The following is a 72,089-nucleotide window of genomic DNA, read 5'->3' on the forward strand; positions in this document are numbered from 1 at the left end:
CTCAAAACTAACCCAATTTTTTGTTAAACCATATGTTGTATTGTCATGTTGTGTCAGCTTTTCTGTCAGCTAGCCTCAATAAATAATAATTTTAGTATTGAATATAATTTTTGAAATAAATTAGATAGAGGGTTGAACTCTTTTAGGAAATAAAGAAAGCCTAATTTAAAGAAAAGGTTAATTTAGGGTAGAGTTGTTAAAACACGACACGAACCAGATACGAAGAAAATAAGTTAATATCAAACTTTTTGATACGTTTACATATACGGGTTAACACATGTTTTACCATTTAATAAATATATAGGTTGGGTTAGTTTTGAGGATTTTAACCCGAAACTTACACGACTTTACATGTTTAATTTCAACATATAGAAAAATTCTACTTTTTAGCACTTTTTATGGTATGATAAGTGGCAAAACATTAATGAATTCTATAATTCTTTCTATAATGTTAGCAAGTTATTAACTAAATAAACAAGGATATGTAAATATTGGACATAAAATTAATTTATTTTTTTTTGAAAGTAACATTAATTCATTGATTCAAAGTCATACGACATCTAAAATAAAAGTCAAAACTAAAGAAATACATATCAAATGAAATAAATACAATTCTAATATGATAAAACCACGATCGTTGAGTAGATCTAACACTTCTGAAAACCCTTGTCTTTCACATCGCTGTCTGATGCAGCCTTCTGCAAGGGGGTCTATCGATCTTTTGTGGTTTTGAAGTAGAACCGGATTCAATTCAAGTGATTGTAAACGAAGTCTTGACATCTGTTGCAACTCCGCACAAATTTCGATCAACAAATCAACATCTTGAAATACACAAAAACCCAAAAACAAAGTCTCTAAACTCTCACATGGAGAGAGATCAAACCCAATATATGGGTAGACATAACCCAATATATGGGTAGCAAAACTCTCCATTAGAGAGAGACTAACATTTATTGGAAACATGAACATAAAAAAACTAGTAATAAAGAGAAAGAGGCTTACCACCGCCCAAAAGGGTGGTGGTAGCCCCTAGGTTGAAAACTAGGGTTTTGTGGGAGAGGAGAGAAGAGAGAAAAAGGAGGAGAGAGGAGGCGGCTTTTAACTTTTTTACATATAATGGACATAAAATTAATTAATTGTTAAAATTTGTAAGGATTAGGAATAAATAGGTTAAATGGATTTGCACGGGTAATCGCTTAATTAAAAGAGTCAGGTTGCTGTCAAGGGGTTTCTATATGATTAGTTAAACAAGTTGGGTTTATCTCGAGGCTTTTTGCCACCATTAGTGAATTACATGAACACAAAATAGACATGACACAACCTATTTGACAACTCTAACTAAGAGTAATTTAACGCAAAAAAAAAAAAAAAATTCAAAGCGAATTATCTTAATTAGTGTTGCAGCAGTAGTGTTAGTCTGTTAGATATTAAATAAGCTGGTGATGCGGTGGTGGTGCATCTTTAGCATCTATCCTTGAAATTCCGATGCAAGAGAAATCGCTAAGTTGAAGGTAAAGAGATGGATAGAATGCGGTGGAGCAGGTGGCTTGTAGCATTTTTGTTCATAAAACAAGATGTGGCGCAACTATACGTTTGTCAAGGATTTTGGATGGAAAATCTATATAAAGAAGTTGATGAAATCAAGGGCATTTATGGTGAACCCGCTTCCTCTTTGGAGTATTTTGGAATTCTATGGATACCTAAATTTTTAAAGTTCAAGATAGTAACTACTTCTATGTGCATCTCATTGAGCAGCATGTGATAGTTTCGTAGTGTTGGCATTATTACCTCTGATTTTAGAGGTATTAAAATCGAGTCTCACTCCTTGCAAGAGAGATCCATATATGCTTCTCTTTATTTGTAAAGGACTTCAACTTACCTTATTAAAAAAATAGAAAATCTCTTGTATTACTCTTATACAATACCTTTGGTGTAACGAGCACCATCTACTCCCCCTCTCTCCAATAAAACGACAACAACAAATTGCAAGTTTTGTGTAATCAAAACATTTTCTAGCAATCAATCTCTTGATCAATATCAAGAGTGACTAATTCCACTTAGCTTGCTGCAAATTCACTCGTTGGAATTTCTCTCTCAACACTCTACATCGACAATACAACTCCTCTGCAAGCACGACACAAACTCGGGATTTCAGATTGATTGCTGCCATTTTTAGGCTGTAACTTCTGGTGCGTTTGCCGGGATTTTATGACACATTGCTAATTAATAAGTTATGGTGTAACATGTTACATCCAAGACACATTGTTATAAAGATATACATGTGCCTCTAATTGAATCCTGGTAGCTAACCTAATGTGCGTTAGCATTTTCGTTCATTATGTAACAAATTTTTTTTACATTTTTAATTTAATGTAATTAGCAATACTAGATATATGACTAACAGGAATAGTAATATTGAGTTTTAAATATCAAAGTAATTAATAACTATTTTACTATATCTATTGTTATTCGTTAATTTTGTTTCGATTTTGTGTTTAAGATGTTTCCTCCACTTGGTTATATATCTACTATATGTTTTTTTTGACATCGCGAAAATTTGCATTAATTAAAAATGAATTACACCTAATGCTATCAGAATTAAATATTAAACAAAAACAATTAACGAACACTAAGATGAGCTTCACATGCTTTTACATGCATATTCTACGAATAAAAACCAACTTGTTGTTGTTCCAGTCCAAATAAACCTTATCTTGGGCGATTTTTGGTGGGTTGGGCCATATGTCTTCTAGAAAAATGATCTGATATAATGAGAGGGAATTTGTTGAGATGTTAAACCCAAACGATTTTCAGAGATAGATTGCCTCATTTCATCTTGTAGAACCCTATGTTCACAAGATGATAAATCCCAAGGTCCTTGAGCATACACTTCTTTTCGGGATTCTAATGATTGAACTAATAAAGAAGTCACGTCCTTTTATGACTTCTGACCCTGCTCCGAGGGTGTCAAGAGTTTAGCCTCGCAAGGTTGAAACTCACAATATGTGGAGCTCGAGGTTAAAACTTGCCCCATATCAAATTGTAGAGCCTCATACGAGATGCATTTTTGAAGTGTGACGACTCCAAAAGTCATCACATTAACTTGGGGTGAATTATGTTGATTTAATTCACCCAACATTCGGATCGAGGACCAGGACACTTCACTGGTAACCAAACTAAAACCTTGAAACAAGAAAACTAACACTGCGGTCGTCGAACCCTTTAGGGTTTCTGTTTTTGCGTTACGTTTTCTTTCTCTTGGGTTTTTGTTTCTCAAATATTTGATGCTATGTTATATATCTACTTTCTACATTCTATACTCATCCTCTATTCATTGAATGTGTGGTTGGGTTTTCTCAGTCATTTTTTTTTTGTAAATCGGGGAGTTTCATTAGATAAAGGTCAAGCTACAGCAGAAACCCAATATTGGCTGATTAGAATTGTTCACATAAATTTGTCTAGCTACTAGTTAGCATACTAAGCTTATCCAATTTAAGAAATTTCTTCGAATTCTCAAAATCAGTTGATGAAATTTTGTAGGGATGTACTAAAATCGAAAATTTAGTATCTAGTAAAAGATAATTGTCTAACCTTGGTGTATGATGGGTATAACCCAAGTGTGCTAACAAACACATAGGCATGTCCGCAAACACAATATTAAGACGCTATCATGAGACCATCATAACAACTTTCTTGAGATCAATTCACTAAAGAAGTCCGACAACATTGTTGACGACCACCTAATAAGACAAAACAGAGGAATCTTGCCTTATGTCAGGCATATCACAACCATACACATGTATGAGGATTACGTACACATCCTTTCAAAGGAATATTACTTTTATAAATAACCATTTGGTAAAATTCTGCCGACAATTCTAAACACTATTTTCTTTTCTCTCTCTAAATCCTTCATGGACACAATACTGACTTGAGCGTCGGATGAGGTTTCCTCGCATCCCCCGGGAGTAGTTTACTGTTCTTTCTTTGCAGTTATTCACTAACGGATGCCCATCTAATCCTTGACGGACTTATTGAAGGCCGTCAACTGTTTCGCAACCAGAACACTTGGCCTTTGCTATTATGGGGTCCAGAGCCCTTTTGGGCCCACAAATGGTGATTATAACGATAATCATCCAATATTTTTCACTCCAAATACTATAAGATATTACGGCTCCGTTTGGTAGGGCGTAAAACGTTTTCCCGGAAAACTGTTTTCCTCTATTTTGAGTTTTACATTGTTTGGTTGGCAAAAGAGTGTAAAACCATTTTCCCTTGGGGGTAAAATTACTCTCCCAAGGATGGAAAACCATTTTCCTTTCAAAATGAAGGGAAAACTATTTTCCTTCTTTCTCTTGTACACTCCTCTCACTACCTCCTTACTTTCCCTTTCATTTTCCTTTCATTTCATCATTTTTTACATCGAACCAAACAACGGAAAACTAAATTTGGAATTGTGTTTTCCATTGTAAATTGTTTTCCATGAAAATCATTTTACACTGAAAATATTTTACGCCCTACCAAACGGAGCCTACATCCAAGATGGAACATTATCTTACAACGTTGATTTTAAGCTGTCTTCTCCAACTGTTTCTTCGACTCCTCACACACATCTGACACCCTGTAACAGAAATCTGTCCGTAGACCGTACTATAAGAATGAGAAACCCATTAAATAAAGCAAACAAAGTCTTACGGAATCGCGTAATCACAATTCACAAGGAGAGATTCTCGTAGTCCAAAATTTTATACTCCTATATATATTAATCATAGCAGTATAAAATGATATTTCGTCGTTGACCCAATCAATATGACATATGTAATCAGTTGCATTAATAGAAAAAAGTTTAAGCAATAATTTAATTAAAGTGACCTTAACACCAGACATGTTTTGTTGGCCTGATAAGTGGTATCTTAAAGCATCCAAGGGTCATGGAAATTCATACCGTTTTGCCTAATGAGAGTAGAAAGAATATACTCCTTTCGTTCCAAAATATAGTTCCCATTTCCATTATGGGTGTCCCAAAATATAGTTTTCATTTTCATATTTATTTCCATGTTTTTTCGTAATTTGTTTAGAAAAACCGTGTTCCATCATTTATTTGTTTCTTGAACTTTGTTTTTTCCTTTGTTTATTCAACCAAAATGTTACAATTAATGCTCTTTCACCGATTATTCTCCACTCTTTCTCCTAAAATCATCTTTTCCCATACAACATTTATTTAAATAAATAAAAAATCTTTACTATCCCTCTTATATTCTATTTGCATAAATTATCGTGAAAAAAGGGAAATGAGAACTATATTTTGGGACGGAGGGAGTACTTCTTTTTACTTGCGACATTTACAAGGGAAATAATTAATTACTTGTAACACTTTTTGCTTTTGCTTTTCCTTTTTCTTTATCTCTCTCCAATCACATGGATCCCTCTCTTTTCTTTCTCTCTACCTCTCTCCTACCCAAATTTTGCATTGGAGTTGATGAAAAGAAAAGTGTTGCAAGTAAAAAAAAAAAAGAAGGAAGTACGATGAAGCCAGAGGTCAGAAAAAAGATCCAAAAAGAAAAATTAGTATCCAAATTACAAACCTGGAAGCATTATATGCAATATTTTCACAGTTAATAACTTAATATAGTATATTGTTTTAATGTATGGTCTTTAGTTTGATGTATTCTAATTTGTACATACTTCCAATTATTTGTGCTTTCAAGAATAGTTTATAATCTAATTAGCGAACAACTTATTCTGATTCATGATCCTTCTTCATGTATAAATTTTAAAATGAGTCCAACATATCCATTCTTTCATCGCAATAATTCATGTATAAAAATTAAGAATTCTCTTGAAATTGCAGTAATTTTACCATTAAAACTTTAAAGCCGTTGTTCAACCCCTCTTTCAAGTTTCAGTCATAATCAGCATTTTAAAACATAGTTGACCCTCTGATATTAATATATTGGAGGTACGTCATACGTGGAACTTGCTAGGCTACTTGTACAACTTACAAGCGAAAGGAGCTTATCCATCGCAAGTCAAATGAGGAAATGAAAAATATATGTATATACTTCTAGAATAAAGTTCATATGATGACACTTTTGTATGAGATTTTGGACCAAATTTTGAATAAAGTTTATATGTACTCCTTAATTAAAACATAAACCAATTAATATATTTTTTCTTTACTTGCATCATTTGTGTTTGTACAAGGATTAAGGAGAGGAGAGACATAGAGATAATCTATGTTTAAGTGAGAAAAATAAATAATATATTGCCAAAATTAAAAACGATGCAAGTAATAATTGCCAAAAGTGCAAAACAATACAAGTAAAAAAAAAACAGAGAAAGTATATATTATTCTTATGTTTTCATATAAGAAATGTTCTCATATGAGCTTTTGTGAAAATTAACTTGGAGACCTGAAGCCAAATGAAAGAGGATGAATGCTTTTTTTATATATCTTTCATTCAACCAATCCACCACGTCAAACCTCCACACCTTCCCACAAATTTAAGGGCGTCGCCTTTTGAATCACCAAGCAAAGACACTCAACCACAAGATCCAAGAGAATAGAGGAAAGCGGGATAGAAAAACTCTAATGTTATATTTCCTTTGTTCAGTTTTAAATCGAAACGTTTGTTTTTTCACGTAACCCAACGCATTTTTTTTAATCATTAATATCTTTAGTTGTACACACGTGAAAAATATAAAAAAGTTATAATTTAATAGTATGTATGAGACGAATCTAACAAGATCTCGCTTGATTATGTTTTTCTTTAAATAATGGCGATAAATTGGAGTCAAATTGATCAATGAATTGAATAGTGTCATTTCCCCTAATGTTTCATTTAAAATAGAACAGAGCAAGTATTGGATTTCTCGTCATATCCGTTAAAAAAAATATATAATTTAGACTAATCTATACAAATATATCAAACCACTAATCTAGTACAACTTCAATGCTTAGTATTTCAAAGTAAAACATAAAAAGTCTTATACTTATATCTAATCACAAAGACATAGATCAAACTTTTTAATTTCTAAACTACTTTTATTAAGTAATAAATTCTCATACCCTAATTCCATTAAATTGTTATTCTTATTCCCAATTCCATAGAATATTTTTAAACACTTATCGTGCCTTAATAACGTCCGATTTCATATTTCGCAGTAGATAAAATATTACGAAAAGCTAATAAAATCAATTGATAATTATAAGCGGCATCGTCCAATCAAAAAATACTAATTAGTTAACAAAAGCTGGATCTAACCCTTGAATTTGCATGACTTCACTGGAAAAGGAAAACACATTGTTCTAGGGGCAACCTTTCTGAACTCATGCAAGTCATGTTATATGTGAGTTGTTCATTCAGACTTTGTTAGAGTCCTTTTTTATAAACCAACGGGCATTTGTGTAGTACTAAAATAGAAACGAGTAATTTGATGGTAGTGTTAAGAATCAAATCACCGACTATATTATTCAAAATTTTGGATATTTGAAACACTACATATTCAAACTTATCTGAATCTAATTCACATCAGATTTTAATTGATTTGATTTTCCGGCTATTCGAATTTTCAAATTGGATGAGAATGGATCGAATCAAATATTGGAGTTGGACATCCCTAATCAATAGGAGAAATATACTAAAATACTAAGTCAAATACAGAGCATAAAAACTTAAAAAAAGAGAAATACTATATTCATAAGAGCACCTCCAATGGCAATAAAAACCCTCCCCATATGGACTCTCTCTCCTCAAATGGGGCTCCACATGAGTGGGGTTGGTTCCCCATTTTTTCTCTCTCCTCACCTTATTTGTCCACCTCATTTTCCACTACCTCCCCATTTTACCTTACTCAAATTTGAAACACATACCTCCACCCATCTACCTCCCCATTTATCTTATCTCTCTTATTTCCTATACTCCACCACCTTTTCTCTCTCCTACTTTCCCATACCCCACCAATATTTTATCTATTTATTATATACCCCACCACCTTTTCTTCATTTGGGCACCTCCCCTAAAACTTGAGCATCCTCATTAAATGGGGAACCAACCCCACTCATGTGGAGCCCCATTTGAGGAGAGAGAGTCCATATGGGGAGGGTTTTTATTGCCATTGGAGGTGCTCTTAGGGGAGGTGCCCAAATGAAGAAAAGGTGGTGGGGTATATAATAAATAGATAAAATATTGGTGGAGTATGGGAAAGTAGGAGAGAGAAAAGGTGGTGGGGTATAGGAAATAAGAGAGAGAAGATAAATGGGGAGGTAGATGAGTGGAGGTATGTGTTTCAAATTTGAGTAAGGTAAAATGGGGAGGTAGTGGAAAATGAGGTGGACAAATAAGGTGAGGAGAGAGAAAAAATGGGGTGCCCCATGAATGGAGGTGCTCGTTTGGTTCACTATTTTTAGGGTCCAAGAAACGGAATCAATTACCGATACCCTTTTTTCATGTTTGGTTCAACCCCTTACCAATCCATTACCATTACTTGGTGGTAATGGACTCGCCCAATTTGTTACCTCCCCTCCCCTCCCCTCAAGTACCAAAATCCATTAGTTGATGGTAAGAGTAATCATTCCATTTCCATTCCATGGCTTGAACTAAACGCCCAACAAAATGTAATCATTTTTATTACCATTTCCCTTCTTTATTTATTTCCGTTCCCTTTCCATTCCATATCTTGAACCAAACGACCCCTAAGGAGTAGTACCATTTAGTACAAAATGACTCGGGTTTGGAAACTCGAAAATGTAGGAAAATGGTCAGGAATTCGGAACATACTGGTTAAAAGCAGAAGTTATTGTGCTTCATAGATGCTTGAAAAGGCATAAGACAATCATTAGTATTTAGCTATGCAACAACCAACACAATTACAAATTACAATAAACTTAACAGGCAACATTGCAACAATGACTAACAAAGTCAAACTGCAAGTATTTAAAAGTTACATAAAAGTGAAGCTCCCCATCTCCATGATAAAATAACCAGATGAACTAACAAGCTTTCCCAATCAAACCAGCTCAGCTTACATAGTCAATGACATACACATACTTGTAACACAACTTAAAATTAATAATTGAAAAGAAACTAGGCATATATTCTTACAAAATCTTGGCTTCAAAAAACATAATATAGGAGTAATGCAAACAGCATACACGATTCACCAAGTCGCAGACTTATATAGTCAAAGAGACACGGTAAGAAATGCAACTTACCTGTGACCTTTCCAATCCTTGAAGAAGTTTTAGTATTCATTACAAACTTCATAGGATTTGCCACTATATAAACATAGCCAGGAGAACCATTTTCCATAACTTCACTCACCTACTCATCTTACATTGTAACATTACGACAGAATATCAGTAACAATTAAGATAATTGATTACCCACAAAACTAGATAGAGTCGAGTCATGGAATCAACAATTGGAGAGTTTGAAGCAAAAAAGTTTGCTCTTCCAGTTGATTCAGAGAATAAGTCCACAGTTTTCCCACTCTTTTCAGTGGCAAATCCTCATATGCGAGCATTTCACCTATGTTGGATGCAATTTTTCGCCTGCTTTTTGTCCACTTTTGCTGCTCCACCCCTCCTTCCTATCATTCGTGATAACCTTAATCTGACTGCAAATGACATTGGTAATTCCGGAATCGGATCCGTGTCAGGGGCAATCTTTGCCCGTGTTGCCATGGGGGCTGCTTGTGACTTAGTTGGTCCTCGACTAGCTTCTGCAACCCTCGCACTCCTCACTGCACCTGCAGTTTACCTGTCTGCTGTGGCAGACTCAGCCACGGGTTACTTTCTAATGCGGTTTTTCACAGGCTTTGCTTTGGCCACGTTCGTCTCTACTCAATACTGGATGAGCTCCATGTTTTCTCCAAGAGTTGTGGGTCAAGCCAACGGCCAAGCAGCTGGGTGGGGAAACCTAGGAGGTGGCGTAGCGCAGCTTGTCATGCCCCTCGTGTACAGTGTTATCCTTAAGACAGGGTCCACACCGTTTGCAGCTTGGAGGATTTCGTTTTTCATTCCTGCATTATTCCAAATGTCCTCGGCATTTGCAGTCATGATATTCGGGCAAGACCTGCCTGACGGAAATTTTCATCAGCTGCAGAAGTCTGGTGATATGCACAAGGACATTGCCTCCAAGGTTTTATATCATGGAGTCACCAATTATAGGAGCTGGATCACTGCTCTTGGCTACGGATTCTGTTTTGGAGTTGAGCTGGCAGTAAACAATATCGTTGCCTACTACTTCTATGACCGCTTTAATCTCAACATCTATATTTCAGGGATGATTGCAGCTAGCTTTGGGATGGTCAATATTTTCTCCAGGCCTATAGGCGGGGGGCTGTCAGATTTTATGGCTAAAAAGTTTGGGATGAGAGGAAGACTGTGGAGCTGGTGGATCGTGCAGGCCCTAAGTGGTGTACTCTGCATTGGTCTGGGACGTAGCAGCACTTTGAGCGCTTCAATTGTAGTTATGATCATCTTCTCTTTGTTCGTGCAAGCAGCTGAAGGACTCACTTTCGGGGTTGTTCCTTTTGTCTCCAGAAGGTAATACTTTTGACACAAATCTCAGGCGTAAGTAGTACAGTTGTCTTTTTTTACTATGATGTTTTCAAATATCTGATGTATATATTTGATCATTCTTTCCAGGTCTTTGGGAGTGGTTTCCGGTATGACTGGAGCTGGTGGAAATGTGGGTGCAGTCATAACTCAAGTAATTTTCTTTAGAGGATCTCAATTTACAACAGAAAAAGGAATAGAGTACATGGGTTACATGATCATAGCATGTAGTCTTGGCATAGCTTCCATATACTTCCCACAATGGGGAGGTATGTTTTGGGGTCCTAAAAAACATGTTACAGAAGAAGACTACTACTTGAGGGAATGGGATGCCAAGGAGCAAGAGCTTGGACTCCATCGCGTAAGCATGAGATTTGCTGAAGGTAGTAGAAATGAGAGGAGTAGCAAAGGAAAATCAGCACCAGAAGAAGAGATGACAGAGACTCGCGTTTAAACGCCACTCTTTTGTCTTCTAATTTATCGTCTTCTACTCTTTATACACAGCTTCTGGTTTACAACTTTACTGTCTTCATGCACTATTTTTGGGGCAAACTATAGAATTGCCAATAGTGGGAGAAAACATTTCGCACAGTATCTTCCCCCTAACGCGAGTTTTCCTTCTTTCCTACAGGCTTTTCGTAACTATCATGTACTTTAATAAGCTGTTAAGATACAAGTGACAGGAAATAATAAACCATCTTTTGAATCCTTCTTTTATTGTCATTAGTTCAAAGTAGAGCTAATCATGCAATCACCCATGAACAACAAAATGTATTAGGCTGGTCTAGGCCTGGCCAGACTTTGGGCCAGTAAGCTAAAGCCCAAATATGCCTTGAATCTGGCTTAGGCCAGGTCCAAGTGTCCAACATGATCAACTTTGTTTTAAGAGGAACTTTAGATACAGAATTAGACTTGTAAAGACACAAAAGTTCCAAATAAATAATTGGACTTTTACTTCCTCATTTTTCTATTGTATTATGTGAGTTTTAACTCCATCAATCTTGACCATAAATATCCTTCTTTAACTATTAGCGTAAATTATAACAATTGATATTTTGACAATATATGTCTAGATGAGCCCAACCTTTTAACTACAATTTATTTCTATATGTTAGTCAAAAAGTTCTAGTCAAACTATTTTACAAATAGTATAAAAGTCAAATTAATGAGAAAGAAATAAAAAATATAGTAAATTTACCTCTAAAAAATGGGAGTTGGACGAGGAACTTATAAGCTAGAATGAAATCTCTTAAGAGGCTAACCAGCTATGTAAGCTACACTGTTTTCCTTGTTGTCCTCAACTACTAGCTAGGAAAATTATGAATTCCACAAAAAAATCCTCTGTCTCTAAATAATTGTTAATAATTATTATTTTTATATAAGTAGAATTAAAAAATTTAAAAAATCATAAAGAAAAGGAAAAGCTCTTACCAACTAAGCAACTTTTATGCAATAAAAAAGAAATTCTTTTATAGATGTGCACGTCCCCTGATAGACAACACCCCAAACAAGTATATCATGCATTTGGTGAATACACCTAAAGGATTGTATTTATACTACTAATAGATGTGCTCATAGAGTGATGGAAAATTTCTAAAAAGAATGAGGAGAAATATCCTTGGTGTACCATCAAAACCAAACTCATTTGTCAAATATGAAGCCTTTATACAAACTACATATTTTTGCCTAGAATAGCTCATTCTAGGGATCCTAGAAATTATGAAATGTAGAGAAAGATTAAGGTAGAGACTCTAATTCCTTATGAGCCTAGCTAGGTAACAATTTATACTACTCACTCATCCCTAACCAAAATTACAATTTCATGGCTGAGTCATCGTTTTGTAGCAACCACAAAAAGTCTAAATAGATTTGAGAAAGAATCATCCAATATATAGCTGCCTTGTATTGTTGTAATAATAGTATATACCAAATAAGAATCTTCATACCACCCAAAAGGTAACCATGTGTTTTCAGTAATGAAAAAGGGCAGACGTCGCATTCTTGGTGTATTTCTTAAGAAATGGTAGAGTTGACAATGCAGTACTTGTTGCTATTAACATACTAAACAACAATAACAAAACAAGCTATCACAATCCAAAGATATTGATAATCAGCAATCAGAATAGTTGGATTCATAGAATATTCTTAGATATATTAAGTCAAGCTTCCATGTTTAATTCTCCAATCTCCAGCTTTCAGTCACCATCGGCACTTCATTTGACATTATATTAAAAAAAACTAACCTTATCAATCAACGCAACTCGGTCATCCCAAAAAAATAAAAGTTTACAACTTACTTGCGGGATACTAAGCCTATTATACTGTGACTCGGCGAAATTGGAATATTCATTGAGCTTCCTGTTAACAAAGAGCCATGCATATAGCAAACACAATACGCCAAGTCGCATAACCTTAAATCAACTTGTCTTAGAATAATATTCTGCATATCTTTCTAACTAGGAATCCACATATGATACATAAACTTAGATTCTGAATATTCATTGAATTTGAGCTACCTGTTAAGCAACAGGCCAACAGAATTACAGCACACTAGAGAAATAGCCTGCCAAGTCATAGACTGAGAACATCCAATCAGAAAAAAGTAAGAGTGCATAGTAGTACTGACCTCTTCAATGTAATGTGAATCCTGACTATAAAAGCATGATTGGGTGAACCCTTTTGTTTGCAACTTAAATCAAATATCTTTCACAGATATTCACCACAAAAGAGAAGCAAAAATAAGAGTGATGGCATCCACGAATGGAGTAAATGAGTTTGAAACAAGAAAGTTTGCTCTTCCAGTGGATGCAGAGCACAAGGCCACAGTGTTTTCAGTGTTTTCTGTGAAAAAGCCTCATATGCGAGCCTTTCATTTATGCTGGATACAATTCTTTTCCTGTTTTCTGTCCACTTTTGCCGCCCCACCTCTTCTGCCTATCATCCGTGATAACCTTAACCTCACACAAATCGACATTGGTAATGCAGGAGTCGGATCAGTTTCAGGGGCCATCTTTGCTCGTGTTGTCATGGGTACCGCCTGTGACTTAGTTGGTCCACGACTCGCATCTGCAACCCTCACCCTACTCACTGCACCAGCAGTTTACTTATCTGCTGTAGCAACCACAGCACCACATTTTTTTGTTATGCGGTTTTTCACTGGTTTTGCTTTAGCCACTTTTGTCTCAACCCAGTACTGGATGAGCTCCATGTTCTCTCCAGCAGTAGTTGGCTTAGCCAATGGGCAATCAGCTGGGTGGGGAAACCTCGGGGGAGGCGTAGCCCAGCTCGTCATGCCCCTAGTCTATAATGCTATCCGTAAATCGGGTTCAACCAACTTCTCAGCCTGGAGAATTGCCTTCTTCATCCCTGGTCTATTCCAGATGTTTTCAGCATTTGCAGTTATGCTTTTTGGCCAAGATTTGCCAGATGGTAACTTTCACCAGCTGCAGAAGTCCGGTGAAATGCACAAAGATAACGCGTCCAAGGTTTTATATCATGGAGTTACCAATTATAGGAGCTGGATAACTGCTCTAGGCTACGGATTCTGTTTCGGGGTTGAGCTAGCTGTGAATAATATCGTTGCTTACTACTTCTATGACCGATTTAATCTAAACCTCAACCTTGCAGGAATTGTTGGTGCCACTTTTGGGCTGGTGAATATTTTCTCCAGGCCTATAGGTGGAGGGTTGTCAGATTTCATGGCGAAGAAGTATGGAATGAGGGGAAGATTGTGGGGTTGGTGGATTGTCCAAACACTAAGTGGTGTAATGTGCATCGCTATGGGTCTGCTTGATACTTTAAGCGCAACTATTGCAGTGATGATTATCTTTTCTATCTTTGTTCAAGCAGCCGAAGGACTTACATTCGGGGTTGTTCCCTTTGTCTCCAGAAGGTAATACCTTTAACATCTTTCTTAACTTACAATTCATGCAGTTGATTCAACAAAATTAGCCAAACGAATATACTTTTACTTAAGGTTATATAGTAGTAAAGAGTATGTATATAAGAATGCAAGGCTAAATGTTTTTTAACTCCACTCAGTTCAATCAGGAATATATATTCCCTTGAATAAGATAAAAAACAGTAGTTTATTCGTAAAATTTTCTTCGAAACATGTAAAATGGGCCGGGTTTTGTTGAAAAGGCTTCTTATCAGGCTCATCACTTACATGAAAACCAGCTTTATGTAACCTATTCATTGTTACTCTCGCTCTGCAGATCGATGGGCGTAGTTTCTGGCATGACTGGTGCTGGAGGAAATGTGGGTGCAGTCATAACTCAAGTGATTTTCTTCAGAGGATCTCAATTCACAACTGAAAGGGGAATAACATACATGGGTGTTATGATTATAGGATGCACCCTTGGCATAACTAGCATATACTTCCCACAATGGGGAGGTATGTTTTCCGGTCCTAAAGCAAATGTTACAGAAGAAGACTACTACCTACGGGAATGGGACTCTAAGGAGCAGGAGCTAGGCCTTCATAAGATGAGCATGAAATTTGCAGAAGGCAGTAGGAATGAACGAAGCACAAAAGCAAAGTCTGATCCAGAAGAAGACAGCAAAACAGATGATGTTTAGATGCTTCGAAATTTGTCATATGTAGTCGTAAATCTACCTTTAATGTATTTTTCCGTCCCCTTGTTTTCTGTTTTGTAATGCATACTTAATTCACTTGTCCAAAATGTTTATGTGAAGGAAAAAAGTTCATACATTTGTTTTAGTTTGAACTCACATGTCTGATTTCTGAATTGCAATGGAATCGGGATTTATATATCATCATATATAGACTATGGGTGTGATGCTGAATTATGCACATGTTAGGCATTATAGAAGGAAAGAGTCAAACATGAGCACACGAACACAAGCAAGGTGTTCAATTTTAAAGCCTTCTATTCATTGAGACATTGTTTGGACACCAATATAGAAGTAGGATGGAAAGGAAGAAGAGGGACATAGGAGGAAGGGGAGGGAAAGAAAAGGAGGAGAAGATGGAGCTCTATTTTTTTTTTTCCGTGTCTTCCCTCTCCTACCAACCCTTTAACCCTTGTCCTCTAGCAACCAAGTGAATGACTTACGCCAACAAGGTACAAGGAGGGTCGCTAGTTTGACGCATTCGGAAAATATGGAGAATAACAAGCGCTAATCTCGATCAAGAACAAACAGATTTACAAGCGATAAATCTGTAAAAACTCCGGAATCCACAAGAAAAGAGTAGGAACTCTGTGATAATATTATTAAAAGTCAAAAACCGCCTCCAAACAATGACCTAATAATGTTTAAATACTTAACACAAAACCCTAATACGGAATTAAGGAAATAATAAAATCCGGAAATAATTAAAATGCTGATTTCGGGCCTTAAACGAACTCGGATGGCTTAAAAAGCCTATATGTCACGGCATAGCGGTGAGTTTGACTCGTTGGCCCGTTCTGCTTCCGAATAGGTATCACAATAAGCAATCGGACTCCGTCGGCCCGATTAGTAGAAATCATTTTAGGCTCTTTTGTCGAACTTCATTATCGAACTTATCCGCTAACCTTCCTACGTCATAGTTTCTCTCTAAATCCCTCAAATTTGAAAACTACCTTGCAAATAAATAAAAAAACATAGGAAATATTTGTTTAGTCTCTCACCCCAATGAGTGCTAATTATAAATTAATAATTAAATGAAAAGTTTGAACAACAATAGAGGGCAGGGAGTAGTGAAAGGGGTAAGTCACCACGGCGAATGAGGTTGCAAGTTTGATCCCTGTCAAATTGGTCAAGCAATGAAGAGGCTGAAATAAGCTTGGGTTTAGGGTCCTCTACTAGTTCTAATTCTAATGAGATGGAATACAATTGTCGTCTGAGTTCGACAATTTTTTTTACTCATTTACTTAACAACTATAGCCATTTGCTAACATAATTCACGCTAATTTTCACTCATGAAAATTTGTAAATCTCAAACTTTGAAAACTTTGGCATCATATTGTTTGTAATCTCAAACATTCTCTTTCTTTTTTTAGATGTTTCTACAATAATTGCAATATTATAACACTCTTCTTTTAGGATGAGTTTTTTTTATATAGATTTATGTGGGGCATTTTTTACTCTTCTTCTTCCCTTAGTTCGTATGTAAAGTTCATATATTATAAGTATTAAGAAATGAATGTAGCACACTATTAATAAATGCAACACACCATGAAATACTTGTACAAAGCTATAAACCAATGTTTTCAGCGAAAAATATGACCAAGCCTAATGGAGTCCAAAAACGGTCAAAATTGAAGGCTTTAAATGACACATTTGGACTTGCTCAGGGTCCATTCACCAAACTCTGTGGGATACCTCGTGGGGGAGATGAGATGGTATATTAAGAACTCCCACGGCTCAAAATGGACATATGAACGATTTTTACGACCATTTTGATGACATTTCTTGGAAGTACCAGAAATCATAAATGGGTTGTTTGCTGGCATTATGGGGAAATGCAAAGGGTGCGAAGCAACCTTGATACGTATTAAGTCCTGCTTGACATCCGATGAAGGTTTTCGCGAAAAATATGACCGGGCCTGAAGGAGCCCGAAAATGGCCGAAATTGAAGGCTATAAGTCACACTTTTGGACATCCCGGGGACTGTGCACAAAAGGTTGTATGATTCCATATAGGGACATGAGAGGGTATATTAAGGACTCACACGTCTTTGAACGGGCATAAGAACATATTTTTCGACTACTACGGGGACTTTCCGTGCCTGTACCGGAAAATCATCAATGGGTCGTTTGGTGGTATTCTAGAGCAATGAAGAGCGTGAAAAGCGTACATTATAATCGTGCCAGACCTCCTAGGAATGTTTTCAACGAAAAATATGACAGGCCCCAGAAGAGTCCCAAAACTACCGAAAATTGAAGGCTATAAGTCGCGCTTTTGGACCTCCCGGACGCGTGTACATAAGGACGTAGGATTCCATGTGGGGATATGACAGTGTATAATAAGGACTCCCACGACTTTTAATGGACATAAGAGCAAATTTTTTGACTATTTTGTGGACATTCTGTGGTTGCACCGGACAATCATAAATGGGTCGTTTTGAGGCATTCTAGAGCAATAAAAAGCGTGCAAAGCATCTAAGGTACGTTATAAGTCGTGTCGGACCTCCGAGGAAGGTTTTCAGCGAATTATATGACATGCCCCAAAAGAGCCCAGAAATTGAAGGCTATAAGTCATGCTTTAAGACATCCCCGGGGACCGTGCACTAAACGCCATGGGATGCCACTTGAACGGGCATAATAACTACTTTTTCGGCCATTTCAGAGCCATTACGTGGCTACACGGGAAAATCATAAATGGGTCGTTTGATGGCATTATGGGAAAACGCAGAGGGTGCGAAGCAACCGAGATACTTTATAAGTCGTGTATGACATCCTATGAAGGTTTTTGGCGAAAAATATAACCAAGTCTGAAGGAGCCTAGAAACGACAAAAATTGAAGGCTATAAGTCACGCTTTTAGACTGCCCTAGGGTTGTGAACTGAAGGCCGAGGGATCCCACATGAGGAAATAGGAGTGTATATTAAGGACTCACGCAACTTTGAACGGGCACATCAATGGATTTTATGACCATAACGAGGCCATTACGTGGTTGCACCGAAAAATCATTATTGGGTCGTTTGCTGGCATTCTGGGGTAATATAGAGGGTGCGAAGCACCCAATATACATTATAAGTCATGCCTGATTATTCTTGGAAGGTTTTCGTCAATTAATATGATAGGGTCCAGGTGAGCCCAAAAATGACCAGAAATTGAAGGCTATAAGTCACGCTTTTGGACATCCCCGAGGCTCGTGCATTGAAGGCCGTGGGATTTCACATGGGGACATGGGTATATTAAGGACTTTGAAGGCTTTGAACTGACATAAGAACTGCTTTTTCGACCATTTCGAAGCCATTATGTGGTTGTACCTGAAAATCATTAATGGGTCTTTTGGTGGTACTATTGGGAAATGCATAGGGTGTGAAGCATACGGGATATGTTATATGTCGTGTCTGACATCCCATGAATTTTTTCAGCTAAAAATATGACTGGGCCTCAAAGAGCCCAAAACAGTCGAAATTGAAAGCTATAACCTACGCTTTTGGACCTTCCCAAGTTCAATGTACAGAAAGCCATGCTATGCCTCGTGAGGACATGGGAGGTTACATTATGGACTCAGAAGGCTTTGAACAGGGGTAAGAACAGGTTTTTCGACCATTTCGGGTCCATTCCATGATTGCACCGGAAAATCATAAATGGGTCGTTTAGTGGCATTCTAGAGCAATGTCAAGAGTGAAAAGCACTCAGGCTACGTTATAAGTTTTAGCGGACCTCTTAGGAAGGTTTTCAGCGAAAAATATCACCGCTCTTAGAGGAGCCTAAAAACGGTCGAAATTGAAGGCTAAATCACACTTTGGGACATCTTCGAGGCCTGTCACCGAAGGCCATGGGATGCCTCGTGGGGACATGGGAGGGTATGTTAAGGACTCCCACGGCTTTGAACGGCATAAGAGTGACTTTTACGACCATTTTGAGGTCATTCCGTGGCTGCACCGTTAAATCATTAATGGGTCGTTTGGTGGCATTCTAGGGCAATACAGAGGGTGCGAAGAACCCAAGGTAAACTATAAGTGGTGCTTGACATCCTAGAAAGGTTTCTCGGCAAATAATATGATATGGCCAGAGAAACCCAATAACGACCGAAATTTAAGGCTTTAAGTCACTCTTTTGGACGTCTTGAGGTCCCATGCACCGAAGGCCATGGGATGCCTTGTGGGGATATGGCAGGGTATATTAAGTATTCCCATGACTTTCAACGGCATAGGAACAACTTTTACGACCATTTTGAGGCCATTTCGTGGTTGCGCCGAACAATCATTAATGGGTCATTTGGTGGCATTCTAGGGAAATACAAAGGGTGCGAAGCACCTGGGATACGTTATAAGTCATGCCTCACATCCTATTAAAGTTTTCGGCAAAAAATATGACCAGACCTAAAAACGACCGAAATTAAAAGCTATAAGTCATGCTTTTGGACATTCTGAGGGTCCATATATCGAAGGTCGTGGGATGCCTCGTGAGGACATGGAAGGGTATGTTATGGACTTACAAAGCTTTGAATGGGCATAAGAACTGATTTTTCGACCATTTTGGGGCCACTCTACGGCTGCACCGGAAATTCATAAATGGGTCGTTTGGTGACATTCTAGAGCAATGCAGAGGGCCGGGTGCAAAGCACCCAGGCTATGATATAAGTTTTTCCGAACCTGTTAGGAAGATTTTCAGCGAAAAGTATGATCGCGCGTAGAGCAACCGAATAACGTCGAAATTGAAGGAACGATTTGTACGACCATTATGAGGCCATTCCGTGGCTGCATCGAAAAATCAATAATGGGTCGTTTGGTGGCATTCTAGGGAAATACAGAGGGTGTGAAGAACCCGGGGTACGTTATAAGTCGTGCCTGACATCCTCGAGAGGTTTTCGACAAATAATATGATAGGTCCCAGAGGTGCTCAATAACGACCTAATTTAAGGCTTTAAGTCACGCTTTTGGACGTCTCTAGGGAACGTGGACCGAAGGCAATGAGATGTGTCATGGGCATATATGAGGGTATATTAAGGATTCCCACGGCTTTGAACGGCATAAGAAAGACTTTTCTGACCATTTTGAGGCCATTTCCTGGCTGCGTCGGAAAATCTTTGATGGGTCGTTTGGTGGCATTCTATGAAGGTTTTCGATCAAAATATGATTGGGCCTGAAAGGGCCGAAAAAGGGTCGAAATTGAAAGATATAACTCACGCTTTTGGATGATTCGAGAGTCCGTGCACCGAAGGTCGTGGGATGCATCATGGGGACATGGGAGGGTATATTAAGGACTCCCACGACTTTGAATGGGCATAACAACTGCTTTTAATTTACGGCCATTGCGGGGCCATTTTATCGCTGCACCGAAGAATCATAAATGGGTCGTTTGGTGGCATTCTAGGGCAATGCAGATGGTGGAAAGCACCTTGGGTATGTTATAAGTCTTTCCTGACATCCTAGGAAGGTTTTCAATGAAAAATATGACCTGGCGCAAAGAAGCACAAGAACGGCCGAAATTGAAGGCTGTAAGTCATGCTTTTGGATGTCCCCAGGGTCCGTGCATCAAAGACCGTAGGATGTCTCGTGGGGACATCAAAGGGTATATTAAGGTCTCCCAAGGCTTTTGACGAGCCTAAGAACGACTTTTACAACAATTACGGGGGCATTTTGTGGGTGTGTAGAATAATCATAAATGGGTCGTTTGGTTGCATTCTAGGGCAATGAATATGGTAGATAATTTGCGTCGCACAAGGCTTGAACCCCGGAGCGTGAAAGCACACGGGGCACGTTATAATTCGTTCTTGATATCCTAGGAATGTTTTCCACGAATAATATGACGGAGCCCATAAATGACTGAAATTGAAGGCTACAAGTCACGCTTTTGGACATCCCCGGGCCCCATGCACTGAAAGTTGTGGGATGCCACGTGGGGACATGGGAGGGTATATTAAGGACTTCCATGAATTTTAACGGGCACATCAATGACTTTTACGACCATTATGGGGGAATTCTATGGTTGTACCGAAAAATCATAAATGGACCGTTTGGTTGCATTCTAGAGCAATGCAGATGGTGCGAAGCTCTCGGGGTACATTATAAGTTGTGCTTGACTATCAAAGTTCATTTTATTGCTAAGAATGCTATTCAAGCTCCTCCAGTTCAACTTTGCTAGTAACTCTTACTTGGTATCAAAGTTCATTTTATTGTTAAGAATGCTATTCAAGGCGAGCTTTTAGCTTCTTTTTTTTTTTTTTTTTTTTTTTTTTGGTGAAAAGTGGTACTTCAATAAAACTTAAGAGCCAGTTACATAAGGTTCAGTTTGATACGCCACCTCGGGGCCCTTAATACAATCCGCAAGATGATACTCTAAACAATAACTAGGGGGGTTGGGGAAAATCCTAGCTACGATATTACAAATTTTTAGGTTCTCATGTCTAATACAATACTTAGCCATTGAATCTGCAACGCTGTTGAGGCTTCGGTTGCAATGCATGATCTTGATCTCCTCAAAGCTCTTGACTAATTCCCTGCATTCGTTCAACATGTTAGCATAAACATTGGTTTGGGTAGTCCTTTGGTCAATGAGTTGTATAGCCATTCTACAATCTGAGAAAAGAACCACTTTTCGAAAGCCTTTGACATGAGCAATGGAGAGCCCTTCCCGGATACCCTGTAATTCCGCAGAGAGGGAATCGCGAGCAAAGGTAGACTTAGTAAACCCAAGAAGCCATCCCCCCTCGCAATCTCGTAGGACTCCCCCAACCCCCGCTATATGTTTACTATTTTTTAAAGCCGCATCCACATTTATCATGGTCCAGGAGGGGGGAATATGGTCCGTCAATCTAGATACATTCTTAGGCGTAGGGCCTGGGACAAGGAAGGAGTGAGCTTGAGTGTATTGCTCCGCATTTTTCCATGCGCAAGCAATCACATCCTCAGGTTTGGGACTCGGTTTGGAAGGGCTGAATATGACCTGGTTCCTGCCCTTCCAAATCTCGAAACACAAGAAAGGAAACATAATAGACCAATTTACATTTTTGAAGTTATGAACTTTTTTCAAATTTTGTTAGATCCAACACACATTTGGATCGTTAAAGTTATCGAGGTAAGAAGGGGTCAGGGCCCAAATTGCTTGGGAGTGATGGCATGACCGAAGGATATGGTGAGAGTCTTCCCCTCCCTGGTGGCATCTAGGGCAGTCACTATGATAAGAAATTTTTCGCTCCTTTAGGAGCTTCCCGTGGGGCAAACGATCGAGACACACAAGCCATAAGAAAAACTGAATTTTTGGACTAGTCTTTACGAGCCATACCCATCCTAAGTCCAACGCATTCCCATTGGACAACTGATTCTTATATGCTAAGGAAAGGGAGAAGCCTTGGGGAGTTAAATACATAGGGGCAAGGATGTCTTCATGGCCCTCATCTAAAGGAGGTGTTAAATTTTTGATCCGGCTTACTACTTCCGCGGGGAGGTACAAAGATAAACCCTCCAAATGCCACTCTCCTTCTATCACTACGTCCTTAACCTTAAAATCACTCTCTTGTGAATTTAAAGGTCCCTCGACCAAGTTACGAATGGGTCCAGTCCCTAGCCAGTCATCGTGCCAAAAATATATTTTATCTCCCCGCCCAAGAATCCAACTACTATTCTCCGCAAGGAGATGCCATCCTCTTCCTACATTCTGCCATATTAGTGAGCCTTTTGAAAAGGAGGTGACATAGTTTTTGTGCACATATTTGGATCTTATGCATTTTTGTGCTAGTGTATCAGGACCTTGGGACAATTTCCACTCTAACTTCGCCATATAAGCTTTGTTCATACACATTTGATTCCGAATGCCTAGGCCCCCATCCTCTTTCGGGGTGAAGGTTCTCTCCTTCCCAACTAGATGAATTCTCCTTTTATCCTCCTCATCCCCCCACAAAAAGTTGTTACACACTCGATCTAAATCCTTGAGGGTCGACACTGGGAGAAAAGAAGCTTGCATATAGTATGCAGGAATAGTAGAAAGGGTAGACGCAATCAGACACACTCTCCCAGCTCTAGATAGATACTTAGTCTTCCAATTTGCAAGCTTGCGCTTGACCTTATCAACCACGAATTGCACTTGTCCCCTAGGGGGTCGTTTATGTGAAAGAGGTAGTCCCAAATAAGTTCCTAGATTCTCATTCTCCTCGATGTTCAAAGTTTGCTGAAAATAGGTTCTATGTTCAGCCAATGTGTTAGGGGAGAAGATGAGACGACTTTTGCTTTCATTGATTTTTTGACCTGAGAGACAAAACTCCTTGAGGATTTGGTGAACTGCTAAGGTTGTAGATTTATTGACCCTTCCAAAGATCAAGAGGTCATCGGCGAACATTAGGTGGGAAATGGGAACCTTATCTCTTCCTACCCAGAAGGGGGTCCACGCTTTACTAGTGGTTGCTTGGTTGATCATGTGTGAAAGAGACTCAAGACAAATGTTGAACAAATAGGGTGACATTGGGTCTCCCTGTCTAAGCCCCCGAGTGTGATTAAAAGGTGTGGACTTCCTACCATTTATTAGGATGGATGATGAAGATTGGGAGATACAACTCATGATGAACTCAACCGATTCATTACTAAGTTCCAGGTTTTGGAGACACTTCCTAGCGAAACTCCACTCAATTCGATCATAGGCCTTTTCTAGGTCAATTTTCAGCGCAAACCACCCCGTTTTTCCTTTCTTCTTATTCATTGAATGCAGTATCTCAGTAGCCACTACAATATTAACATCGGGCCCCCTACCCTTAATGAAGCTATTTTGGTGCGGGGATATCCAATAGGGTATCAAAGGTTTTAGTCTGTTAACAATCACTTTGGTGGCCAATTTATAGAGTGCATTGCATAGGCTAATGGGACGGAGGTGTTTAACAGTTTCGGGCGGATGCTGTTTTGGGATTAAACAAATAATGGCCTGACACATCTCCTCGGGAATTTTCCTTTGGTTAAACCAAGCTCTAATGTTTTGACACATCAATCCCCACAATGTCCCACATTTTCTGGAAGAAAATCGGATGGAAACCATCAGGTCCAGGGGTCTTATTAGGCTTCATTTGATGAAGCGCTCCCTTTATCTCAGCATCGGATGGGGGGTAAGCAATGTCGAGAAGCTGGTGGCTTTGGTGATCATGCCAAGTACAACCAACTTGCTCAGTGGTGTAAAGTTGCTGAAAAAATTCCGTTATGTGGTTTCTAATTTGGTCCGGCTCCTGAATTTCCATACCCACCTCATTCCTAATGGACATAATCCTACTCGCATTACGCTTGATCATGACACTCTTGTGAAAATAACTAGTATTTCTCTCCCCCTCCCTTAATCTATCCATCCAACTTTTCGTAACCCAGAGAGTTTCTTCTTGCATAAGAATTTGAATCAATTCTTTACGAAGTTCTTCCTCGAGTTCTTGGTGAAATAAAGAAAGCGGATTAATTTGGAGCATTTTTTGGGTCCCTTCTAACCTAGCTAAGGTTCGTCTCTTCCGTCGATATACATTACCAAAAGTGTTTGTATTCCAATCCATCAACGTGTATTGTAAACTTTTAAGCATTGCCTCAATTGGCCCCGTTTCCCTACCCACGAGTGATAAACATTATCCTTGAAGGTCTGATCTAGGATCCACATAGGCTCAAAGCGAAAATGGTTTCTCCCTATTTTCCCCGGAGGGTTGTCAGGCGGACTAGGATTGGACAATGGTCAGAAGTCACTCTAGGAAGGTTCCTAAGGTTAGAGTTCGGAAATTTAAGTATCCATTCCGGGTTCACCCAACCCCTATCGAGCCTTTCAAAAATTGGATTCTTTTTTCTCATGTTAGACCACGTAAACTTTTGACCATGAAAACCCAAATCCAATAAATTACACATATTCATAGTTGAAGCGTATAAATGAGCACGATCTTGTTTATCGGTTGACCATCCAACTTCTCCCCCTGATTAATAACTTCGTTAAAGTCACCTACACTATCCAGGGCAATCGATATCCACAGCCATGTCAACATTTCTTTCCACAACAATTTCCTAGTAGCAAATTTAGGAGATGCATATACAGCAGAAATTACATAAGTTAGTTTCGAATTACGTACCTCGACCACACCGTGTATCCCTTGAGCCCTTCCTCCTACAACTTGAAAATTCAGATTATTTGAATTCCACAGAAGGATGATGCCCCGGCGAAGCCTCTTCGGTTCCACTAGATGCCAGGAATCAAACCCCACATTTTGGAGGATAGAAGTGTAGTTTGGCGGCAAACTCGCGTTTCCACGAGCAAACAATATCTGGGTTGTGTTGGTTTACAAGGAGACAGAAGGTTTAGGCTTAAAGGAGGGCTTCCAATCCCTCTCACATTCCAAAATAGGATCGTCATATTACTTGGTAGAAATGGTTTGTTGAGAAACTTTTCCAGTAGGTCCTCGTTTTCGGGTTCCCATGGTTGAGTTTCCTCTTTAGATTCCAAGTCTATGATCCTCTTCATGTGTGGCTGGAGATACACCTCGGCTTCTCGAGGGTATTTTAACCCTCTTGCCTCTTCCCAGCTCACTGTCAACCCCACTTGGCGTAGGGGTTTTCGGACTCGGGCTAACAACAGAGCATTGGTATTGCTCATGGCTTGCATTCGCACCGGCATTGTCATCATAATGAACATCGACCGTACCGGAGGAAGGAGAGGTGCAGGGTCGAGCCATTGACCCATGTTTTAAAATAGGTCTCTCTCTTCTTTCTCTACTCCTCCCTCTTTCTCCAACAACCAGCGAAGGAAAATCAATAGAGTCTTGGGCAGGTGACTTGCATCTTGAAACTGAGGGACATGAACGTGAGCTATGTCCGAATTCACGTACAATATCATGTTTTTGAATATTTCTCGTTCGGGGTAGGGGTTGAGGACTAGTGCTTTTACTTCCTTCCACGTGAGATCCGTGTAACACCCCTCTTCTCCCTCTGGAATTAAGTAATCCGCATATCCGAGGTTGAACTCCGACATCAAAGGCCTCACCGGCCGGTTGAAGTGCACTGGGTGTTCGTAACGGATTGCCAATATTCTTGGCGGGGATGGTGGGGATGACGGTGGGGATGGAGTGGACAAGGGTGGTGGTGAAGTTGGGTAAAACTCGACTGGGAATTCCATGGTTTGGGGTAGAGTTTTTTTCAGGTGATGTTACGGTTATGGGTTGTGAAAGAGGTTTGGGTTAATAGATTTTTTTACTGGCGTGGGAGGATGTGATGTGTTGAGTATAGTAGGTTTTTTAGGGGTGCCACCTTTCGCCACATGAGAGGTTTTAGAACCTGCACCAACCGAAGAGGAAGGAAGTCCTTCGACGTCTCCAATCATCTGCAAGGATGTGAAAGAATTTGCCAGCTTATAACCACTTTCCCCTAAAACTCTGGAACTAGAAACTGTTCCCCTGTTGCCTAAATGACTAACAGCCGCCCTTTCAGTGGGCCCCTCTACCTTTTTTACGTCATTTGTTTTTTTGGGGTCCAACGAGTTCCCTTCTGATTTCCCCCAATACTCTTTTGGTTTCTCTCTCTTCGTTTGACATCCTCCCATTGGGGGTCAGGACCATCCTTCTCCTCTCCAATATTTTTACCTTCCCTCCTTTGTTCTGGATTGTGCCTATGATTAACTGATTGACCACAATTTCTATAATGGTGCCCAAATTTCTTGCATGACTCACAAAACCACGGCCCCTCACAAGCTATAAATTCTTGGAATGTTTTACCAATCCAAGCTCCTTTTGGCAATTTTGTATCTTTTTCCATGAGCACACAGATGGCTGCGTACCGTTTTCTCTCTCTTGTCAATGAGTGGGCGTCAATTTTCAGAATTTTGCCCAGACTGTTCCCAATTCTCTCCAGCATGAATTTATTGAAAAACTCAATAGGTAGTTCCGGAAGAGCCACCCAACGCGGAATTTCCTTAACTTGTGCCGTAGATGGTTTGAAGCCAGCTTCCCAGCACTGGACCCATATGTGGCTCCCAAACACCGACCACGGCCCACCCGTGAGAATAGCCGATCGAATGGTTTGGTTGGGACATTGGATGCTATAGAAACCTCTGCCCAAAGTGATCATCTCTAAGCTTCCTTTCCAGTTCCATAATTTTTCTAGTTCCTTCTTTAAGAAATCTTTAGAAAAAGACCTACCCATGACTTTACAGATCACTGCAGCTTCCCATGGTTGAGAAATGATCTTATATTCCTCCTCAGATATGGGTATAAAAATTTCTGCCTCCTCATTTAAATTTTCGCAGGAGGTGGCAAAGGGAAGATCCACAGGTGGCAGCCCAACTAATTCCAACATAGAAATCTCTCTCACGTCAGTGCTTCGAAACTCCATAACCTCTTTAAAGGTTTTGGGGTTACTTGAAAAGGAAGGCTGGGAATATGGAGGGTTAGGGGGGTTTGGGGAAATAAGAATTGGAGGGGGTGAGGGTGTGGCTGGGGGCGGGACAGGTGGTGGTGGGGGAGGGGGATTCCTGGCATCTGTTGAGGAGACGAGGGACTCCTCGGATGGGGTGGGGGGTGGGTTCTCACTTTGTGCCTTGAGGGCTTTGGGATTTAGAGAGAGAAGGTCTGACCTCTCTCTAGACATTTTTATATACATATATATTATAGGGTCTTTCCGCTTTTAGCTTCTATTAATTGCCTTCAATGGGTTATTAACCAAGGTTTTCTATCAGTTCAGCTTTTCACTGGCTCTACTGCTATCATACACCTCCTCCAGTTCAAAGGGCTTACCAATATTTCCCTTCGATGGATTTCTCAACACCTCCTTAATAACTTAGCTTCTACGTTATCTTCTTGTCTTATATGCAAGGTTCCTCTCCATCAAATTCACAAAGCTCACGAGTTAGCTAGCTTTTTTCGTTCTTATCGTTAATTATTTTTAGTTTTTTAGATGTAGCTTTTGTTAAAAAAAAAATAAAAATAAAGGGACATTAGGCGAAAAAGTTGATAAAAAACGGACATTGTAATAAATATTTAAAGCAAAGAGTGGAGAATCATGATTTGTCTCCTATCTTTATTTAGATTGCTAGAGAGTAAATCATCACAAATTGTTGCTACTTTGCAAGTGCATGATTACAACAACAACAACATATTTTACCCGTACAAACTCTGCCATCTGGGCCGTGGTCGCAAAAGGCCTCGCATTTATCCAACACGTGATCTCTTACACCATAATATGCTCACAAATTAGATGGTTGACACTAGTCTACCATTTATATGGTGGGCACCATTCAATAAAATGAACAAAACAACATCCTCAATGAACAAACTAAGCCTAGCCTGGGCGGTGGAAAATGGGAAGTGCATTAATCTATGGAAAGATAACTGGCTCCAAGGTAATAATCTAAGATCGTTAATTCATGGGCCCCTTAATAAAAATGAGAATGATTTATGCTTAAGCATCCTTAAAGATCGCGATATCACCTCGATATGCTCCATTCATCTTCCCCGTGATCTAATTGATAGAATTAGAGCCATTGAATTCTCAAATAAGGACGATCACACGTACTCTCTATGGTCTGACATGGGAAAATTTAACTCCAAAAAAGCTACTAATTTTCTTTGTAACTCCACTGATAACGAAATGTGGGATTGGATCTGGAAATACCCAGGCCTTCCCAAGCACCAGTTCTTCTTGTGGCAAACCTGGTGGAATAGGATGCCTACTAATGACAATATTAACTTTCGGGTAAACTCATACCCCAAACATTGCCCGTTCTGCCCCAACGAAGTGGAAAATATGAACCATATTTTAAGAAATTGCCCAAGGGTCATGGAGGTGTGGAAGGAAAAAAAGATTCCTATTAACAATGGAATCATCTTTAATGAGTGGCTTAAAGAAAATATTGTTAAAGATCATAATAACTCTTCTTCTTTAATTCCATCAAATGTTGACTTCATATTCCTAATATGGGGTCTTTGGTTAAGGCGGAATGCCTGGGTTTTTTCCAAGAAGAATATTTCTTCTTCCCTCTCTATTAGAAAGTCTCATTGGGCCGCCACCGAATGGTTCTACTCTAGGAACCAACCTAAGGTGGGTAAAGCTCCCAATTTAAACTCCCCGACCCTACCTCTTAACCCCAATACCTATGACCTGAACCCCTCTTCTAGATGGTCCCCTCCCCCGACATCGGTTCTAAAAATCAATGTGGATAACTCCTTCATTTTGTTTTCTAAGAAATCTGGCTTTGCTGCAATGTGTCGAGATTCATTAGGTAGATGGCTAGGAGGGATTTGGATGAACACCTACTGCTCTAATGCTTTGGAGGCAGAAACTAGGGGCATATTGATGGCAGTTAAGTCGGCGATAAATCAGGACTGGCGACATTGCATAATTGCATCTGATTGAAAAAATGCGGTGGAGGAAGTTTATAATAACAGTGGAGCTAAAAGTGTTTTGTATGATGATATCTATGATGGCAGGGTGTTGCTCCAAAAAAATGCCGGAATAGAACTGAAACATGAAGGAAGGAGTGCTAACAAGGCTGCGGATGCACTAGCAAAATATGCGCAAGGGAGGTTCGCAGGCCACAATGTTTTGCAAGATCTAAGTACCCCTCCCCCGGATTGTATTAAATTTTTAGAAGCAGACATACGTAACTGTAATATGGAAGTCAGTGATGATGATCATGGCTAAACTATGTACCTGACGTTTTATCTTATTATATAATGTTCTATTTTCACCAAAAAAAAAAAATTGAACAAACTAAGCAAAAGAACAACACACGAGACTCAATAAACATCTAAATCAGCAATGAACAACAAGAAAATAAGATGAACATAAGAAGAAATGATGAATAATCACTCACCCTAATGAACAGGCAAAGAAAACACAATGAACAAAGAAATATCTGCAATAAACAAACTAAGAAACATAAAGATAAAGGTTAACAAATTAAAGGAGAATCGTCGAAATCGATGTTCATTGGAGAACATTTCGATGTTACAATTAAATAATGATTTGCGTTTGTGATAAAATATCAATCCTAAATTAGATGGGGCATCGCCCAATCTCAACCATTAGTATTAGTTTATCAGATCCGCAGTTATGAATTTTGCTAAAGGATCTTTGATTTGATGAACATTGAATTTACTTTTAGAGGGTGTTTGGTATGGAAAATTTTAATGTAGGAAACCGATTCAAATAAGCGTTTCCATTTCTAATTGTTTGGTACGAGTGTTAAGTAACAAATACCATTTCCAGAGGGAAACATAATAACCCCATTTGTTACCCTTATCAAACTAGTGGAAACAAATCACGTTTCCTTCCTCAATCATAAACCTCTCAATTGTTTCTATTCCACTAAAATACCAAACAATTATTAAAGGTAACGATTATTATTTTCATTTCCCCTCCTTATCCAAATCCTTTTCATTCTGTTTACGTTGATTATACCAAACGTCCTCTTCGTGTCTCCGACGTCTTCCCCTCTTGTTTTTTTTTCTGAAAGAAATCATGTGGGCTGGAGTTATCTTAGGCATTAATTTAGATATGAGATTTAACATAATCTACCAAGTGGAGTTCATTTAGAACTCCGTGAAATCCACACCAGTATTAAACTATAGAAATTTGCCTCGAATATGTCTTTTTCTACCCTGCTCCCTTGATTTAATCATCACCGATTGTTATTTTTAGGCAAAACTTTAAAAAACTATGTTTTATAACTAACATTTTTCAAAACATCTTTTGAAAATTTTCTTTCAAAAAACTACCTTTAGATAACAATTTTCTTTCAATATACTATCATTTTACGCTTATATTTAATAAATCATAATGACAATTGCATTAGGTGTTATTGTCAGTAGGGTAGCGAGAAAATAGTAAAGAAACGAGACGGGAAGAAAGAAAAGTAATTTATTGTGACTTAATTATTAGTGATTAAACCACATAAACGATTAAATGGTAGTATATTGAAAAATATTTGTTACGTGAGGTAGTTTTTTGAAAGAATATTTGTAAAAGGTAGTTTTTTTAAAAAAATTAACTATAAAAGTTAGTTTTATGAAAATTTCCCTACTTTCTAAATGTAAGAAACAAAAAACATTTCTCATCGTGAAGATCATTTCAAGAAAGAAGTATTTTAGATACCTGAAATGATAAATTGATATAATGCTTTAGGTGCTAAAATATTATTTGAGAATCACCTTAAACAAAATCTTAGATGGTTTTCTTTTTGCTAAGATATACTAAGAACCAATCAATTACAACCTAGCTAGTAGCTAGCTATCCAAAAGAAAGACAAACTAATTAGGTTGGACCCCCTAAACCAAAGGAAAGCAACAAAGCTCTATACAAGCTCAAAAACAACCACTAGTTCAAACTAGGGATGGGCAAGGGTAGGGTCTGGGTCGGGTCCAGCTGGACCCTAGACCCGGACCCTAATTTTTTTTGCAGACCCAGACCCGGACCCGGACCCTAAGGGTCTGAAAAAATTGGACCCTGACCCGGACCCTTAGGGTCTGGAGGGTCTAGAGGGTCTGGAGGGTCCAGGCCTAAATTTTTTATTTTGCTAAATTTTCAGCTTTATTAATATCAATAATCATCTGAAATTCGCATGAAACAAACACAAAAAATCGCATGAAACAAACACAAACATATAAATTGAAAAAAACGAAACAAACACAAACACAAACTTATAAACTGAAAAAAAAAAACGAAACAAACACAATTCACAAACATATAAACTAAAAAAAACGAAACAAAAACACAAACTTACACTGAAAAAAAACGAAATAAACACAACTTACATATAGAGGTGTCAAAAACTGGGCCGACCCACGGGTGAACCCGCATGCGACCCAGAGCCAACCTGTTCCGAGCCGAGAGTGGTCGGTTGGAAAGCCGACCCATTCCGACCCAGTGTTCACCCGTGCCCAGTTTAACCCGTGGAATTAGTAACCCAACCTGAGTTGGGCCGACCCAGTTGTACCCGTACCCAGTTGCACCCGTGAATAACGACCCAGACCCAACCTGTTTCCGACCCAAAATGACCCGCACCCAACTTCACCCGCCAATGACCCAGTTAAACCCACCCAGTTATCACCCAACACAGTTATCACCCAACCCAGTTACCACCCAACCCAGTTGTGACCCAACCCAGCTATCACCGACCCAGTTGTGACCCAACCCAGCTATCACCGACCCAGTTGTGACCCAACCCAGCTATCACCGACCCAATTGTGACCCAACCCAGCTATCACCGACCCAGTTGTGACCCAACCCAACTATCACCGACCCAGTTATGACCCAAACAACAATTAGACAAATCAAACAACAATTATAGTAGAATATCCATCAAATACATAGGATTTGAACTTTTTTTTTGAGGGGCATAGGATTTGAACTTAAACACACCACAACCTACGTAGGATTTGAACCTACAACCTTTGTGCAAATGCACAATGCTCTACCAATTGAGCTAGTAGGTTATACAGGAGCAAAATTTGTCTAAACAATCGAAGCTAGTAGTTTATACAGGAGCAAAAATTTTCTAATGGAGCTACAAAATATACAACACAAGTAGCAAAGAGCATTGTCTGAATAAACACATTAAGATTTAGAGCAGCTTATTTTAGAACTAGGGACATGCGAACGTCAAAAAACTACCAGAACAATAACCATGAAACTATCAATCATATCATTTTAATATAAAAATCTGGTCCTCTAGCAAACTGCAGCTGCTGCGTGCATCATCATCAAAAGACAGCAGGTTCAGCACTGTAATTAGTAAAATGGATAATAATGCATTATGGAAATTCAAGCATTGATAAACAACCAATCTCTAATTAACTTACGAATATTTTTTTCTGATTTGAGAAAATAACCTGAAATCTCTTATAATTAAGCTAATCCATCACTTTTTAATTCACTCCTGAAACAGATCCAACCAAAATAGCTTGAAACAAAATTAAAATATGAAGTCAGAGTCAAATTCACATATATAAAAGAACGAAATTAAAGAACAATGGAGTATAATTGCAATTTCATAGAAAACACAGAGGATTTACGATGGAATAAAACATAAATAATTAAATTATTATAATCTTAGAGAATAATTTCAGAGAACAGAAAAAAAATATGCATATAGATCGTACACTGGCTTTGGATTCATCTTTGCGTATAAACAGTTCTCTGGATTCATCTATCGTAATGGGGAAAAAAATTAACACCTTTTGAGAGATTTCTTTCTGGGAAGAACGATAAAGAGAAAAGTTTAAGCAAAACGAAATGGAAACTCGCCAAAAGTAGGAAAATGATGAAAACAATAGGGCAACTGAAGTAGGGAATTCATGAAGGAGAAGCATTTGCTGTAAGATCTAAGAGGAGGGTGGAGAGGGGAGACGAAGATGGAAAAAGGAAGATGGAGGTGGCGATGGGCGAAAGAGGTGGTGAAGAGGCGTGACAGAAGTGAAAAAATAATAGGGTTTGAGGGGGGGGGGCTAAAAAACGGGGGGTTTTATATCAAATAGAACTTTAGGTTTTTTATCTTAATTCATCCGTTGGATTGAATATTTAAGGACTGAGATTAGCTCTCATTCTAATTATGAATTTCTTTTTTATTTTTCAGAAGAGAGTAAGAGAGTAGAGAATGAAGGGCTTAGCTTTGTTTTTCTCTAATCAATGGTCTCAATTCATGATCCATCACATTCTTCTTTGACCAATGAGCATTGAGAGTAACCAAGCACATGGATTGCTAAGTTAATATCCATCAATGGTTCAATTTTGATCTTTCTTAAATCAATGGCATTAAATATTCTAAATTTGTGATTATAGTATTGATTTGTTTAGTAATTTAGTTAACTTCTTAAACTAGTATTATTGTTATAAATTAATAGAAATTTCAAAATTTTATTAGTATTATTAATTTTAAATAAATTATTATTAAAGACTTCAAAAATTATAAATATGCGAAGTTTCGAACATGTTACAAGTTACTAATTAGTGCTTATAAGTTACAACTTACAGGTGGTGATTAGCGCTTACAAGTTTCGACCTATGTGTGGTTTGATTATTAATGTATCAATCATTAATCAATATTCACTAATCATTATCAATGTACAATTTTATAAGTTTAAACAAACTTCATCCTTTTAATGCTTTCCTATATATAATTTCATAAGTTCTACTTTATCACTTCATGTCTCCATCTTCGTACGATCTAATACAAAATACAAAATATCTTAAACGGACCATGTAAACCATATACACCAATTAGCTTATCGACTTCTATAAATAAATTGATCTAATCCAATATCAGCATATATATACATTAGCCTTATGCAATAACAAATTGTTTCAAATTTTTTATGTGTTTAGATGTATTCACATATATAACATCTAATAGAATAAGTTAATAACAACTCAACTAATCAACTTGTTTTGCTCTAGTAATATGTTTTGTATTTGCAATAGATAAAGCTTAATCAAGGTTCACTTGGATAGATCACTGTTATTTTCAATTACTTTGTCCACTTACATTGATATATTATATAATCTAGTATCAACTTATTTCAGTTATATTAGATATTTGCTCTAGTAATATATTTTAACTGCTATGGATTCAACCGTTGGTTGGTTTAACTGTTTGGATAAAATTTGTTTAAACTGCAACTGATCATTGTTACTTGTTGAGTTGTTCCATGACGGTGAAAAGTCGAACAATTTTATAATTACAAATTAATTGAGATGCTTTCATTAATGTTTTAATGTCAACCTAATTCTTTAATTCTAACTCTTTTTGTTGGTATATAGTAACTGATTCAGATTTCAGACAAAAGAGTGAGTAAGTCACTAACTAACAAAATGTTTAAGTTTAATAGTTTATTAACCCTAACACTATACGTCTATAATCAATAATCCTTATGGTTGTTTGTTGTTAGTTGTTAGTTGTTAGTTGTTACTTGTTACTTGTTATATGTTAGTTGTTACTTGTTACTTGAATACATATGCAATACAATCATGAATAAGAATAACTAAATAACTGAATAACTAATGAGCGATACTTACTAGTTACTACTTAGTAACTTAGTCAATAGGCCAATTGCCAATAGCCAATAATGGTGAATGACCCAATAATATAAGTCTTATTGTAGTAACATTTCAAATTAATAATAATAATATAAGTATCAAACTATTAATGATTCAATGTATTATTAAAAAATTAACAATTACCCAATCACAATTCACAATATCAGTATAATTACAGATTACTATAATATACCACTATAAGTATAAAGTATAATGACTATAATCTATACCACAATATCATAATACGCCACGGAGCCGCCGGTTCGATATTTAGTCGTTCCAAGAACCAAGTCGGCAAGTCCCACCGAGATCCGATTTTTGTCGACCCAAGTCGAAATCCGATTTATTCTGACCCAAGTAACCCGAAAGCCGATTTCTTCCGACCCAAGTCATTCCGAAACCCGATTTCTTCCGACCCAAGTTATTTCGAAACCCGATTTCTTCCGGCCCAAGTAACCCGAAAGCCGTTTTCTTCCGACCCAAGTCATTCCGAAACCCGATTTCTTCCGACCCAAGTTATTCCGATATCGATTTCTTCCGACCCAAGTAACCCGAAAGCCGATTTCTTCCGACCCAATTTCTTCCGACCCAAGTCATTCCGAAAGCCGATTTCTTCCGACCCAAGTTATTCCGAAAGCCGATTTCTTCCGACCCAAGTTATTCCGAAAGCCGATTTCTTCCGACCCAAGTCATTCTGAAAGCCGATTTCGACCGACTTCACCTTATTCCATTCCGACCCAAATTCACCCAACCCAGATACCGGCCGACCCAGTTTCACCCGACCCATTTCCGACCCAGTTCCGAGATCCTCTCACCCAGTTTCACCCGACCCAAGTTCACCCGACCCACCCAGTTCCGACCCATGACACGGTGTCACCCAGATTATTCCGACCCAAATCATTCCGACCCAGCCTGGGTCAACCCAAACCCAGCCAGTGACCCAGATTGACACCTCTACTTACATAAGAGTTTAGAATGGCTGTTTTGGTGTTTTAGTTTAGGTTTTAGTCTTTTAGAAAATCAGTTTGTTTTTTCAAAAAAAAATTAAAATGTATATATTAGATAAGTTTAGGGTCTAAGGGTCGGGTCTGGGTAGGGTCTGGGTCCAAAACTTTAAGACCCGGACCCGGACCCTAAAAAATTGACTTGGACCCAGACCCGGACCCGGACCCTTAGGGTCTGAAAAAGTTGGACCCAGACCCTTAAATTAGGGTCGGGTCCAACAGGGTCCGGGTAGGGTCCTGGACCCATGCCCATCCCTAGTTCAAACTATTGAACCAAATGCAATCTCTTCTAGAAAGTTTGTTAGGAAGAATAGCTAGAATTCTTCCTCTGATCAACTGCTTAAGCTTCTGAATGATAGTTCCTATAATAGGCACTTGTTGCTCCCAATAAGCTTTATTTCTGCTCTGCCAGATACAATAAATCTCAACACTTAAAGCTGCAGCCCACACCTGCTTCTTGAACTTGGACACCTTAACATAAGAGATCCATCTAATAAGTTATTACAGATTGAGACTGAGAAAATCAATCTTCAACCAAGTCTCAATATTCTGTAAACAACATTTAATTTACTGAAATGACAGTAAGAAATGACCATGATTTTCCACCTCATCACTGGAGCACAGAAGACATCTATTAGAATCAGCTACCCCAATCCTAGCAAGCTTTTTAGTTGTCTGAAGCTTTGATTGAACAACAATCAAAGTAATGAATATGTGCTTGGGAGTCCTAAGCCTACTATTCAAAACGACATTCCTGCAAATTACCTGAGGTTGTTCCCATGCGAGTTTATGATACTGTAGAAATCTAAACTATCCAGACATATGTTTCCTCACATAGAGATAATTTAGAGAGAGAAAGCCAAGAATATTGTGTTTTGTAATAGACTCATAAACGAAGAATGAGCTAAGTAACAGCTTATATACTGAGCTCAAACATACCAAACTTCCAACTACCTTCTAACAAACTTTTTATTACAAAAATATGAATTAAATAATATAACTCCTCTACTCCCCCTTCAAGCTTGACCTTAGAAAGAAGTCCAAGCTTGGCAGATAACACTTGATGCTGATGAAGCAAGAGGTTTTGTAAGCAAGTCTGCAATCTGATTTTTACTGGAAACATGGGCCGTTTGAATGAAACCAAATTCAACATGTTCACGCACATAATGCATTTCCCTCTTAAGATGCTTACTCTTCTCATGGAACATAGGATTTTGAGCTAAATGCTCTGCTGAAGTATTGTCACAGTATAAAGTGACAGGCAAAGAGATTGCAACTTGAAGATCTTCTAGTAAGCCTTGTATCCACACAAGCTCATTGGCTGCGGCTGACATACTTCTATATTCAGCTTTCAGCAGATGATTTACTCACACTTTGTCGCTTCTTAGTCTTCCAAGAGATTAAATTAGAGCCAAAAAAACAGCACAGGCACTAAGGGACCTACTGCTAAATTGACATGAACTCCAATCTGCATCACTATTTGCAGTTACTTGAGAATCATAATGCGCAGAATACCATAAACCAGAGTCCAAAGTGCCTTTTAAATATTTAAGAACATGAAGAACAGCTCTTAAATGTGGCACTCTTGGAGAATGAATAAACTAACTGAGATGTTGAACACAATAGGATAAATCTGGCCTGGTAATTCCCAAATACAACAATCTGTCTACCAGCCTTCTGTATATATCAGGTTCATCAAGTACCTCTCTAGTATCAGTAGACTACTTTAAACCACGAGATAAAGGAGCAGAAACAGCAATACAATCTTCCATACCAGCATCAGTAAGAATGTCCTTGATATATTTTCTTTGAGAAAGAAATATACCTTTGTCATTTCTGTATATGTACTTCTATACCTAGAAAATAATATAATTGACCAAGATCTTTTATTGTAAAAGTTTTGTCCAAAGCAACCTTCACTTCTTCAATTTGAGACAAAGAAGTTCCAGTTACTAACATATCATCAACATAGACTAAAATGACCAAAAACTCTCCTTCAAGAGTTCTTGTTAATAAAGAATAATAGTCTTGTTTTGATTGCTGAAAATGCAAAGTTTTCATAAATTTGCTCAGCTCTTTATTCCATTGACGAGAAGTTTGTTTTAACCCATAGATAGACCTTTTAAGTCTGCACACTTCTCCTTATTGTGCCTTGGTATACTAGCAGGTGGGAGCATGTACACCTCTTCATCAATAAACCCATGCAAAAATGCATTACTTACTCACAGTGGCTAACTTAGCAACTAGAGAAAAAGTTTGAGTAAAGTCTTCACCTTAACTTGTTGATACCCAATGGCAACTAGTCTTCCTTAATATCTTTCTATAGTACCATCTGGATTTAATAATATTTTGTAAACCCATTTGGATCCTATAGCCTTGTTCTTAGGAAAAAGAGTAAGCCCCCATGTATCATTACTTTCAAGAGCAAGAATCTCCTTTTTCATGGCAAGAACCCAGTTTTCATCATTTTTGGCTTGACTATAGTGTTGAGGTTCAATAGGAGATGAACTAACAGAAAAAGGAAATAGAGTCACTAGATTCATCAGTATGAGTATTAGATATATGCCTATGAGGAATATATCGACCTACAAAGCCTTAAAAAGCAGTTGAAGGTTTAATAACTCTGGCAGATTGCCTATGAACAACATCAGAATGAATTTCAGGAGTTACATTATGGCCTGCTCCAGATTGTGTGACAGAAGTAGAATTATGAGAATGGGTAGATATAGAAGGTGAGTCATCATTAGCATCAAAATAAGAATTAGGAACGAAATTATTTGTGGTGTTTTCAGAAGGATTATTATTAGGTGTGAGTTCAGGAGAAAATTGATGACTCTAAGAATGAATAGTAGAAGAAGATATAATAGTATTAGGATCAGGTCAAGTGTTTAAATTCTGATGTTCAGAACCAAATTGGACTATTCGAGTAGATCAAGAAACTCAAGGAACAAATTGTGAGTTATGAAAGGCTTATCGCGTACCTAACAAAAATAACCTAACTATTCCTCCTAACTAATGTAGTCGGGCAAGTAAGGATCGAATCCCAAGAGACTAACTGATTCAAAGTAGTTAAATTGACTCTAATTAATACTAAGCAAGTGATCCAAATAAGTGATGATGAACTAATCTAAGTGACTAAAGCAAATGAAATTATCAAGAATGAATCAAAGACTAAAACATCTAGGTTTAAGTATCCCCACTAATACGAATTAATGCCGCAAACAATCCCTTTTCCCTTAATTAACTAATAAATAACTCATAGGATAGACGCGCCCTAATAATACTAAGGATTTCTTTCGATCAATCAATAGCTTCCTAACAATGCAATCATGCCTATTTTCATGGAGTCATGCAAATTAAGGACTTTAGACATAGCATCCTAACATCCTAATAAATTCCATCAACTACTTTCGTGATGATTTCCTTTATCTTAAATTAGGGTTCTAGATTCGATTAAGATTCAACTTTCGTTGCAAACATAATCACATTCAATATATACTATTTCTAGTCATATATTGATAATTAAAACCAACCCAAAAATAAATGAATCATAAATTAATTAAAGTTCGGAATTGGGAATTAAACAAGCATCAATTCATATTAGGGTTCAACCTAACCCTAGAATAGAAAACTACTCACACATGATGATTGAATAAACAAAATAAATATTAAAAGAAAGCATGATTAACAATAATAATAAATAGAATAGAGAAGAGAAATAATACTTGAATTAATTGATGAAATTGCAAACTTGAATGTCGAAAACAAAGACTTGAAGAAGGTAAGGAGAATGGCGTGATAAACGTCGGGAAGGAAAAAACAAAACAAAACTCACGTTATCTCCCTAAAAAAGAATCCCTAAAAACCCAAAAATCTATCTTTTCCCTAATACTCGTGGCCTTGTCCTTCATTACAAGATAAGGAAGATCCAATTAAATCATTAAGGAAATCGTGCAGCCCGCGGCGTAGGAATTTTCAGCAAAACTGGGCCAACTTGCAAGGCCCATATCTCTTAGAATATAACTCGCCTTGGGCCGTATAGCCTATCGTTGGAAAGCTCTTCAAGCCTACTTTCCAATGCCTTTGGAATCAGACAATATCAGCATCAAGTCGGAAGTTATGGATAAAAGAGTGAGCATGACTCGATTTTGCAATTATCTCAATGAATTCCAACTCCAATTGAGCTCCAATTTGCACTCAAATACATCCAAAGTGATCCTTATCAATGTAGCTTGCCTCCATTTGATCCTAAGTACTCAAGCTTGTCCAATAATGCTCCAATTATGTTCTTGATATCTGAAATTCATCAAGGAATACCAAAAACACACAAGAGGAGTAATATTTCGCAAATTAAGTAAAAGTGTGCAATTATGAACTAAAATACACCTAAATGTTCCTAGAATGCAACCTAAATGCAACTAAAACCTATATAAAAATATGACACATCAAACTCTCCCAAGCTAAACCATTGCTTGTCCTCAAGCAATTAGACATAGACATTGGAAAAGCAAGACAACCTACAATATGAGACTACGATAGGGCCAAGCACACAACCGAAAACACAAGAGATACAATTACTACACGAACCAAGCATCGAAACATTCTCAAGCAAAGCCGCATAGCACGTCATGTAATGCAATCAACTCTCCTAGCATACCACATACCATCTCCCCAAGCTAGACTTAACCAAACCTGAGAGACCTCGCTTTAGTCATGTGCACTCGTACTCTCATGTGTTTATGGCATAATCAATGTCACTCAACCTAAACCATGTCGACTCAAATGAAGCATTTACTCTTTAACTTTGACTATCGACTCACTTTCCACTCGAAATTATAATGCAAAATGATCATGAGGACTTTCAAGGGTTTAACGGGGCTGAGGTTATGGGTAGGAGATATATTTGGAAATGTGGTGTTAAAAGCCAACTAATGGAGAAAACAACATTTAAACGTCTATGGTCATTAGATGCAAACGTCACAAAAACTTCTACTAGAAGTTCAACATCACATTCCATTAAATTAACATAGTACCCATCTTTATCAACTCCAACCAATTTCATTGACCTTTTATTCGATCCTTTCATCTTTTTCAATTTTTTTTTTTTGAATCATTTTTCACAACTTCTTCATCATTCTTTTCATTTTGCACTTTCACAATATTTCAAGCAATTTTCTTTCAACATATTTCCTTCCAATAATTACCACAAAACCACAAACTCAACCTCAAAACATAAACTTTGATGCTACTCCACTTAGCAAGGCTTAGGTAGAGAAATCATAAAAGGCTTAAGGCTTGTAATGTAGGTATTAGTTCATAATAAGGTCAGGAAAGGCTCAGCGGGGCTAGAGAAAGGACAATATATGTGAAAAGAATTTTCTCTGGAAGTTCAGAACACTGAAAAGAACGCCTCAATCATATCCAAATGCTTATAGAGTCAAGTATCAAAGAGTGCCAAGTCAAAGTCAAAATCCATGCAACAAATGAGGAACTAATCACACATGAAAGAACATAACTGACATAGATATATCAGTTTATAGGCACAAAAGCTCACGTGGGTTAAGGTGTCTAAACAGTAAGGTTAAATCAAGCCAGAGAGAGATCAACCAATCTTACCACAAGCAATCAATCGCGATACAATCATGCTATGAAGAATCATGAACGAGATGAATTACGCGTAAGAGTATAGTAAGGATATCAACAAGGTTCTCGAATGGTGCTAGCAATAGCTCATAGATGCAACTAAGATGAGATGAAACCTAATATGCTGATGCAGCTAAGAAAGCAGTACAATATTTTTCGTTACACGTAAACTCCCACTCCTAGTAAGTGGTACAAACCGTGTAACATCCTATAAAAGCAAGAAAACCTACACTAGAAAGCGATAAAAGATAGAATATGCCTCCCCCACGCTAAAATCTCGCAATGTCCACAGTGCATCAGATATGACATGAATATCAAGGGGAAAGAATACACACAGAAAGTCGTCATGGGAAGGAACAAGGAGGAGGTGAAAATCCTCCTGATTGGATCCAAGTGCTAATAGTGCCAAGGAATGTGGATATCGAAGTCAATCTCTCCTGGATCGCCTTTTGTTCATTTCTAATCCCATCAATTGAAGTTTGGAGTTCCACAAGAGCCTTCTCTGTTAGCGTAGAAGATAGGCCAGCACCATGAAAAAACACTAGGCACGACCACCGGGTCAGGAAGAATTGGAATTCGAGTTCGAGGATGAGCACCACCAATGACCAGTTGCCTTATCACGCAAAGACAATGCCTCTCTACAGGGTAGTTCATCTTCGTCATTTTGAATACACCAAAGTGTAGTTCCTTCTCTCTTACGAATCCAACCCATTAATGAGCATGCAGGAATGTCTATGCAGTCACTGCCCACAATAGATTCTTCCTTCAAAAGGCGCTCCTTGTGACCTAAGTGAAGAGCAATGGAGTTATGAGACCACCAAGGACAATTGCCCCTTTTTTGGTAGTAGTAGTCGCCAATTCTTTCATCTGCTTGATGAAAAAGGCACCTGTGTCAATGGGTAGAGCATGAAGCATTTGGTGTATCATGAACAATTCATCCTTTCGAGCCTTGCTCCCTTCTTGACGACCAAACACAGTATTAGCCAATAATCGTTGGACATATCGAAGTGCTGGATGACGGATGTGATTCGCTGGACTCATCTTTGAATCATAAGTCGTCTCACCGGTTAATAATTGCCAAACAGGATCGGCAGACCAATGTTGAGGTGTTAGTCTTGGACCACCAGGACGTAATCCAAGTATCTCATTGAACCTTGTCAAAGTCCACTTATGCTCTTCATTGTATAATCGAAAGGTGATGGAACCTTCACCACAACCTGGTTTCGAGTAAGTAACTGCCTTCAAGGAGCTCATAAACTCTAATGTGACTCTTTTATATGTCGGATATTTGTGCATGAGGAAATTACCCCATCCAACATTAGAGAATAACCAGCGAACGTCATCGTCAATAGTTAGAGTTTTTAAGGCATCTATATCACAAAAACGAGTAGCAGTTACTCCTCGTTCAAACAAGCTCTCATATTTCACTCTGTGCTCGTCATCACGAAATTTAATATCATAGTAATCAATTACCACCTTCTCTTTAGTCTTGGACGATAGCTTTTCCTTTGTACTGGCAGATTTCTTCGTGGAAGTAGAAGTCTTAGAAAGAGGTGCAGGCCGCGAAATTCCAGAGGTTCGCTTCGTCCGAGTTGTGGTAGAGCGAGCCATTCGAAATCGTTGCAATTTCAGTCCAATAAACTACTTGTTAGCGAAATCAAGAGCAATAATCGGTGAGGAGCAGTAACTAATTCCAATAGGATAGTAAGCAGTCAAAATTTCAAGCCTGCGAATGGGGATGTGCAGTAATATCGCGAAACGCAGCAAATTTCCACCAGCGAACAACCGATTCGGGAATTAGGGTCGATGAAATACGTCGCCAATGAAAAAGAGGGTTCAAGATTACCGTTCGCAGTTTCTTTGGATGACGCTTGAAATTTCTGGTGGGTTTTTGACAATCGATCCAACAACAATGAGGATCACAAAGGGTTAGGTTGAAGCGGCGTGAGAGGTGTGTGGAAACCTGCTTCTTGAATCCTTTGTTTTATCTCTCTGTTTTTCGAGTTTTGTTTTTGTTTTTTTTTTTTTTTTTTTTTTTTTTTTTGCTTTTTAAAATCGAACCGCAAGGTGGCTGTGGTGGCTGTTGTATACCGCAGCGATGTTGCAGACTACTCTGCCTGGGTGACGCCTCTTTCACACTCTTTCTATTTTATTTTCTCATTCTCAGGTGTGGGGCCACAGGTTGGCCGTGGCAGATTGTGTCGGTGGTGGCTGGCGACTAGTCTGTGGCTTCTTATTTTGTTTTGTTTTTGATGTACACAAGACCGCAGGTTACTTGTGGTAGGCGGCTGAAATCCCCGTGATACTTGTGGAACGCACTGTGATTCCAAAGATGTTGGTGATTTAAGCTGCTATTTTCATGATTCCACCTGCAGTACGTTACATGTGAATGCATTAGTAGACAAATAGGTGGAGGAGTCAATATACTTGACTCACTAGAAATCACAAAATGACCATGTAGCCACTAATCTATTTCACCTAACTAAAGGCCTACAAAACTAAAGCTACGAACTAAGGAGTAGAATAGCTAGTGAAATGGAACTATTGTTTTCCTTTTCTTTTTTTTCTTTTTTTTTTTTTGTTTTGTTTTTTTTTTTTTTTTTGTTTTTTTTTTTAAAGAAGAAATAGAAAAATAGTAATAAAAGAGGTGAAGGAGAAAATTGGGTTGCCTCCCAAGAAGCGCTAGGTTAAGGTCATCTAGCTTGACACTTTTCACATCACTCTGAATGAGGGTCGGAAAGTGTGTAAACCGCCTTCCCTTCAATATGTTCACCTTCTCGATAGTGCTTAAGACGTTGTCCATTAATCTTAAATGAGCCAGTTGCTTCACTCCAAATCTCAACCGAGCCATACGGGAAAACGTGAAGGATTTTAAAAGGACCAGACCATCTTGAGCGAAGTTTGCCAGGAAATAGCTTCAATCGAGAATTGAACAGTAAAACCAACTCTCCTGCATGAAATTCTCGCCGCATTATATTCTTGTCATGCCACCTTTTCGTGCGTTCTTTGTACAATCGTGAGCTTTCATAGGCTTCGAGGCGCAGCTCTTCTAACTCATTTAGCTGTAATAATCTCTGCTCGCCTGCCGCTCGCAAATCAAAATTGAGATTCTTAATCGCCCAAAATGCGCGATGCTCTAATTCAACGGGGAGATGACATGCTTTTCCATATACGAGCCTATACGGAGTTGTGCCGATGGTGTTTTGAATGCAGTTCTGTATGCCCAAAGTGCATCATCGAGTTTTATAGACCAATCCTTCCTGGATCTCGCAACTGTCTTCTCTAAGATAGTTTTGATTTCGCGATTTGAAATCTCCACTTGGCCACTAGTTTGTGGGTGATATGAGAGTCCCACTCGATGATGTACTCCATATTTCTTCAACATAGCTTCAAACTTTTTTCGACAAAATGTTTACCTCCATCGCTTATCAATACTCGTGGTACTCCAAATCTAGGGAAAATAGTCTTCTTAAAGAACTTTTGAACCATCGAGCATCATTAGTAGGAGTAGCAATAGCCTCAACCCACTTGGAGACATAGTCAACAGCAACTAGAATATACTGATTCCCATAAGATGAAGGGAAAGGACCCATGAAATCGACGCCCCATACATCAAACAATTCGACCTCAAGAATGTTGTTTAGAGGCATTTCGTTCCTCCTAGAGATATTCCCAGTCCTTTGACAACGGTCACAAGACTGGACATAGGTATGAACATCCTTGAATAGAGTTGGCCAATAGAACCCACACTGAAGAATCTTTGCAGCAGTCTTAGCAGTTTTAGCATGTCCTCCACATGGAGAATCGTGACAATGAGAAATTATAAGGCCTACCTCAGCTTCTGGAATGCACCTTCTAATGACACCATCCGCGCATCCCTTGTAGAGAAAAGGGTCATCCCAAAAATACTTTTTCGCTCGTGAAAGAATTTCTTCTTCTGTTGTGAGGAATAACCATGAGGACAGTACCACTAGCCAAATAGTTGCTATATCAGCATACCAAGGGAACTCCTTGGTAGAAAGAGCAAACAAGTGGTCGTCTGGAAACGAATCATCAATGGGGAGGCCTTTCATTCATCTCATCATCATCAAGGACAAGTCGAGAAAGGTGATCCGCAACAACGTTTTCTGCTCCCTTCTTGTCCTTTATCTCCAAGTCAAATTCTTGCAGCAAGAGAATCCAGCGAATCAAACGAGGCTTGGCATCCTTTTTACTCATCAAATATTTCAATGCTGCGTGATCCGTATGAACTATCACTTCGACCCAACCAGATAGGATCGAAACTTCTCCATAGAATATACCACGGCCAATAACTCCTTCTCAGTAGTAGCATAGTTCATCTGGGCCGAGTCCAGAGTCTTGCTTGTGTAGTAGATGGCATGGAGTTTGCCATCTTTTCGTTGGCCCAATACCGCACCAATAGCATAATCACTGGCGTCGCACATAATCTCAAATGGTAGATTCCAGTCTGGTGTTGTATGATAGGTGCAGATATGAGAGATTGTTTTAACCTGTTGAAAGCTTCAAGACAAGCATCAGTGAAAACAAAGGGAACATCTTTGCCTAGGAGCTCAGTGAGAGGTCGAGCGATTTTAGAGAAATCCTTGATGAACGGCGATAAAACCCCGCATGACCAAGAAAACTCCTCACCGCTTTCACAGAAGTAGGGGGTGGCAATCGCTCAATGACATCTATCTTAGCTCTGTCGACTTCAACGCCCCTATGAGACACAACATGACCCAAAACAACTCCTTGTTGTACCATAAAATGGCACTTTTCCCAGTTGAGAATAAGATTGACTTCTTGGCATCTACGAAGCACCTTTGTCAAGTTTTCAAGACAAACATCAAAAGATGTTCCGTAGACAGAGAAATCATCCATAAAAACCTCCATACTATTCTCAATCAGACCTGAGAAAATTGCCATCATACACCTTTGAAAGGTGGCAGGAGCGTTACATAATCCAAATGGCATCCTTCGATATGCAAAGGTGCCATAGGACAAGTGAAAGTGGTCTTTTCTTGATCACTTGGATGGATTGGAATTTGAAAAACCTGAATATCCATCCAGTAAACAGAAAAATGAATGTTTCGCCAACCTGTCCAACATCAGGTCAATGAAAGGGAGAGGAAAGTGATCTTTTCGAGTGGCCTTATTCAATTTCCTATAGTCTATACACATGCGCCACCCTGTCACAGTTCTAGTAGAAATCTCTTCTCCCTTATCATTCTTAACAACGGTCATACCTCCTTTCTTTGGAACAACTTGTACTGGGCTAACCCACTTACTATCAGATATAGGGTAGATTATACCAGCATCAAGCAATTTTAGAACCTCTTTTCGAACTACCTCCATCATGTTTGGATTAAGCCGTCTTTGAGATTCAATAGATGAAGCATGATCGTCCTCAAGAATGATCTTATGCATACAAAATGAAGGGTTAATCCCCTTGATATCATCAATGCTGTACCCTATAACATTTTTATATTTTCTCAAAATGGTGAGCAGTTGCTCAATTTGCATGTCCTCGAGCATAGCATTGACAATAACTGGATAAGTCTCATTGGGACCCAAGTATGCATATTTTAAAGAAGGGGGAAGGGGTTTTAATTCTACCTCAGGAGGCGTAGTACTCTCCTTAGATTCCTCGTGTGTCAACACCTCTTTGATAGACTCATCATTAGGTAATGAATGTGATTCCTCTAAGAGCCTCTTGTACGCCTTAGTTTCCCAATCCTCTTCATCGGCAACTCCCATGAGAACAGTTTGCAGTGAATCATCAAGTTGTAGACTAGAAGCTTTTACCTCAATCGCCTCATCTAGAGCATCCACCCTATAGATAGTCTCCCCAAACGAAGGAGCCCCCATGGAGTTTGTGAGATTGTACTCCATCTTCTCATCACCCACTTCAAAGGTAATCTTTCCATTCTTCATGTCAATGATGGCTCCAGCAGTGGCCAGGAAAGGTCTCCCAAGAATGATAGGAACCTGCGCATCCTCCTCCATCTCCATTACTACAAAGTCACATGGAATGAAAAACTTCCCAACACGGAGAGGAACATCTTCAAGGATACCAAGTGGATACTTTACAGTTCTATCAGCTAATTGTAAAGAGATGCGTGTAGGTTTTGGTTCACCCATTTGGAGCTTCTTGCAAATAGACAAAGGCATTAGACTAACACTTGCCCCAAGATCACAAAGTGCTTTTTTATTTCAATATCTCCAAGCTTCACAGGAATAGAGTAGCTACCCGGATCTCCTAGTTTCTTAGGAAGTTATTCTGCAATATAGCACTACATTCTGCTGTAAGTGAAACAGTTGCATTCTCCTCGATCTTTCGCTTGTTTGAGAGCATGTCTTTCAGAAATTTTGCATAAGAGGCATCTCAGAGATAGCATCCAAGAATGGTATGTTTATATGCAGCTTCTTCAGTATATCAAGGAATTTCCCATATTTCTTCTCTAATTTTGCATGGGCTAACCTTTGTGGAAATGGAACTGGTGGCGTGTATGGCCGAATAGGGGTAGGAGTAGGTTCCTTCTTCTCTTCTTCAATAATCTCGTTTTCCACCGCTTTCTCAGTTGGACCATCTCTTCCACAGTTCTTTTTGATGGCTCCTTCAAAGGATGATCTTGTAGCTCTTTTCCATTTCTCAAAATCACAGCATTGATATGGCCCTTAGATGGTTGTTCAGTATTACCAGGAAAATGACCTGGAGCTTTTGAAGATTGGCCCACTTGATGTGCAAGTTGGCTTATTTGACTTTCTAAGAGCTTGTTCTGTGCTTGAATTTGTTGAATTGTGTGATCAGTCTTCTCATTTTGCTTACCCTGTTGAGCCATGAAGTTAGTTTGTTGGGCTAAAAGGTTCTCCATCATAATCTCCAAGTTGCTTTTCTGTTGAATCGGAGGAGGTTGCTGATTAACACTTGATTGACATGAGGATTGAATGGTGCTCTAGCTTGAAAACCTGGTGGTGCATTAAAATTGTTGCGAGGTGGAGGAGGTGGATTGAGTTGTGCTTGAGTGTTCTTGTATGAAAATGCAGGATTGTGCTTCCATCCCTCATTGTATGTGTTAGAATAAGGATCATATGGCCGCTTTGGATTGGAATTATAAAGAGCATTGGCTTGCTCAATTGTCATCCATTTGTTGATTTGACATTCAGTAGCAGCATGTCCTTGGACTCCACACATCTGACATGAGACCATCATAGATGAACCAGCTTGGAGTCGATCAAACTTGTGAGATAGTGCCTGCACAGTATTAGTTAAAGTGGTTAGCGCATCAACATCATATTTACCTCCCTTCTTAGCACGATTGCGACCATTTGGATGGTAGTTGTCATTGGCCGCCATCTTCTCAATCAACTCCTTTGCTTCGGTTGGGTTCTTAGTCATAAGGGAACCTCCTGAAGCAGCATCAATGTAGATACGAAACTCATGTGTCAAACCATTGTAGAAAGTCTGTATCAACATCCATTCAGGAATCCCGTGATGAGGACATTGTCTTTGCAAACGTAGAAACCTTCTCCATGCTTCATACAATGATTCGTCGTCATGTTGCTCAAAGGTTGCTAACTCGTTCCTCAGCTTCGCGGTCTTTTCTTGCCCCAAAAACTTCACCAAGAATGCTTTGGCAAGTTTCCCCCATGTATCAAACGTTCCAACACCTTCATCTCTCAACCACTCTTTGCTCTATCTCGAAGAGAGAAAGGAAAAAGGCGTAGTCGAATAGCATCCTCACTCACACTGTTGATTTTCACTGTGTCGCATTTCTCCAAGAAACTAGCAATGTGACTCACAGGGCATTCATTGGGTAACCCTGCAAATGAATCGTTGGAGATGAACTGGATGAATTGAGGCTTAAGTTCAAAATTTGCAGCATTGACGGCTGGTCGAACAATGCTCGATAATGCACCAGTTGTAGTATCTGGTACACCGTACTCCCAAAGAGTTTTAGTTGCTTCTTCACCCATTGCTTTCTTCTTATTCTTAATTCGTCTCTTTGTACTTCCTTGCTTGCGTGCAGTGGCTTCGATTTCAAGATCTAGAGGAATCAAATTCTGTGGACCTCTACGTCGAGTTTGCATGCAACAAAGAAAGAACTAAAAACAAAAGATCAAATAAACAAGAAATGATAGCCGAAGCAGCAAACTAAAAAAAAAAACTTAGCAAAAATAAAATCAAAAATAACTAATTTAAATACCGTTAGTCCCCGGCAACGGCGCCAAAATTTGAAAGGCTTATCGCGTACCTAACAAAAATAACCTAACTATTCCTCCTAACTAATGTAGTCGGGCAAGTAAGGATCGAATCCCAAGAGACTAACTGATTCAAAGTAGTTAAATTGACTCTAATTAATACTAAGCAAGTGATCCAAATAAGTGATGATGAACTAATCTAAGTGACTAAAGCAAATGAAATTATCAAGAATGAATCAAAGACTAAAGACATCTAGGTTTAAGTATCCCCACTAATACGAATTAATGCCGCAAACAATCCCTTTTCCCTTAATTAACTAATAAATAACTCATAGGATAGACGCGCCCTAATAATACTAAGGATTTCTTTCGATCAATCAATAGCTTCCCTAACAATGCAATCATGCCTATTTTCATGGAGTCATGCAAATTAAGGACTTTAGACATAGCATCCTAACATCCTAATAAATTCCATCAACTACTTTCGTGATGATTTCCTTTATCTTAAATTAGGGTTCTAGATTCGATTAAGATTCAACTTTCGTTGCAAAAATAATCACATTCAATATATACTATTTCTAGTCATAAATTGATAATTAAAACCAACCCTAAAATAAATGAATCATAAATTAATAAAGTTTGGGAATTGGGAATTAAACAGCATCAATTCATATTAGGGTTCAACCTAACCCTAGAATAGAAAACTACTCACACATGATGATTGAATAAACAAAATAAATATTAAAAGAAAGCATGATTAACAATAATAATAAATAGAATAGAGAAGAGAAAATAATACTTGAATTAATTGATGAAATTGCAAACTTGAATGTTGAAAGCAAAGACTTGAAGAAGACTTGAAGAAGGTAAGGAGAATGGCGTGATAAACGTCGAGAAGGAAAAAACAAAACAAAACTCACGTTATCTCCCTAAAAAAGAATCCCTAAAAACCCAAAAATCTATCTTTTCTCCCTAAATACTCGTGGCCTTGTCCTTCATTACAAGATAAGGAAGATCCAATTAAATCATTAAGGAAATCGTGCAGCCCCGCGCGTAGGAATTTTCAGCAAAACTGGGCCAACTTGCAAGGCCCATATCTCTTAGAATATAACTCGCCTTGGGCCGTATAGCCTATGTTGAAAAGCTCTTCAAGCCTACTTTCCAATGCCTTTGGAATCAGACAGATATCAGCATCAAGTCGGAAGTTATGGATAAAAGAGTGAGCATGACTCGATTTTCGCAATTATCTCAATGAATTCCAACTCCAATTGAGCTCCAATTTGCACTCAAATACATCCAAAGTGATCCTTATCAATGTAGCTTGCCTCCATTTGATCCTAAGTACTCAAGCTTGTCCAATAATGCTCCAATTATGTTCTTGATATCTGAAATTCATCAAGGAATACCAAAAACACACAAGAGGAGTAATATTTCGCAAATTAAGTAAAAGTGTGCAATTATGAACTAAAATACACCTAAATGTTCCTAGAATGCAACCTAAATGCAACTAAAACCTATATAAAAATATGACACATCAAGTTATAAGAAGGATGAGACATTTTGTATGGAAAAATGGTTTCAAAGAAAACATCTCTTGATACAAAAACAGTATGTGTATCAAGATCACAAAGCTTAAAAGCTTTGTATCCGGAAGGATATCCAATGAACAAATATTTTCTTGTTCTTGGATCAAATTTATTCTTCTTGACATGAGTGTTATATGTAAAACAAAAAAATCCAAACACTCTAAGGGGGCGTTTGGTTCGTTGCGAGGAAAGGGAAAGGGTATGAGAAAGGGTTACAAGAGAAATGGAAAGAGTTTCCCTTTGATTAAAAATGTTGTTTGGTTAGGCACATCAAAGAAAATAGAAAATTATTATTATTATTTAATAATAATAAATAATAATAATATTAAATATTAAATAAAAAATAATAAATAATAAATAATAAATAATGAATAATAAATAATAAATAATAAATAATAAAATATAAATAATAAATAATAAATAATAAATAATAAATAATAAATAATAAATAATAAATAATAAATAATAATAATAATATAATAATAATAAATAATAAATAAATAATAAATAATAAATAATAAATAATAATAATAATTAAATAAAAATAATAAATAAATAATAAATAATAAATAATAAATAATAAATTAATAAATAATAAATAATAAATAATAAATAATAAATATAAAATAATAAATAATAAATAATAAATAATAAATAATAAATATAAGTAATAAATAAAAATAAATAAATAATAAATAATAACTAAAAAATATAATAATAAATAATAAATAATAATAATAAATAATAAATAATAAATAATAAATATAAATAATAATATAATAATAAATAATAAATAATAAATAATAAATAATAAATAATAAATAATAAATAATAAATAATAAATAATAAATAATAAATAATAAATAATAAATAATAAATAATAAATAATAAATAATAAATAATAAATAATAAATAATAAATAATAAATATTAATTATTAAATATTAAATATTAAATAAACAACAAACAACAAACAATAAACAACAAACAATAAACAACAAACAACAAACAATAAACAATAAACAATAAACAATAAACAATAAACAAAAACAATAAACAATAAACAATAAACAATAAACTATAAACAATAAACAATAAACAATAAACAATAAACAATAAATAATAAATAATAAATAATAAATAATAAATAATAAATAATAAATAATATATAAATAATAAATAATAAATAATAAATAATAATAAATAAATAATAAATAATAAATAATAAATAATAAATAATAAATAATAAATAATAAATAACAAATAAAAAAATAACAAATAACAAATAACAAATAACAAATAACAAATAACAAATAATAAATAATAAATAATAAATAATAAATAATAAATAATAAATAATAAAATAATAAATAATAAATTATAAATAATAAATAATAAATAATAAATAATAAATAATAAATAATAAATAATAAATAATAAATATTAATTATTAAATATTAAATATTAAATAAACAACAAACAACAAACAATAAACAACAAACAATAAACAATAAACAATAAACAATAAACAATAAACAATAAACAATAAACAATAAACAATAAACAATAAACTATAAACTAAACAATAAACAATAAACAATAACAATAATAAAAAAATAATAATAATAATAAATAATAATAATAAATAAAAATAATAAATAATAAATAATAAATAATAAATAATAAATAATAAATAATAAATAATAAATAATAAATAATAATAATAAATAATAAATAATAAATAATAAATAATAAATAATAAATAATAAATAATAATAATAAATAATAAATAATAAATAATATTAATAAATAATAAATAATAAATATAATTATTAAATATTAAATATTAAATAATAATAAACAATAAACAATAAACAACAAACAATAAACAACAAACAATAAACAACAAACAATAAACAACAAACAATAAACAATAAACAATAAACAATAAACAATAAACAATAAACAATAAACAATAAACAATAAACAATAAACTATAAACAATAAACAATAAACAATAAACAATAAACAATAAATAATAAATAATAAATAATAAATAATAAATAATAAATAATAAATAATAAATAATAAATAATAAATAATAAATAATAAATAATAAATAATAAATAATAAATAATAAATAACAAATAAAAAATAACAAATAACAAATAACAAATAACAAATAACAAATAACAAATAACAAATAATAAATAATAAATAATAAATAATAAATAATAAATAATAAATAATAAATAATAAAATAATAAATAATAAATTATAAATAATAAATAATTTAATAATAAATAATAAAATAATAAATAATAAATAATAAATAATAATAATAAATATATATAATATATAATAAATAATAATAATAAATAATAAATAATAAATAATAAATAATAAATAATAAATAATAATAAATAATAAATAATAAATAATAAATATAAATAATAATAATAAATAATAAATAATAATAATAATAATAAATAATAAATAATAAATAATAAATAATAAATAATAAATAATAAATAAAAATAATAAATAATAAATAATAATAATAAATAATAAATAATAATAATAAATAATAAATAATAAATAATAATAAATAATAAATAATAAATAATAAATATTAATTATTAAATATTAAATAATAAATAATAAATAATAAATAATAAATAATAAATAATAAATAATAAATAATAAATAATAAATATTAATTATTAAATATTAAATAATAAATAATAAATAAACAATAAACAACAAACAACAAACAACAAACAACAAACAACAAACAACAAACAATAAACAACAAACAATAAACAATAAACAATAAACAATAAACAATAAACAATAAACAATAAACAATAAACAATAAACAATAAACAATAAACAATAAACAATAAACAATAAACAATAAACAATAAACAATAAACAATAAATAAAATAATAAATAATAAATAATAATAATAAATAATAAATAATAAATAATAAATAAATAATAATAATAAATAATAAATAATAAATAATAAATAATAAATAATAATAATAATAATAAATAATAAATAAAAAATAAAAAATAATAAAATAAATAATAAATAATAAATAATAAATAATAAATAATAAATAATAAATAATAAATAATAAATAATAAATAATAAATAATAAATAATAAATAATAAATAATAAATAAGAAAAATAATAATAATAATAAATAATAAATAATAAATAATAATAATAAATAATAAATAATAAATAATAAATAATAATAATAATAAAATAAATAATAAATAATAATAATAAATAATAAATATATAATATAAATATTAATTATTAAATATAAATTAAATAATAAATAACAATAAACAATAAACAACAAACAATAAACAACAAACAATAAACAACAAACAATAAACAACAAACAATAAACAATAAACAATAAACAATAAACATAAACAATAAACAATAAACAATAAACAATAAACAATAAACAATAAACAATAAACAATAAACAATAAACAATAAACAATAAACAATAAACAATAAACAATAAATAAATAAATAATAATAATAATAATAAATAATAAATAATAAATATAAATAATAATAATAAATAATAAATAATAAATAATAATAATGAATAATAAATAATAAATAATAATAAATAATAAATAATAAATAATAAATAATAAATAATAAATAATAAATAAAAATAATAAATAATAAATAATAAATAATAAATAATAAATAATAAATAATAAATAATAAATAATAAATAATAAATAATAAATAATAATTAATAAATAATAAATAATAAATATTAATTATTAAATATTAAATATTAAATAATAAATAAACAATAAACAATAAACAACAAACAATAAACAACAAACAATAAACAACAAACAATAAACAATAAACAATAAACAATAAACAATAAACAATAAACAATAAACAATAAACAATAAACAATAAACAATAAACAATAAATAATAAATAACAAATAACAAATAACAAATAACAAATAATAAATAATAAATAATAAATAATAAATAATAAATAATAAATAATAAATAATAAATAATAAAATAATAAATAATAAATTATAAATAATAAATAATTTAATAATAAATAATAAAATAATAAATAATAAATAATATATAATATATAATATATAATATATAATAAATAATAAATAAAAAATAATAAATAATAAATAATAAATAATAAATAATAAATAATAAATAATAAATAATAAATAATAAATAATAAATAATAAATAATAAATAATAAATAATAAATAATAAATAATAAATAATAAAATAAATAATAAATAAAAATAATAAATAATAAATAATAAATAATAAATAATAAATAATAAATAATAAATAAAAAGAATAAATAATAAATAATAAATAATAAATAATAAATAATAAATAATAAATAATAAATAATAAATAATAAATAATAAATAATAAACAATAAACAATAAATAATAAATATTAAATATTAAATATTAAATATAAAATAAAATAATTACAATAGTAACTATAATAATAAAATAATTATAATGATCTAATTGATAATAATATATAATAATAATAATAAATAATAATATATAATAATAATAAACATTAATAATAATAATAAATAATAATATATTATAATAATAATAAATAATAATATATAATAATAATGAATAATAATAAATAGTAATATTAATAATAAATAATAATAATGATAATAATACTCCCTCCGTTTCCCAAAGATCTTCCCTCTTTCCGTTTAAGGGTGTTTCCAAAAGATCTTCCCTCTTTTGCTTTATTCCTTATTTGGCAAAACAAATTTCCCTATTTACCCTTTAATGTCACTATCATATGGTCCACCATTACATTATTAATTCAATTTTACTCTCTTTCTCTCTCCTACTTTAACCCCTTTTTATTTGTTTATTTATCTTAACCCCTTTCTCTCTCCTACTTTACTCACACCATGCCCCACACAACTTGATTTTCCTTGGTATTTGTAGGAACAGTAAGTGGGAAGACCTTTAGGAAACAGAGGGAGTAATTATTATTATTATTATTAAAAAATAATAATAATAATAAATAATAATAAATAAATAAATAATAATAATTATTATTATTAAATAATAATGATAATAAATAATAAATAATAATAATATAATAATATAATAATAATAATATAATAATAATATAATAATAATATATAATAATATATAATAATAATATATAATAATAAATAGTTATATTAATAATAAATAATAATAATAATGATAATAATAATTATTAAATAATAATAATAATAAAAATAAATAATAATTATTATTATTATTAAATAATTATTATGATTATTATTAAATAATAATAATAATAATAATAATAATAATAATAATAATAATAATAATAATAATAATAATATGGTAGAGGGATATGGGGTAATCCCAAACCTTGGGGGGTGGTGGAGAATCAATCCAAGGGAAAGGAGGGTAATCCTAATAAGAAAAAGGGGTAAATGATTTGAAAAAACACACTAACCAAACACTCACAAAGGGAAACAAGGAACTCCATTCCCTTTCCCTTTCTTGAAACCCTCCAACCAAACGCCCCCTAAGTTTATCATAAACAGGAAGAGTGTGAAACATTACCTCAAATGGAGTTTGTTGATCAAATGAGTTGCAGTGAGAATACATTCTCCATAAAATTTCTTGGGAAGTCCTGCTCGAAATCTCAAATCCCTTGCAATTTCAAGAAGACTCCTATGTTTTCTCTTAACCCTACCATTCTGTTGAGGTACGTATGGAGCACTCTTTTCATGTAAAATACTCCTGCTAGCAAACAGTTTTCTGCATGATTCCTTGACAATCTCAGTACCATTATATGTTTTTATTTTTTTAACCGTCTTATTAAATTGTGTCTCTACCATAGACAAGAATTATTCAACAACCTTCTCTACCTGCATCTTGTTATGTAGAAGATAAGTCCAAGTAATTCTATCGTGATCATCAAGCACAATTAGAAAATAAGAAGCATCATCCAAGCTTCTAACTCTATAAAATCCCCATAAATCTATGTGTATTAACTCAAAACATTCAATAGCTCTGCTATTATTCACTATGAAAGGAAATTTATGATGTTTTGAATTATAACAAACACTACAATTATACTCAGTAATTCCTTTACAACATTCAGCACTAACATGCTTCAATTTTTACAGGGAAGGGTGTCCTAATCTAGCACGAAGACACTAGTGGAAAAAACCGTATATGTCACATTGTATCAGATGTGACTTTTGTAAAACCACATCCGAAAATGAACAAAAAGATATGGGAGGGAAATTTGGCAAAAAAAATCTAATGCGGTCCTTAAAAACCCGCATCAGATTGTTAAATCTGATGCGGTTTTTAATGAACCTGATGCGGTTCATTGGACCGCATCCGAAAATTATCGTTCCATAAAACAACCCATGAAACAACATGCGCGGCCCAAATGAAGCATTCACTTAAACCTAAAGCGCGACCCAAATTCCGCCTCATTTCATTTCGTCCTAACAGCGCAGCCCATTCTCTTCTCTCTCTCTCTCCTCTATTCATTTCATCACTCCTCAAACCCTAACTCCCTCCTCACACGCATCCCCCATTCTCCTCACTCTCTCTCTCTTCGTCCCAGCCACTCCCTCAAACCCTAACTCCCTCACAAACCACATTCTCACTCACCTCTCTTCATCCTTTCTACTTTGCCGTCACAAAACGAATGAATCGCGAAGAAAGTAGAACGAATTAAGAGAGAAGAACGAATGAATCGCAATTAAGAAGATCGAAAAAGAAGGGTGAAAATGAAGAACAAGCCAGACAGTGAATATTAAAGATCGAAAATGGAGAAAAATGACGAGCGAAACGAAGAATCGAAGATACACAAGATTTGGTTTTGGTTTAGGTTTTTTTTGTTTATTTTGGATTTTGTTTTTAGATCTGGTTTTGGTTTAGGTTTTTATTTCGTTTTTCGTTAATCCATTTTCGTTTCGTTTTTTTAGGCTTCATTTTCGTTTGATTTTTTTGTTCGATTATTAATTTTTTCGTTTTATCTGGGTAGTGTTTTTTAGTTCTTCGTTTTATAATTTTCGTTTTTTTTTCGTATCTTAACTTTTTTTTTTCTAATTTTCATTTTTAGTTCCTTCGTTCACTAATTTTAGTTTTTAGATCTAATTTTCGACTTCGTTTCAATTATTTCGTATAATTACTGGATAATTGCAATTATTTCGTTTCGTATATTGCAATTTTCGTATAATTAGTATATTGCAATTTTCATATAATGAGTTTTTAGATCTAATTTTTGTTTCGTTCGTTTTTATATATAAATTCTCATTATTGTCGATTATTGTAGGATTTAGTTCTTAATTTTCGTATAGTCTCAGTTTTTAGGTTTGTAATATTCTGTATATATGTTAAATTTTATTTTTGTATGTTTCTGTAATTTTCTTTATTTATATCATAATGTTATTTCTATGAACTTGTTTAGTTTCTATGTATAAATTCTTATATATATGTATTTTGTATAATTTTATTTCTGTATAATTTATTATTGTTGTATATATATGTTTGGTTTGGTATATTTTTAAACTAATATAATGGGAAAGTATTGCGCCAAAAATTGAGGATTGTTAAATGTGCAGACTTGCAGCTGCAGGTCTGCAACTTTTTTTTTACACCAAATACTACATACTGATGCGGTTCTATAGTAAAACCGCATTAGAAAAAGGTAATCTGATGCGGTTTTAAGGTAAAACCGCATCTGATTATCGTTTTCTGATGCGATTTCGGACCGCATCAGAAAAAAATTAGTTAGCTGTTGCGAGCCTATCCGATGCGGATCAAAACCACATCAGTTAGTCCGATTTTGACCGCATCGGATAGGCTTTTTTCCACTAGTGAGAAGATCTAGTTGATTTTTAAAATCAATCTTAGTCTGAATCACACTAGTAGCTGTTTTATTTGGCAAACTATTCACATTTACACCATCATTATTGATATTTGCTACTTTGTTGTGATAAGTACATATTCTAACATCATTTAGTTGCATATTAGGGTGTATTTTCGTTTAGCATTAAAGCATTTACATTGCATTTATGCATATTTAGGTCCCTTTTTATAAGCTATGATGCTTTCACGGGTTGTTTAGTGTTTTAATATAATTTCAGGTACTTTCGACTCCTTTTTAAAGACATGATGATTAAGGCACTTGTATTACCATCAAAATGATATATTATGTGCTCAAAACGGGTTGAAATTGAAGAAGATACAAAGGACTTCATGCACTTGTGCGAAATATGACACCTCTACACTATTATACCCATCACTTTTGATACAAAAATGATAATAAGGTGATTCTTATTGGGTTGAAAACTAGACTTGAAGACCTATCCAATGATATATTATATGCGTCAAACGGAGCTCTGTATCAAAAGTGATAACTGTTCGAAGTTGAATCGGGGAATCTAACGATTACAAGGCAACATGTCCGTGTCACTTTTGACACGTCCGTATCACTCTGATTTCTTCAAGGCAATAGCTTATTTTTGTATATTACATTTTATGGTTACAGGTCAACACGTCCGTGTCATTATTGACACGTCCGTGTTGGTTTGCTCCATGACGCGTTTTGCGAAGTCGGTTTTATTATTTTAGGAAGTTATAAATACTCTTTTATCTGTTTAATGACGGGGGATAGTCTACAGTACACACTTTTGAGGGTTTCTAGAGAGAAATTAGAGGGAGAAACTTGTAGATCTTCATTGCCTCCAAGACTCTACCTTTCATCCATTAATTCAAGTACTTATTTTCTTCTTATTTTCTCTTTGTTTTCTATTATGAACCTTAACTATTTTTCTCTAGTTTGTTTATTTATTTCAATTATTCTTGAGTAATTCTTTTATCTATTATGGTTAAGTTGGACCCTAGTATGATTTAATTCATGATTATTTATTTAAATTCTCATATTAATTCTTGATTGTTCTTGCTTAATTGATTGTACATATTCCAATACTAGATTAGGGATAACTAGTATTGTTCTAATTCCATTGTCTTGATCACAACGGGAGTTGGGTTTCGATGGATTTGAGTATTTAAATTAAGGACATGAAGTTGTCCACGGGAGTAGGTGGAATGGATAGTTAGGAAGTCAGAGTGACGCGTTTAATGTCTTTAATTTGCATGATTCCACGGGAGTAGGCTTGAGTGCTTATTAAGGAAGTCAATTTAAGATACTCGGGAGAGGTTTATGGTATTTTATAGGGTGGACTTTTCCTCGTGAACATTTAATTGCTTAGTTTGTGGTAGGAATTATTTTGTATTACTTCATGTCAGTGGAGATACTTAATTGTGGAATCTTTTATTTATATATTGATTAGTATAGTTCATTTGATCATCATCGATATTAACATCCTTTAGTCTTACCATTATTTAAGGGTTAATCACATAACAACTTTCTCTCTGTGGGATCGACCCTGACTTACCCTATTATATAGTTAGGAGGATTAGTTAGGTTATTTATTTTTGTTAGGTGCGCGACACACATATCATGTTGCAACTCACAAGTTGACCCACATTAATTACCTTCATCTGTTGTGTTTTGGACAAAATAGTAGAGACCATTTGTCTTTTGGCCAGCACCAATCAGCATAGAACTAGAAGGGTCCTCGAAAACATACCCATTTCTAGTAGACTTGACTTGAATACCAGTTTGCTTAATCAACTTACCAATATACAACAAATTATGTCTGAATTCCTCGACTAATTAATAACACCAGACGCACCAATTTAAAACATCTCCCATAATATATATCAGCATGTATCTGAGTCCCGACAATTAGGCAGTCCAACCTTAATAGGTTTATTAAGAGCCCTTTTGTTTGACAATATGCTATCATCATATGTCATGTGATCACAGGCTCCAGAGTCCACAATCGATACACATTCATCCTGCATTTTACTCATAGTACAATTAAAAGAGTGAGAAATTATACCTGCAAAATTTGCATAAGAACATGTAGCACCACTGACATCACCAACTTGTTGCTGCTTGCCTTTCACTGCCTTCATAACCTCTTGGGAAATGGTTTTCAACATCTCATTGTTAACCATTCCAGCTTCACCAACTGAATCATCCAGAGGACTATCTTCTCCCTTATCAAATGTATAATGTACATGAGCAGCAAGCCTGCCTCCATGACCTCTATTAACCTGATATATACCCTTTAGAAGCCTTGATTGTATTGTACCAATCAGGATAACCAATTAGTTTAAAACATTGGTCAGTAGTATGTCCTTTCCCATTGCAATGATTACACAATTTATGAATTTTGTCCTTCTTAAACTCTCTCCAATCCTTCCGTCCATGCCCATTAGTAGACCTTGAAAATTGTCCACTCTTGTAAGATTGAGCAGCAATTGCACTACTGGTCATAGCACTGCTCTCCACAACAAGATTACTCATCTCCTTCTATTTCTCTATTTGTTGAGTAATAGAGAATACTCTATTTATGCTAGGCAAAGGATCCATGGACAATACATTGGTCACAGTACTGTCAAAACCTCCATTCAATCCTAACAAGAATTTCATCATCTTATCCTCTTCTTCAAACTCAGCTATCTTTTTCAGAAATAAACTACTACACTTGCTTAAGGCACCACAAGTACATGAAGGAAAAGATCTTAGGCTTTGCATTTCATCCCACATTTTCTTTAACTTGCCATAATATTTGACAATAGTCATATTTTCTTGATTGAGATTATCAATTTCTTTCTTTAACTGATAGATTAATGGACCGTTAGATTGTCCAAACCTTTCAGTTAATTCACGCCATAAATCCACAACAGTGTCAATATATCCAAAATCATCAGCTAACTCACTATTCATAGAACTTAAAATCCAGCTAACAACCATAAAATTAACTCGTTTCCATTTAGGATAACCTTTCTGATTTACAGATGGTTTTAATATTTCACCATTGATAAATAATCCGTCTTTGTTTTTAGCTATCAAAGCACGTTTTACGTTTCTACTCCAGCGAATAAAATCCGCACTATTGAAAATAGTAGAAACCAAAGATCATGTTGGATTATCAGAATTCGCAATGAAATAAGGATCAAAATTACCTTCACTATTCAATTGCGAAGAATTGTTCACGAAATCTTCAGTCATTTTAACATCTTCAATCGCCATTATTATCGCAATCAAGAATCGAATCAATTGCAAGAAGGATTACTCAATTTCGTCACAAGATTTGTGCAAGAAATTTCACAACAATTCCCAACGAAACAACAGAATCTTAGTATGTAAAATTCCAAAACCTCAATCTCAAAATGAGATTAGGCTCTGATACCATGTAGAAATCTAAACTATTCTGACATATGTTTCCTCACATAAGAAGCATTGTAATAGGACGGACCCCTCTAATGTAGTTAGGCTAATTCCCCTTATCCCTAACTATTGTAGCGAACTTTTTTCTTTGGATTGTATTAGCCTTTTTGGCCAGACAAGTTAAGTAATTCATGTTTCCATATTTCACCAAAAAAAAAAAAAAGAGAGAATTTAGAGAGAGAAAGCCAAGAATATTGTGTTTTGTAATAGAATCTCATAAACGAAGAATGAGCTAAGTAACAACTTATATACTGAGCTCAAACATAACAAACTTCCAACTACCTTCTAACAAACTTTTTATTACAAAAATATAAATTAAATAATATAACTCCTATAGATACACATCCTTTACTGAATAGGTTTCCATGTACTGAATGTCCACATCAGTATAATATTGATTCAACAACTCCTTAGTGTTGCAAATCTTGCGCTAATACCGATTAGCTCCTTGAGTAGGGTTGTAAGTCCACCAGCCAGCATCCTTAATATAAACAGATAAAACCCATTTGATTCAAGCATTATTGCTAGGTGCAAATTTCCCAAACATACTTGCCCATCATAGCAAGTTTCCACATATTAACTTCTCTGAAACTTAGCCCACCATAAGCTTTATCACAACAAAGCTTATCCCAAGCAATATACCCTAGCTTGTTGTTGAAGCTGTTCCACAAAAAGGCTGTACACACCTTTGTAATACCATCAAGAACAGATTTAGGGAGCACAAAAACCTGAGTCGTTCAATACAAATGAATGTTGATGAGAACTGAATAATCAAAAGCATTATGGTTTCTGAAATTTTATATGGTTAAAATAATGACTGAAATTGATAAACTGACTGAAATTTTGAATAATCTTTGCAACATTTTGAGAACTACTTTTGCCAAAGTAATGTCCAACAACTACTCAAATCGCTAATATCTACTGCAACTAATTAAAGAAAAAAATCACATATGTAGTTGGGATTGCGGTAATGTTTATGCTATCGTGCAAGCGGCTTGTAACGGATCAATGGAACGGATTTCAGCCGACGCGACGTGTTTTTTTTCTAGAAAATTCACATTAATATACTCTAGCCTTACTTGCATTTGTTTTAATTTATAAAGTATTATTACAACATAATATAATTGAATCCATCATAATATTATGTTTCATCAGTTATATAATTAATTTAATAAAATATTTTTGACCAATGTTTGAAAAGAACTGGGACAAAAGCGTTTTAACGCGGCGAGTTCACGCTACGAAACGGGTAAAAGGCCGAGAAGTATGTGATTTTTATTATGGCGTTATTGGGTATGAATTTTTGACTTCTTGTGAGGTCATTGATGATGTGTAAATGTATTGACACCGCAAACAATGGACCACATTCCCGTGACGTATACATTATTTATTGACATTTCACAAAGTCAGTATTCAGCACAAAGGTTTCCTTCTTGACCAACTCTGATATATAGTCTGATCACCGGGCGCAAACATAGATTTGCAATAATCAAAATGGGTGAAAACAAAGAATCGCAAGTTTTGAAGGTAGCATTCTACCCTTGGTTTGCACTTGGCCACCTTACTTCGTTCCTTCGCTTAGCCAACAAACTTGCTGAAAGAGGTCACCAAGTCTCATATTTTCTGCCGAAGAAAACACAACTTAAATTAGCTTCTCAAAACCACTTCCCAGACCACCTCACATTCATCCCCATCACCGTTCCATCCGTAGACGGCCTTCCTCCTGGGGCCGAGACGACAAACGATGTATCCTTGTCGGGTGCGCACCTTATCATGGCTGCCATGGACATGACTCGTGATACTATTGATGCCCATCTAGCCCTTCTCAAGCCCGACTTTGTTTTCTATGATTTCGCTTATTGGATGCCTCAACTGGCTCGGAAACATGGGATCAAATCAGTGCACTACATCACTGGATTAATAGCAAGATATACTCTTGCTTTCTCCGGTATCACAGGGGCGTATCCACCCGATCTCTCGTCCCCAATTTTTCAGATGCGTGCCCATGAGATGAAGGTTATGGAGCATATAAGTGATAAACCATTCGCAACCGGAGGTGTAACGTTGCCGGAGATGTTCAGGATATCGTTCGAAGAATGTGATGCTATCGGAGTCAAGACTTGTAAGGAAATGGAAGGAATTTACTGTGAGTTTGCTGAGAAGACGTTAGATAAACCTGTGCTTTTAGCAGGGCCTGTTGTTCCAAAACTACCATCTTCTAAACTTGATGACTATTTTGATGCCTGGCTAAGTACTTTTGGTTCTGGTACTGTTATATTTTGTGCTCTTGGAAGTGAATGTATTCTTGAACAAAACCAGTTTCAAGATATTCTTCTTGGACTCGAGCTCACAGGTCAGTTCTCTATGTACATGTCTTGATGTCTACTTCATCTCTTTACTATAAATAATTATAACTGAAATTGAGTTCTTGTTTAATATATTCGGCACCATTTTTTTTTTTTTACATTAGCGAAACAAGATAACTAAATATGCATGGTTGTATTGGTGAATCTAGAACAAGTTTGCCATGATGATTGTTGTCCATTCACATTGAGGATTGTGCACCATGAGAATTGGCATCATTATTCAATGTCCATGTCCAACTAATACTTCTATATATAGCAATATAAATAGGCAATAGGCAATAGGCAATAGGCAATATTGAGCATAAATTCTAATCAATAATTCTGTATAACAATATAAATGCTTATATTTGAAAATAAAGCTATTTGCTGGCTATTGCAATAGCCGCTAGCGGTTTGAGTAAATACTCGCTCCCAACTAGTAGCGGTTATAGATTACAAAAATTATTAAAAAAGACGGTCTAATTTTAATATAAAAGTAGACCTAGAAACCTAAAGAAATTAAACTTGTTATTATAAGGTTAATCTCTTTTTAATATCGGGCTTACCATTGCCTAATCTATACAAATATATTAAAAAACTTGCGAAAACAAGAAACTATACCACGTGGCGTTCTCCCTAGGGAGTTTCAGTTCATCTTATCCATGTACAATAAAAAATTAAGAAATTGCATAGTATAGAATTTGATTGCATAGTATAGAATTTGATCTCGAGACCTCAAGTACATATACTAAAGTTCTAACCACTAGGCTAAGTTTTATTTAGTGTTATTATCATAAAGTATTATATTAAGGGTAATGCTATATGCAGCCCTTAGGGCTGCATATAAAAATTAAATACCTTTCTTAAACTAGTATAAAGTTAGTTATTTATGACAAAAAGTATGCATTTATCAATGTCATTAATGCTTGTTTTACAAAAATAATTCCATTTTTAGGTTTTTATATGCAGCCCTAAGGGCTGCATTTAGCTTTTCCCTTATATTAATAAATGAAATTTTTTCTTATCCGGGACATGGCCCGGGCCTAATAACTAGTTTTAATTGAAAAGTAGACGGTCTCTTACAAGACAAACTCTATAGATTATCGTTTAAAATATTTACTTAAATTATAAGTTTTAAAGTACCTAAATTTCAATAAAGACATATTTTTAGTTACAAAATTAATTAGAACACATTTATTATTAATTATAATTAAATCCAATAAAAATTGAACATATAAATAAATAATGGTAATCATACATATTAAAAAAAAAACTAAGATAATTCGTATCCCTAAACAAATATTGTTCCTTCCAATTTTGGTTGCTGATAATTTTGGTTGCAAATATTTATCCATAATTCTCTAAGCACTGCTCCGTCCAAAAAAAAAAATACTCCGTTTTATAATATAAGTCCCCTTTTCTTTTAAAGTGTTCCAAAATATAAGTTATGTTTTAATTTTATTTTCAATCAATAATTATATTTAAAATACCTTTATGAAAATAATTTAATTTTCAAAAAGTCATCATAATTTCAGCTTCCAGTGCACCATTATTAATGATAAAATGAAATCTTAAATCTTATTAAATTCTTCTATACGTTAAACCATACAATATTGATATTCAGTTTTTTTTATGTAGGTAAAACAATGTAAATGTTTTTCAATAAAATGAATAAATAGCATGATCACATAGTCAACCTCGTAAACATCGTCATTCTCTTCATTGATTGACTGATCTCATCCATATATATCTCCACCGAATCATCACATTGAAGTTTTCATGCTTCCTTTTTTTTCTGCAGCAAAATAGAAACAAACTTTCTGAAACAATGATAACTAACTAAGCAATTTGTATATCTCTCCAAAATTTATCCCTTAATTAAAAACGTATTGTTCCATCATTTCTCTACTAGAAAGGCAAGAAATTAGAGTAAAAGACAACCTTATGCGTCAAAGCTGGACTTCGATACGATATTTTAGAAAATAAGTAATGATAATATAGTACGGAGTATATCTTAAGGAAACGCACCGCTGGGGGCGCTAGTGCAAAAATGAAATACGTAACTATGCATAGCATTTTCAAATTACTATTATATCCCACCGCTACCGAGTTCGGATCCTCTAGACTCTAGATTTTTAATGAAACTCTACAAGTTAGAGTTGTATTTGAGTCATATGTTTTAAAATTAGAGGTTCATATTAGTGGAAGGAAAGATTAGGGGTGGATTTTGATGAGAGATAAAATAGGGGAAATTTCGAAAAGAGAATATATGAGCTATTGATTCTTTATTCAATAGTTGATATTGCTCAAACTCTACCTTGTAGAGTTATTTGACAACTCTAGAGGATCCAAATACACCGCTACTGTTTAACAAATCTACAACAACTATCTTATCACACACTAAATTTTTTTCTAAATAAGATTTTGATTTGTTCAAATGTCTACAAGTTATCTAAAATGCTAATGTCAACCAACCACTATCTTGTCAAATAACTCATCAAACAAAATTCCTTCATTAGTACTATCCCATGGATACCATACCATCCCTACAAGTTTCTTAAAAGCATTTTCATCAAAACTACACCAGATCGTTAGACCCTTCGTAAAATGTTGCATCAAAACATAATGTGAAAGAGGGTATTTTAGAAAGTATTGGTGATATCTGTCCTAATAACTCTCCTACCGCAATTAACTCTTAGTTTAATAAGATGCCATGTTGGCATTCTTTCTCTCTCCTTTTTGTTATAAGAGTGTCATGTTAGCAGTTCCTTAAACTAAGTATAAATACCCTTATATTACTACATGGCAGATTTATTACATTATTCTCAATAAAATCCTCTCTAAATTCGCCAAAAATTCTCTAGTAAGATGTATGAATGTTGAAGTAACTGATTGAATATAATCAGTGCTACTAATCATTATAGAAAGGTTAATTCTGCTCAACGATCGTAACTTTGCCAAATTAAAATTAAGTTTTCTTTAATGTGATCTGTGTTTTTTAGTTTCTAACTTCTATTATATACTACCTCTGTTTTTATTTAGTTGCAACATTTTGACTTTCACGCTTGCCAATGTATAATTTCAAATCGTTTTATCTCTAATTGTATGTAAGTAAAAATTATAAAAATTTGATATTATGAAAGCTTACATCGAAACGAATCAAACAAGACCTCACATGACTATATTTTGTTTAACATATAAATCAATAAATGTGGTCAAATAAGAGAACATGAATAGTGCAATTTGTCAAACGTTGCAACTAAAAAAGAACGGAGGTAGTATGTTGTATGACTTCGTATTAGTGAATGTTTTTTCACTTTCAAAAAAAATATTTTCATGGAAAATTCCAAAACGTAAGCAAAAATACCAAACATTTTTTTAGAGGAACTAATCAACTATTTTGGAAATAGTATTACTAGGGAAGATACTGAGATACACTAGCTCACCAAGGTTCAATGGTCACCTAAGATATATGTCTTCTTTTTGTTTTTTAAGTAAAGTTAGTATCTAACTTTTTCTTTTGATATTAAAGTTAATATCTAACCTTTCATTTCTATAAAGAAGCTACTTCTTTGTTTTTGAGTAAAGGTCTTCATCCGGGTCGTCTCATTCAATCTTGGGGCCGTGTTCTAATGAAAAAAACTAGAATTGTTTTACATGCTATGCGTGTGAGTCATATTAATGTTTTTTTCTCAATAAACTATTCATCATTGTCACAATTTTTTTTTATTCAAACAGACATTTTTAATTATTTTTAATATGTTTTCCTCGATGTTTCATTGATTCTTTTAGTTATTTGTTCATCATTATTCAAATATAGTATTGAGATAAGGATATATAAAGCAAAAGAAAGCTTATGCTCAAATAAAGTAAAAGAATTTGTATATTAGGTTAAGCAAAAGAAAGCTTATGCGCATAAGAAATCTCTATTATATAAATCCAAACATTGATATAGTGGAAGAGTTTGATTTATAAAATAAAGATTACTGAATGATAGATAACATTTAGGTTTTTAAACATTATCAATATAATTAGTAATATGAAATTCATGTTTTTATTTTTTATTTTGATTGTATCAATCAAGTTATATTATCAATTAAATTTTTTATCAGAGTTTTGCACACGTATGTAAGAAGAGGAAAACATTATCCTTTATTTAATATTTAATTCAAATTTCAAATTCAATTCCATTGTTAACTTGTTCAATATACTACCTCTATTTCAAATTAATTGTTACACTTACACTTTTCACGCATGCCAATGCAAAACTTTGAGGACATATATCTTTAGTTTTGTATTTGTAAAAATTATAAAAATACATATTAATAAAATACATACTAATACGAATCTAACAAGATCCCACATGACTATGTTTTTATTCACGTATAAATCACAAACGAGGGTCAAAGTGCAATTTGTGAATAGTGTAAAATGTCAAAGTGTAACAATTAATTTGAAACGGAGGTAGTATATGATAAATAGGAAGACTAAAAGATTATCGTATATATGACCATTTAAGTTCTTTAAGGGTACATCGGATGTTTTGCAAAAGGATACCATATTCTTCCCCCCTTCACTTATAAAATAGAGATTAGACTCTAATAAAAACAAAAAAAATACAATTATAATATATAAATTTTATTTCTAAAATTTTGGGTTAAACAAAAAACTTACTAAAAAACTAGCAACAATTGCAATATGGAGACAAAAGAATTGGGGGAAATTTCGGAAAGGAACTAATGAGATAAATGGAAAGCATGACTTGGTCATGAATAGTACATACAAAACAAAAGTTAATGTAAATACCTCAATCAATAAAAGATGAAATGTCAAAGATATTAACTAAATTAAAAAAAGATATCTGATAAATATCAATTTTCACGGACCTCAAGGCCCCTAATTCACTGAAGAAAGAGAAGTACTTCTATATGATATGGGAACGGTAAAAAGAAGCAGAAGAGTATTTATTATCTACAAAACCAAAAACAAACTTGGACTTTAAGTTTTGGGCCCTTCGTTTCGAAGGGGCCTGTGCTATTGGGCTGTTTGCACAACCTGATAGCCGGCTCTGGTCTTCATAATAAGCTTATCTGAATCTCAAGCTTATAGGAGGTCACCACTTCGTCGTCTTGAGCCTTTTCGCGCCTTAGTATAAAACCCTAAAACAAGTAGGTGTCAGCCTACATCACGCAGGTAGTTCCGAGCCTACCCCAAGCTTCTATAAAATTATTTCTTTAGTGAAAAGAAAGTAATTAAATATCATAATATCTAGTAAAATACTTAGAAATGTAAATTGATATTAAATAAAGAGATAGTGGAGTGTAAAAGTGGGTCAACAAGATTCTTTTTTAACTTGGGTCACATCTACCTATCTAAGTCTTGAATGTCTTGGCAAGTCTAATACCTTATGGTTTAGCAAAACAATGAGCACCCCTTAGATGGCCTAGCAATACTTTTGCGCAACCAAACTAACTTGCTAATTGACCGTTAAAATTAGGAAACTAACTTTGAAGGATACTATTAGAAACCCAAGATATAATTAATGGGTCATATTTATGTCCTTGCAGGTAAGCCATTTTTGGCGGCCCTGAAGCCGCCCAAGAATTGCAAAAGTTTAGAGTCGGGTTTACCAGAAGGATTCAATGAGAGAGTAAGAGGAAGAGGAATGATCCATGGAGGTTGGGTGCAGCAACAACTGATCTTACAACATCCATCAGTGGGATGTTTCATAACTCATTGTGGGGTTGGATCTCTATCAGAAGCTATGGTAAGCCAATGTCAAGTGGTACTTATGCCTCAAGCAGTCGATCAATTCATGAATGCGAGGCAAATGAGTTTAGAATTGAAGATCGGAGTCGAGGTCGAGTCCACAGAGACTGATGGTTTTTTCACTAGGGAAGCCGTCTGTAAGGCGGTCTCCCTTGTGATGGATGAACAAAGTGAAGTTGCGAGAGAAGTGAAGGCAAATCATGCTAGATGGAGAGATTTTATTTTAACCGAAGGTCTTGAGGACTCTTATATTAGTAGCTTCATTCAGAATCTACAACACTTGCTTCAGATGAACTGATCAACATATACGTTCTCTTATTATTACTCAACTTGTTCCATTTAGCCCAATACTCAATTATCATAGAAAAGGAAGGGGGGAAGACACAAGACATATTCCTTCCCGGTTTTAGTTGTTGCTACAATTTCTTTCTTTTCATCCATTTTCGTTTATAACTTATAACCTATGTAATAGTCTATACTAATAAGTAATAAAGGTATTTATACAAATATATTAAAAGAACGTGTGTGACAATGTATATACGTCACGTGTCACCTCTGTTATTACTCTTTTAGAATTGTCCAATGTCTACATAAGTCATGTCGATTAACAAAAATAAAATTAGCTTGCAACCAGATTTGAACCCGTGACATCTTGCTATTATAGCATGAAAAAATTATCATCTTAACCAACTTTTAGTCATGCTTTAAGTATTCACAATAAAAATTTAAATTACCATTTAGGAAAAGACATAATACAATAAGAAGCCACCAGAGAATCAACCCTCTTGGTAAAAATAAACTCGGAGGCTATCGGTTTGCATTATGAAAAAAGAAACCTCACTTACAGAACTACATAAGTGGAAATAGGGATGTGTAAATCAATAAACATT

The 72,089-nt window shown here is 35.0% G+C and overlaps 3 protein-coding genes, 1 long non-coding RNA gene and 1 other non-coding gene across 5 annotated transcripts; 4 read left to right on the forward strand and 1 right to left on the reverse strand.

Moving 5' to 3' along the window:
- Positions 1 to 9,160: 9,160 nt before the first annotated feature.
- On the forward strand, positions 9,161 to 11,269 carry LOC104908396 (high affinity nitrate transporter 2.5). Its single transcript, XM_010697516.4, has 2 exons — positions 9,161 to 10,549; positions 10,652 to 11,269. The coding sequence occupies exons 1-2, from the start codon at positions 9,411 to 9,413 to the stop codon at positions 11,013 to 11,015; spliced, it is 1,503 nt and encodes a 500-aa protein (XP_010695818.2). The 5' UTR covers positions 9,161 to 9,410; the 3' UTR covers positions 11,016 to 11,269.
- Positions 11,270 to 13,045: 1,776 nt separating this feature from the next.
- Positions 13,046 to 15,275, forward strand: LOC104908398 (high affinity nitrate transporter 2.5). The gene is made up of 2 exons (XM_010697517.3): positions 13,046 to 14,453; positions 14,779 to 15,275. The coding sequence occupies exons 1-2, from the start codon at positions 13,309 to 13,311 to the stop codon at positions 15,140 to 15,142; spliced, it is 1,509 nt and encodes a 502-aa protein (XP_010695819.2). The 5' UTR covers positions 13,046 to 13,308; the 3' UTR covers positions 15,143 to 15,275.
- A 17,337-nt stretch (positions 15,276 to 32,612) lies between these two features.
- LOC130591938 (uncharacterized) lies at positions 32,613 to 33,062 on the reverse strand. Its single transcript, XR_008969897.1, has 2 exons — positions 33,011 to 33,062; positions 32,613 to 32,903 (listed from the first exon to the last, which is right to left on the reverse strand). It is a non-coding gene; the product is annotated as an uncharacterized LOC130591938 (long non-coding RNA).
- Positions 33,063 to 49,347: 16,285 nt separating this feature from the next.
- LOC125499200 (small nucleolar RNA R71) lies at positions 49,348 to 49,454 on the forward strand. Its single transcript, XR_007275917.1, has one exon. It is a non-coding gene; the product is annotated as a small nucleolar RNA R71 (small nucleolar RNA).
- Positions 49,455 to 64,510: 15,056 nt separating this feature from the next.
- Positions 64,511 to 71,719, forward strand: LOC104908395 (cyanidin 3-O-galactoside 2''-O-xylosyltransferase FGGT1). Its single transcript, XM_010697515.4, has 2 exons — positions 64,511 to 65,438; positions 70,998 to 71,719. The coding sequence occupies exons 1-2, from the start codon at positions 64,580 to 64,582 to the stop codon at positions 71,495 to 71,497; spliced, it is 1,359 nt and encodes a 452-aa protein (XP_010695817.2). The 5' UTR covers positions 64,511 to 64,579; the 3' UTR covers positions 71,498 to 71,719.
- The last annotated feature ends 370 nt before the right edge of the window (positions 71,720 to 72,089 follow it).

The sequence above is a fragment of the Beta vulgaris genome, chromosome 6, assembly GCF_026745355.1.
Source record: "Beta vulgaris subsp. vulgaris cultivar EL10 chromosome 6, EL10.2, whole genome shotgun sequence".
Classification (NCBI taxonomy): Eukaryota; Viridiplantae; Streptophyta; class Magnoliopsida; order Caryophyllales; family Amaranthaceae; genus Beta; species Beta vulgaris.

What these genes read in the sequence shown, in the direction of transcription:
- LOC104908398 (XM_010697517.3), top strand. Translation starts at nt 13,309, where the DNA reads ATGGCATCCACGAATGGAGTAAATGAGTTTGAAACAAGAAAGTTTGCT. An exon ending in GTTCCCTTTGTCTCCAGAAG is followed by an intron (nt 14,454 to 14,778) that starts GTAATACCTTTA and finishes CTCGCTCTGCAG; the next exon opens with ATCGATGGGCGTAGTTTCTG.
- LOC104908395 (XM_010697515.4), top strand. Translation starts at nt 64,580, where the DNA reads ATGGGTGAAAACAAAGAATCGCAAGTTTTGAAGGTAGCATTCTACCCT. An exon ending in TCTTGGACTCGAGCTCACAG is followed by an intron (nt 65,439 to 70,997) that starts GTCAGTTCTCTA and finishes ATGTCCTTGCAG; the next exon opens with GTAAGCCATTTTTGGCGGCC.
- LOC104908396 (XM_010697516.4), top strand. Translation starts at nt 9,411, where the DNA reads ATGGAATCAACAATTGGAGAGTTTGAAGCAAAAAAGTTTGCTCTTCCA. An exon ending in GTTCCTTTTGTCTCCAGAAG is followed by an intron (nt 10,550 to 10,651) that starts GTAATACTTTTG and finishes CATTCTTTCCAG; the next exon opens with GTCTTTGGGAGTGGTTTCCG.